We start from the raw sequence: 72,089 nt of genomic DNA on the forward strand, positions 1-72,089 counted from the left end.
GCGCATCCTCTCTATCATCCCCCCTCTCTCTCTCATCCTCCCTCCCTTACCCCTCTCTTATCCCCTTTCTCTCTCTCTCATCCTCCATCTCTCTATTTAATTTAATTTGTTATAACAAAACTTTGTTTGCATTTTTTATTTATTTATTTTTATTTTTTTATAAAAAGCCCCACCAAAATCCTCAGCACCAGGCCCATGATGTTCTTAATCCGGCCCTGGTACTACCTCCTTCCAACTGTAAAAACAAAGGTAAGAAGAAACATCCCCTCACTTTGGGAGATTTCCGCCAACTTTCTGTTGTATCTTTGGGACAGGAAGTGAAGGGAAATTTCCCATATGGTACACAGACAGTAACAAATAAGCTGACAGGGGGTTTTAACCCATCTTTACTCTATACAATGCTAAAAAAAAACGTTTGGTCTACACGTCACATACACCATAAAATACATTCTAGTGCAAGCAGGGTGTGTTGTACAGTTCTATATGTAGAAGGAGGTGTGTGTGTTGTACTTATATATGTATGTAGAAGGAGGTGTGTGTATGTGTTGTACATATATATGTATGTAGAAGGAGGTGTGTGTATGTGTTGTACATATATATGTATGTAGAAGGAGGTGTGTGTATGTGTTGTACATATATATGTATGTAGAAGGAGGTGTGTGTATGTGTTGTACATATATATGTATGTAGAAGGAGGTATGTGTGTTGTACATATATATGTATGTAGAAGGAGGTATGTGTGTTGTACATATATATGTATGTAGAAGGAGGTATGTGTGTTGTACATATATATGTATGTAGAAGGAGGTCTGTGTGTTGTACATATATGTATGTAGAAGGAGGTCTGTGTGTTGTACATATATATGTATGTAGAAGGAGGTGTGTGTGAGTTGTACATATATATGTATGTAGAAGGAGGTGTGTGTGTTGTACATATATATGTATGTATGTAGAAGGAGGTGTGTGTGTTGTACATATATATGTATGTAGAAGGAGGTGTGTGTGTTGTACATATATATGTATGTAGAAGGAGGTGTGTGTGTGTTGTACATATATATGTATGTAGAAGGAGGTCTGTGTGTTGTACATATATATATGTATGTAGAAGGAGGTATGTGTGTTGTACATATATATGTATGTAGAAGGAGGTATGTGTGTTGTACATATAAATGTATGTAGAAGGAAGTGTGTGTGAGTTGTACATATATGTATGTAGAAGGAGGTGTGTGTGTTGTACATATATATGTATGTAGATGGAGGTGTGTGTGTTGTACATATATATGTATGTAGAAGGAGGTGTGTGTATGTGTTGTACATATATATGTATGTAGAAGGAGGTGTGTGTATGTGTTGTACATATATATGTATGTAGAAGGAGGTGTGTGTATGTGTTGTACATATATATGTATGTAGAAGGAGGTATGTGTGTTGTACATATATAGGTATGTAGAAGGAGGTCTGTGTGTTGTACATATATGTATGTAGAAGGAGGTCTGTGTGTTGTACATATATATGTATGTAGAAGGAGGTGTGTGTGAGTTGTACATATATATGTATGTAGAAGGAGGTGTGTGTGTTGTACATATATATGTATGTATGTAGAAGGAGGTGTGTGTGTTGTACATATATATGTATGTAGAAGGAGGTCTGTGTGTTGTACATATATATGTATGTAGAAGGAGGTCTGTGTGTTGTACATATATATATGTATGTAGAAGGAGGTATGTGTGTTGTACATATATATGTATGTAGAAGGAGGTATGTGTGTTGTACATATAAATGTATGTAGAAGGAAGTGTGTGTGAGTTGTACATATATGTATGTAGAAGGAGGTGTGTGTGTTGTACATATATATGTATGTAGATGGAGGTGTGTGTGTTGTACATATATATGTATGTAGAAGGAGGTGTGTGTATGTGTTGTACATATATATGTATGTAGAAGGAGGTCTGTGTGTTGTACATATATATGTATGTAGATGGAGGTGTGTGTGTTGTACATATATATGTATGTAGAAGGAGGTCTGTGTGTTGTAGAGTTCTATATGTAGAAGGAGGTGTGTGTGTTGTACATATATATGTATGTAGAAGGAGGTGTGTGTGAGTTGTACATATATATGTATGTAGAAGGAGGTGTGTGTTGTACATATATATGTATGTAGAAGGAGGTGTGTGTGTTGTACATATATATGTATGTAGAAGGAGGTGTGTGTGTTGTACAGTTCTATATGTAGAAGGAGGTCTGTGTGTTGTACATATATATGTATGTAGAAGGAGGTGTGTGTGAGTTGTACATATATATGTATGTAGAAGGAGGTGTGTGTGTTGTACATATATATGTATGTAGAAGGAGGTGTGTGTGAGTTGTACATATATATGTATGTAGAAGGAGGTGTGTGTGTTGTACATATATATGTATGTATGTAGAAGGAGGTGTGTGTGTTGTACATATATATGTATGTAGAAGGAGGTCTGTGTGTTGTACATATATATGTATGTAGAAGGAGGTCTGTGTGTTGTACATATATATATGTATGTAGAAGGAGGTATGTGTGTTGTACATATATATGTATGTAGAAGGAGGTATGTGTGTTGTACATATAAATGTATGTAGAAGGAAGTGTGTGTGAGTTGTACATATATGTATGTAGAAGGAGGTGTGTGTGTTGTACATATATATGTATGTAGATGGAGGTGTGTGTGTTGTACATATATATGTATGTAGAAGGAGGTGTGTGTGTTGTACATATATATGTATGTAGAAGGAGGTGTGTGTATGTGTTGTACATATATATGTATGTAGAAGGAGGTCTGTGTGTTGTACATATATATGTATGTAGAAGGAGGTCTGTGTGTTGTAGAGTTCTATATGTAGAAGGAGGTGTGTGTGTTGTACACATATATGTATGTAGAAGGAGGTGTGTGTGAGTTGTACATATATATGTATGTAGAAGGAGGTGTGTGTTGTACATATATATGTATGTAGAAGGAGGTGTGTGTGTTGTACATATATATATGTATGTAGAAGGAGGAGTGTGTTGTACAGTTCTATATGTAGAAGGAGGTGTGTGTGTTGTACATATATATGTATGTAGAAGGTGTGTGTGTGTTGTGCATATATATGTATGTAGAAGGAGGTGTGTGTGTTGTACATATATATGTATGTAGAAGGAGGTGTGTGTGTGTTGTACATATAAATGTATGTAGAAGGAGGTGTGTGTGTTGTACATATATATGTATGTAGAAGGAGGTGTGTGTGTTGTACAGTTCTATATGTAGAAGGAGGTGTGTGTGAGTTGTACATATATATGTATGTAGAAGGAGGTGTGTGTGAGTTGTACATATATATGTATGTAGAAGGAGGTGTGTGTGTTGTACATATATATGTATGTGGAAGGAGGCGTGTGTGTTGTACATATATATATGTATGTAGAAGGAGGTGTGTGTGAGTTGTACATATATATGTATGTAGAAGGAGGTCTGTGTGTTGTACATATATATGTATGTAGAAGGAGGTCTGTGTGTTGTGCATATATATGTATGTAGAAGGAGGTCTGTGTGTTGTACATATATATGTATGTAGAAGGAGGTCTGTGTGTTGTACATATATATGTATGTAGAAGGAGGTGTGTGTGAGTTGTACATATATATGTATGTAGAAGGAGGTGTGTGTGTTGTACATATATATGTATGTAGAAGGAGGTCTGTGTGTTGTACATATATATGTATGTAGAAGGAGGTCTGTGTATTGTACATATATATGTATGTAGAAGGAGGTCTGTGTGTTGTACATATATATGTATGTAGAAGGAGGTATGTGTGTTGTACATATATATGTATGTAGAAGGAGGTCTGTGTATTGTACATATATATGTATGTAGAAGGAGGTCTGTGTGTTGTACATATATATGTATGTAGAAGGAGGTCTGTGTGTTGTACATATATATGTATGTAGCAGGAGGTCTGTGTGTTGTGCATATATATGTATGTAGAAGGAGGTGTGTGTGTTATACATATATATGTATGTAGAAGGAGGTCTGTGTGTTGTACATATATATGTATGTAGAAGGAGGTCTGTGTGTTGTACATATATATGTATGTAGAAGGAGGTCTGTGTGTTGTACATATATATGTATGTAGAAGGAGGTCTGTGTGTTGTGCATATATATGTATGTAGAAGGAGGTGTGTGTGTTATACATATATATGTATGTAGAAGGAGGTCTGTGTGTTGTACATATATATGTATGTAGAAGGAGGTCTGTGTGTTGTGCATATATATGTATGTAGAAGGAGGTCTGTGTGTTGTACATATATATGTATGTAGAAGGAGGTCTGTGTGTTGTGCATATATATGTATGTAGAAGGAGGTCTGTGTGCTGTGCATATATATGTATGTAGAAGGAGGTCTGTGTGTTGTGCATATATATGTATGTAGAAGGAGGTGTGTGAATTGTACATATATATGTATGTAGAAGGAGGTGTGTGTGTTGTACATATATATGTATGTAGAAGGAGGTCTGTGTATTGTACATATATATGTATGTAGAAGGAGGTATGTGTGTTGTACATATATATGTATGTAGAAGGAGGTGTGTGTGTTGTACATATATATGTATGTGGAAGGAGGTGTGTGTGTTGTACATATATATATGTATGTAGAAGGAGGTGTGTGTGAGTTGTACATATATATGTATGTAGAAGGAGGTCTGTGTGTTGTACATATATATGTATGTAGAAGGAGGTCTGTGTGTTGTGCATATATATGTATGTAGAAGGAGGTCTGTGTGTTGTACATATATATGTATGTAGAAGGAGGTCTGTGTGTTGTACATATATATGTATGTAGAAGGAGGTGTGTGTGAGTTGTACATATATATGTATGTAGAAGGAGGTGTGTGTGTTGTACATATATATGTATGTAGAAGGAGGTCTGTGTGTTGTACATATATATGTATGTAGAAGGAGGTCTGTGTATTGTACATATATATGTATGTAGAAGGAGGTCTGTGTGTTGTACATATATATGTATGTAGAAGGAGGTATGTGTGTTGTACATATATATGTATGTAGAAGGAGGTCTGTGTATTGTACATATATATGTATGTAGAAGGAGGTCTGTGTGTTGTACATATATATGTATGTAGAAGGAGGTCTGTGTGTTGTACATATATATGTATGTAGAAGGAGGTCTGTGTGTTGTGCATATATATGTATGTAGAAGGAGGTGTGTGTGTTATACATATATATGTATGTAGAAGGAGGTCTGTGTGTTGTACATATATATGTATGTAGAAGGAGGTCTGTGTGTTGTACATATATATGTATGTAGAAGGAGGTCTGTGTGTTGTACATATATATGTATGTAGAAGGAGGTCTGTGTGTTGTGCATATATATGTATGTAGAAGGAGGTGTGTGTGTTATACATATATATGTATGTAGAAGGAGGTCTGTGTGTTGTACATATATATGTATGTAGAAGGAGGTCTGTGTGTTGTGCATATATATGTATGTAGAAGGAGGTCTGTGTGTTGTACATATATATGTATGTAGAAGGAGGTCTGTGTGTTGTGCATATATATGTATGTAGAAGGAGGTCTGTGTGCTGTGCATATATATGTATGTAGAAGGAGGTCTGTGTGTTGTGCATATATATGTATGTAGAAGGAGGTGTGTGAATTGTACATATATATGTATGTAGAAGGAGGTGTGTGTGTTGTACATATATATGTATGTAGAAGGAGGTCTGTGTATTGTACATATATATGTATGTAGAAGGAGGTATGTGTGTTGTACATATATATGTATGTAGAAGGAGGTCTGTGTGTTGTACATATATATGTATGTGGAAGGAGGTGTGTGTGTTGTACATATATATATGTATGTAGAAGGAGGTGTGTGTGAGTTGTACATATATATGTATGTAGAAGGAGGTCTGTGTGTTGTACATATATATGTATGTAGAAGGAGGTCTGTGTGTTGTGCATATATATGTATGTAGAAGGAGGTCTGTGTGTTGTACATATATATGTATGTAGAAGGAGGTCTGTGTGTTGTACATATATATGTATGTAGAAGGAGGTGTGTGTGAGTTGTACATATATATGTATGTAGAAGGAGGTGTGTGTGTTGTACATATATATGTATGTAGAAGGAGGTCTGTGTGTTGTACATATATATGTATGTAGAAGGAGGTCTGTGTATTGTACATATATATGTATGTAGAAGGAGGTATGTGTGTTGTACATATATATGTATGTAGAAGGAGGTATGTGTGTTGTACATATATTTGTATGTAGAAGGAGGTCTGTGTATTGTACATATATATGTATGTAGAAGGAGGTCTGTGTGTTGTACATATATATGTATGTAGAAGGAGGTCTGTGTGTTGTACATATATATGTATGTAGAAGGAGGTATGTGTGTTGTACATATATATGTATGTAGAAGGAGGTCTGTGTGTTGTGCATATATATGTATGTAGAAGGAGGTGTGTGTGTTATACATATATATGTATGTAGAAGGAGGTCTGTGTGTTGTACATATATATGTATGTAGAAGGAGGTCTGTGTGTTGTACATATATATGTATGTAGAAGGAGGTGTGTGTGTTATACATATATATGTATGTAGAAGGAGGTCTGTGTGTTGTACATATATATGTATGTAGAAGGAGGTCTGTGTGTTGTGCATATATATGTATGTAGAAGGAGGTCTGTGTGTTGTACATATATATGTATGTAGAAGGAGGTCTGTGTGTTGTGCATATATATGTATGTAGAAGGAGGTCTGTGTGCTGTGCATATATATGTATGTAGAAGGAGGTCTGTGTGTTGTGCATATATATGTATGTAGAAGGAGGTGTGTGAATTGTACATATATATGTATGTAGAAGGAGGTGTGTGTGTTGTACATATATATGTATGTAGAAGGAGGTCTGTGTATTGTACATATATATGTATGTAGAAGGAGGTATGTGTGTTGTACATATATATGTATGTAGAAGGAGGTCTGTGTGTTGTACATATATATGTATGTAGAAGGAGGTATGTGTGTTGTACATATATATGTATGTAGAAGGAGGTGTGTGTGCATAGTTGCCAACAGTCCTGATTTTCCCGGGACAATCCCGATTTTGGGACCCTCGTCCCGGATGGAGGGTGTCCCGAATCGGGATTTTCCATAAGGAAAATCGGGAATGTTTTTTTTTTTGTTTTGGAGCAGCTGGCTCCAGCAAAATGGCGGCCGGCGCCGCCGCTCGATCTTCCCCCTAGTGACTGTCTTGTGTAGTGGAGAGAGGAAGGGGGCTCGATCCGTGCAGCCAATGAAGCGGCTGCACGGCCCCTCCCCTCTCCACTGAAGGAGAAGACAACTGCGACGGTGCGGCGTGTCTTGCCGAAACTAAGTTCCCCTGCCCCGTACTGCGCAAGCGCTGTGCCTACGCAGTACAGGGGGTCCATACTTGCCGAGGGGAACTTTCTCGGCAGGGAGAACACCAGTCGGCCGCACCTGCACTGAAGGGGGGTGAGCGGGGGGTGAGGGGGGGCTGCACTAATTGAGGGGGGGCTGCATTGAGGGGGTGTCTGCACTTATTGAGAGGGGGCTGCATTGAGGGGGGGTGGCTGCACTAATTGGGGGGGGGCTGCATTGAGGGGCGGGTCTGCACTTATAGAGGGGGCTGCATTGAGGGGGGGTCTGCACTTATAGAGGGGGGGGCTGCATTGAGGGGGGGGTCTGCACTTATAGATGGGGGGCTGCATTGAGGGGGGGTGGCTGCCAGAGGCGTGCGCAAGGGGTGTGCCAGGTGTGCCTGGGCACACCCTAATCCTGGGGTTGGCAGCCTGTCAATGGTGGGCAGCTGATAGGTAAACCGCAATCCTTTCTTGTCGACCCCCAGAACCTGGACAGAAGTGGCGGGGGTGGAATTTAGTGGAACTGATCTGTATTTTCCTCCTGCAGCAGCTGAAAGTAGGCTTCTCCTCCTCTCCCTTTTGTCAACATTCAGCTGAGGACCACCACCCCTCCTTTCCCTGTTCCTCTTCCTTCTGTTGCGCGGATCCCCCATGTGCTCCCTTGCTCCCCCTTCCCCCCCTTGTTTCAGGATGGAGAGCGTGGAAGAGGCCGGTAAACATGTCAAACTCATATGTGTTGGAGCTTTGGGGTGCACACCCTAATGCAATAGGCTGCGCACACCTATGGTGGCTGCACTAATTGAGGGGGGGCTGCATTGAGGGGGGGGTCTGCACTTATAGAGGGGGGCTGCATTGAGGGGGGGCTGCACTTATAGAGGGGGGGCTGCACTAATTGAGGGGGGCTGCACTAATAGAGGGGGGCTGCACTGAGGGGGGGCTGCACTAATAGAGGGGGGCTGCACTAATAGAGGGGGGGTCTGCACTAATAGAGGTGGGGTCTGCACTGATGGAGGGGGTCTGCACTGATGGAGGGGATCTGCACTGATGGAGGGGGTCTGCACTGAGGGGGTCTGCACTGATGGAGGGGGTCTGCACTGATGGAGGGGGTCTGCACTGATGGAGGGGATCTGCACTAATGGAGGGGGTCTGCACTGAGGGGGTCTATACAGACTCTGCCGGGGGCACCTGATGCAAGGACAGATTCTGCCGGGGGCACCTGATGCAAGGACAGATTCTGCCGGGGGCAGCTGATGCAAGGACAGACTCTGCTGGTGGCAGGCGACGTGGCTAGTGACACGCTCAGGGATCCCACTGATTCGGCATTATGGTGAGTTGAATGATTTAATTTTATATTACAATGTAATAATAGAAATAATGCGCTTCAATCATCCTGACACCATAACAACCATGGTGCCGGGATGATTGAAGCGTTAACACCTGGCGTTTGGAGTATCTTTATCTGCTGATTGTTAAACTTTCTAGAATACACATATTTCTATTGTGTAGGATCTGGGGCTGCTGTCCCGTCATTCCCCCTCTCCCCCTTTCCCTCTCCATCCCTCATTTATCTCAGACTCTAACCACACCCTCTTGAGCCACGCCCATTTAAGCCAAGCCCACTTTTACATATAAGCCACGCCCATTTTTCACGCGCCACACTTATAAATTTTTCTAGGCCACGCCTACAAGCGAATGTCCCGCCCCCTAATTATTGCACCGCTCCGCCTACAGCCAAAAAAGTGTCCCACATATTTTTTTTTGCAACGTTGGCAACTATGTGTGTGTTGTACATATATATGTGTGTAGAAGGAGGCATGTGTGTTGTACATGTATATATAGGTGTGTGTATGTAGAAGGAGATCGGACAATGCTATATTTATAGCGGGGATTAGAGTGACAGAAATAGCTGGAATTAGGAAGCTCCCACCACATTCCCAGCACCTCAGGACGGAACCATGCCGCTATGAGGGGTGTTCTGCATTCGTTTGACATACTTCTATTTTCTATTTGACAGCTTAGACGGTTTTAGTTTTTCAAGTGTGTTTAGGCGGCAAAGCGTGATGGAGTTATCCGGGATATGTTTGTACAGCCCAGAGATAACGGTGTGATGTAGATGTGGGCGCCCCCCAGCTGTGTGCACATGGTACGCTCGGAGCTCCGGCCGCCTGTGTTTGTGCTGTCAGTCTGGGCGGAGGGAAGATGGCGGCGGCCGAGCAGGTCAGTGATGGACTGCCTGCATGCCGGTGTGAATCTCCCGGGATTACACGATTGGGGGAAGGAAGGTGGGGGGCATTCAGAGGCAATAAAAGGGGCTTTGCTGGAGCATGCAGAGAGGAGCTGTGGGGGAATGGATTGTATACATTACACTGTGCTCTGTGTCATCACTAACAATACACTTCTGTATGTCTATCACTGTGTGTCCCCCATGGTCCATGTGCTCCACGGTGTCACCCCGCCTAACATAACCCTTGTGTCACTCAGTCTGTAAGGAAGAAGTAACACAACATCCCAGTGTCACAGCTATGGTAACCATACTGCATGGAGAAATAAAGGTGTATCTAGAGGAAACTTTTCCTTCTTTGGTTTGGATACAGTGTGGGGGGACTCCTGTGTGTCCCAAATGAGGAGATTTCTCTTCTCTTCCTGTCAGACCCTTGGACCTGGCAGAAGCCACTTGGAGAGGGTGGAAGTGCAACTGCCACCACCTTGGTGACCGGTGGGCCAATGAGGGTGGAAGAGCAGCCCCCACCATCCCACTGAGTGGTCGGCATACATCCAGGGATTTCTAATTCCTCACTGACCTCTTGCAGCTAAAGGGCAGGATGTGACCCAGACCTGGGCATTTGACAGCCTGTGGGCCACGTCCTGCCTGCATGAGGTGTAGTAAGGAGGGGTTTAGGTTCCTGGAGGACTGGGCCGACTTCTCAGTCGATATAACCGGTACTATAGAAGGGACGGACTGCACCTAAATGAGGAGGGTGCAGATGAAGATGGCCAAAAAGTTAGAGGGGTGTTTAAACTAGGTGATGGGGGGGAGGGTCCAGAGGTAGAGATAGTCAGCGCAGAACATATTCCAGAGGGTAGTATTGGGGGCATTAGTGGTAGGTTGACCAAAGCACAAAAACCCAAGGTAAGTATAGTAGCAAGTCCTAGTTGCAATCTCGGAACAGCCAATATGAGGACAATAAGCGGCCGGTCTAAACTATGTGGCATGTTCACCAATGCCAGGAGGAGGATTTGGATTTTGTGGGAATTTCAGAGACCTGGTTCAACAGCTCTCATGATTGGCTGGCAAACATTCAAGGGTATACCCTTTACCGCAATAATAGAGAGGGTAGAAAAGGGGGAGGGGTATGCGTATATATCAAGAATAATGTACAAGTGAATGTGAGAGATGACATCACTGAGGGAGCTAGTGAGGAGGTGGAATCCTTATGGGTAGAGCTCCAAAAGGATGAAAGTAAGGGGAAAATAATACTGGGAGTATGCTATTGGCCCCCTAACCTGAGGGAGGAAGTGCAGACAGATCTCCTATCACAATTTGGATTAGCAGCAAGGAAGGGAAGTGTTATCTTAATGGGGGATTTTAATTATCCAGACATAGACTGGGCGGAGGGAACCGCGCATTCATTTAAGGCTCGCCAGTTCCTTAGTGTCTTGCAGGACAATTTTATGGGTCAGATGGTAGACGCACCAACTAGAAATAAAGCATTACTGGATCTACTGATTACCAACAATACAGACCTGATCATGGATGTGGAAATACGGGGCAATTTAGGTAACAGCGATCACAGGTCAATTAGTTTCAGTATAAATCACACAAATAGGAAACATAAAGGGAATACAAAGACACTGAATTTCAAAAGAGCCAACTTCCCTAAACTACAAACCTTTCTAAAAGGCATAAATTGGGATAAAATATTAGGAACAAAGAACACGGAGGAGAGATGGGTTTGCTTTAAGAGCATATTAAATAAGGGTATTAGCCAATGCATCCCATTGGGTAATACATTTAAAAGAGCAAACAAAAGTCCTGGATGGCTTAACTCCAATGTAAAAATGCATATAAAAGCAAAGGACAAGGCTTTCAAAAAATACAAGGCTGAGGGATCATCATCAGCATTCAGACTTTATAAAGAATGCAACAAGAAATGTAAGGGTGCAATTAGGACGGCTAAGATAGAACATGGAAGACACATAGCGGAGGAGAGCAAAAAAAATCCCAAGAAATTATTTAAGTATGTAAACAGTAAAAAAGGGAGGACAGACCATATTGGCCCCATAAAGAATGAGGAAGGACATCTGGTTACAAAGGATGGGGAGATGGCGAAGGTATTGAATTTATTCTTCTCCTCAGTCTTCACGAGGGAATCGGGGGGCTTCAGTAACCAAAACTGCAGTGTTTATCCTCATGACACATCACAGGAAGCACCTCCATGGTTAACAGAGGACAGAATTTAAATTAGACTTGAGAAACTTAACATTAATAAATCACCGGGACCAGATGGCTTGCATCCGAGGGTACTTAGGGAACTGAGTCAAGTGATTGCCAGACCGTTGTTCCTAATTTTTACAGACAGTCTACTGACTGGAATGGTACCAGCTGATTGGAGAAAAGCCAATGTAGCACCAATATTTAAAAAGGGCCCAAAATACATCCCTGGGAATTACAGACCAGTTAGCCTAACATCAATAGTATGTAAATTCTTGGAGGGGATGATAAGGGACTATATAGAAGATTTTAGTAATGAGAACGGTATCATTAGTAGTAATCAGCATGGATTCATGAAGAATTGTTCTTGTCAAACCAATCTACTAACCTTCTATGAGGAGGTGAGTTGCCAGCTAGATAAAGGAAGGCCCGTAGATGTGGTGTATCTGGATTTTGCAAAAGCATTTGACACAGTTCCCCTTAAACGTTTACTGTACAAAATAAGGTCCGTTGGCATGGACCATAGGGTGAGTACATGGATTAAAAACTGGCTACAAGGGTGAGTTCAGAGGGTGGTGATAAATGGGGAGCACTCGGAATGGTCAGGGGTGGGTAGTGGGGTCCCCCAGGGTTCTGTGCTGGGACCAATCCTATATCATTTTGTTCATAAACGACCTGGAGGATGGGTCAAACAGTTCAAACTCTGTATTTGCAGACAATACTAAGCTAAGCAGGGCAATAACTTCTCCGCAGGATGTGGAAACCTTGCAAAAAGATCTGAACAAATTAATGGGGTGGGCAACTACATGGCAAATGAGGTTCAATGTAGAAAAATGTAAAATAATGCATTTGGGTGGCAAAAATATGAATGCAATCTATACACTGGGGGGAGAACCTCTGGGGGAATCTAAGATGGAAAAGGACCTGGGGGTCCTAGTAGAATATAGGCTCAGCGATGGCATGCAATGTCAAGCTGCTGCTAACAAAGCAAACAGAATATTGGCATGCATTAAAAATGGGATCAACTCCAGAGATAAAACGATAATTCTCCCGCTCTACAAGGCTCTGGTCCGGCCGCACCTAGAGTTTGCTGTCCAGTTCTGGGTACCAGTCCTCAGGAAGAATGTACTGGAAATGGAGCGAGTACAAAGAAGGGCAACAAAGCTAATAAAGGGTCTGGAGGATCTTAGTTATGAGGAAAGGTTGCGAGCACTGAACTTATTCTCTCTGGAGAAGAGACGCTTGAGAGGGGATATGATTTCAATTTACAAATACCGTACTGGTGACCCCACAATAGAAATAAAACTTTTTCGCAGAAGAGAGTTTAACAAGACTCGCGGCCACTCATTAAAATTAGAGGAAAAGAGGTTTAACCTTACACTACGTAGAGGGTTCTTTACTGTAAGAGCGGCAAGGATGTGGAATTCCCTTCCACAGGTGGTGGTCTCAGTGGGGAGCATCGATAGTTTCAAGAAACTATTAGATAAGCACCTGAATGACCGCAACATACAGGGATATACATTGTAATACTGACACATAATCACACGCATAGGTTGGACTTGTGTCTTTTTTCAACCTCACCTACTATGTAACTATAAGGTCCATTAGAAATCCCTGGATGCAGGCCGACCACTCAACAGGATGGTGGCGGCTTCTCTTCCACCCTTATTGGCCCACCGGTCACCAAGATGGTGGTGGTTGCATTCCCAACCTTTCCAAGCGGCTTCAGCCATGTAGAAAGGTCAGTGGCAAACCTCGAGCAACTGGGACAGACCATGGGAGGTGGGCAACAAGGATACGGGGCAGGGGAGGTGTTGTCAGGTCCCGCTCTCCACCACACATAGGTAAGGGGTGGAGCCTACACCCCCCCGCTAGTCAGCCTTATTTTGTACTAAAGGGCTTGTATAACAGTGGAGAGAATATATAAATGTTGGTTCAGCTTCCCACAACAGCCCCAGGATCATGTGTGGCCCCTTGGGAAAATTAACCCCTTCCCGTCTAAAGGTAAAGCAAATGTTAATGCCTTTGGCGTCTTAGTAAAATTGTACATATAATCACAACTGCTTTATGTATCCATAAAGGGACAGCCAAAGGGCCGGATGTGACCCAGACTTGGGAATTTCAAGCCTGTGAGTCATGTCTGGCCTGGGTGAGGTCCATCAGAAATTAGAAATCCCTGGATGCAGGCCGACAAACAGGATGGTGGGGGCTGCTCTTCCACCCTCATTGGTCCGCCATTCGCCAGGATGGTGGCGGTTGCACTCCCACCCTTTCCAAGCCACTTCAGCAATATGGGAAGGGTGGGGGCACCCCTGGGGCAGACCATGGGAGGTGGGCAACAAGGATATGTGGAGGGGGAGGGCATGTGGGGAGCAGTGTTAATTTTGGCAGCAAATTTAGTTTTAGTCATAAGACTAAAATGGCATTTTAGTTTTAGTTCTATTTTAGTCTTCTGTAATTGTTTTAGTTTTAGTCGTTTTTAGTTGACTAAATCTCCAGTACATTTTAGTCAAAACTCATTTTAGTCATCTAAAATCTAATAGGTGTAATTAAATTGTAATGCATAGTTAACATTTCTCTACAATTTCCAAACTCATTATATACTGTTGGAGTGAAAAATCTAATATGTTATTTATTATGGCATTGAGGTATGAACATGCACTACAGACCAATGTAAATTTTGAAGTCAAATTTCAATTTAGTTTTAGTCTTATGCCCTGTACACACGGTCGGATTTTCCGATGGAAAATGTGTGATAGGACCTTGTTGTCGGAAATTCCGACCGTGTGTAGGCTCCATCACACATTTTCCATCGGATTTTCCGACACACAAAGTTTGAGAGCAGGCTATAAAATTTTTCGACAACAAAATCCGTTGTCGGAAATTCCGATCGTGTGTACACAAATCCGACGCACAAAGTGCCACGCATGCTCAGGATAAATTAAGAGACGAAAGCTATTGGCTACTGCCCCGTTTATAGTCCCGCGTACGTGTTTTAGGTCACCGCGTTCAGAACGATCGGATTTTCCGACAACTTTGTGCGACCGTGTGTATGCAAGACAAGTTTGAGCCAACATCCGTCGGAAAAAATCCATGGATTTTGTTGTCGGAATGTCCGATTAATGTCCGACCGTGTGTACAGGGCATTAGGCTTTTGACTAAAATGCCATTTTAGTTTTAGTCACATTTTAGTCATCTCAGTTGTTTTAGTTTTAGTCGTATTTTAGTCGACTAAAATAATAATTTAGTCAACTAAAATGTTTTAGTCGACGAAATTAACACTGGTGGGGAGGTGTTGTCAGGTCTCCACCACACAGGTAAGGGACGGAGCCTACACCCGCCCCCCCCCCCCCCCCGCTGGTCAGCCTTATCTTGTGCTAGGGTTGTATAACAGTGGAGAGAATATATAAATGTTAGTTTGGCCCCCACAACAGTCTCAGGATCATGTCCCCTTGGGAAAATTAACCCCTTCCCGCCTAAGGCTCGGTTCACACTGGGGCGACTTGTCAGGCGACCTAGTCGCCTGACAAGTCGCCTCCCGTTCTGTGCTATGGAACCGTTCTAATCGGAGCGACGCAAGTCGCTCCGACTTAGAAAAAGGTTCCTGTATTACTTTGGGGGCGACTTGGGGCGACTTGCATAGACTTCTATGCAGAAGTCGTCTCGCAAGTCGCCCCGGCAGTCGTTTGCAGGTCGCCTCGCTGAGGCGACCTGCAAGTCGTGCCGCCCATGTGTGAACCGAGCCTAAGGGTAAAACAAATAATTTTTAATGCCTAAGCAACTGCAACTGCAACTTTGACATGTGTTAGTAAAACTGTACATATTATCACAACTACTTTATGTATCCAGGTGGATTATACCTTGTTTTTTCAGGACAAATTGGGCTTTCATTTGGTGCTAAATGGTAACTGATATCTCATGATTTCTTATTAAAGGAAAACTGACCCAAAATAGTAAAAAAAATAAATTTTGTAACCACTAGATGACCAGCCGCCGCAGTTATACTGCAGCAGGTTGGCTTGCCTGGGCACATCGCTGTAGGTATACGTTTGCCGCTTTAAGACCACTAGGGGGCGCACACCGCGGCGCAACGATGGAGCCGCTGCGCGTGCCTGGCGGCTGAGATGTTCGCCAGGAACCCGCGATCACTCCTGAGAGACACAGAACGGAGATCTGTCAATGTAAACAGACAGATCTCTGTTCTGTCAGGGGTGAGGAGACACATCTGTTGTTCATACTAAGTATGAACAGCGATATGTCTCCTCCTTCAGGCAGTCCCATCCCCCCACAAGAGAGTTAGAATCACTGAGTAGGACACACATTTAACCTCTTGATCGCCCCCTAGTGTTAACCCCTTCCCTGCCAGTGACATTTATACAGTAATCAGTGGCTATTTTTAGCACTGATCCCTGTATAAATGTCAATGGTCCCAAAAAAGTGCCCGATTTGTCCGCCGCAATGTCGCAGTCTCAATAAAAATCACAGATCGCCGCAATTACTATTAAAAAAGAAATTAATAATAAAAAATGCCATAAATATATCCCCTATTTTGAAGATGCTATAACATTTGCGCAAACCAATCAATATACACTTATTTTTTTATACCAAAAATATGTAGAAGAATAAACTGAGGAAAAAATGTGTTTTTTTATATTTTTTGGGGGATATTCATTGTAGCAAAAAGTAAGAAATATTGCTTTTTTTTCAAAATTGTCGGTCTTTTTTTGTTTATAGCGCAAAAAATAAAAAATGCAGAGGTGATCAAATAGCACCAAAAGAAAGCTCTATTTGTGGGAAAAAAACGACATCAATTTTGTTTGGGTACAACGTCACACGACCATGTAATTATCAGTTAAAGCGACGCAATGCCGTATCACAAAAAATGGTCTGGTCATTAAGGAGCAAATCCTTCTGGGGCTGAAGTGGTTAATTTAGCTGCATATTTCTTGTTACTACCATAATCTACCACCAAAAAACAACACAAAATAAATTGCTCCTGACGTTTGCAGCAATACCACGTATGTGTATGTTAGTTGTAGTTTGGTAGTATGGTAGTTTGTACCCGTAGTACGGCCCAGAAACAATGGTGCGCATTTTTCATTTCTTTTATCCTGCCTAAAACAGATTGACACTGATACTAATTAAAAAACATATATATATATTTTTTTATGCATTCCATCTTTATTAGCGTTTTACAAAATGTTTACAAAAATATTCAAATACAAGATATGGTACAAAAAGAAAAAAGCAAACACACTTCTAGTTAGACATTCCAAGTAGACAGGATATCAATCAGCGGGGTCCTCAGGGGAAGGGTGGACAAACAAAGGTGTGTGAGTGTGTGGAGAACATATACAATAACTTGCATAAGACCATGTCTAATATAGACTCCACTATAATGGGAATTAAACTGTGCCAGAGTCCCCGGGGTTTTAGGAAATGTAGAAGGGCCCAGTTTTAGAAGAAGGTAAGGAAAAAAAAAGGGAGGGTGGAAGCCTCAATAAAAAAAAGTTTTGTTTTTTTAATTCTACCTAAAATATGCTGACTGTGAACCCGACCTTGACCCTAACATTAACCCTGGCAAACCTTCATTTTGTTTTTTTTTCTTTATTTTGAATTTTTATTTAATTTTATTTTTTTACACTTTTTTTTAAAAAAATCGTCTTCATCTCCTGCAAGGACTTCTCTCTTCAGAAAAGGAAGTAAACACAGGGGCGAGCTTACAGTGACTGATCATTGTGATAACCAATAAGAGGCTATGCCAGAGATCAGGTGACCCAGGATCGGGAGTCCTGGGTCCTGATCATTAGTACGAAACCCAGGGCTCTCAGTGAGACCACGATCTCTGTGCTGGGAGCGCGGCAGAAAGAGAGATACCCATATATGATGCCCTGCGGAAAAAGACCCGCTTCCATGAGGCCGCATATTGGTGTATGGTTGGCGGGAAGGGGTCATAGCATGGTTAGGCATTTAACCACTATATTCCAATGTATAAGTCAGGAGGTGATCAGTACAGTGTAAGAGCCATGGGGGGGGGGGGGATTTGTCAAAGCTTATTTGAACAAGCTGAAGTTAGAAGCTGATTGGCTACCATGCACAGCTGCACCAGATTCTGAGTGCTCCATTATTAGTAAATCAACCCCACAGTGTTGTTGTAAAGAAGAACTGCACTTTTTAGTGTTGCTCAACACAACTCCCTCCCCTTCCCCCTTCTCCAGGCTAAGGGCACACTTACACCAAAACACAGTGTGCCATAATGCATGCTTGACGTGTGTGTGTTTAGTGTGAGTGGGGTGGCAGCACTGTTAAAAGATGGCTGCAGCACCGATCCCAGCTGCAGCTGTCATCCACTGCCTCTAAGACTGAGAACTGAGTGATCAAACACTGCTGATCACTCAGCTCTCAGTCTTCAGCCTGCAGAGAGCTGGTGACTGTCAGTCAGCGGCTCTCTGCTCTCCCCTCCAGTGCTCACTGGTGTGCTGAGCTGTGGAGGGAGCAGGAGGGGCTGGCTCAGGTTCTCAGCAGATCGCTAAGGCTGGCCATACATTATACAATTTTCTTATTCAATTTGCTTTAGATTTACCTTCAACTATGTAGTGCAAGGGCCTGCCTGATGGCATACACATTGAGAGTGTATAGATTTGACCCCATTTGGTTTTGGTAAATCTAAAGGAAAATTGAATAAGAAAATTGTATAATGTATGGCCAGTAGGGATGGGCTTTATGTTCAGGTCGAACATGAGTTTGACTCAAACATTGGCTGTTTGCCAAATAGCGAACAATTTGGGGTGTTCGCGGCCAATTCGGAAGCCGCAGAACACCCTTTAAAAGTTTATGGGAGAAATCAAAAGTGCTAATTTTAAAAATTAATATGCAAGTTATTGTCATAAAAAGTGTTTGAGGATCTGGGTCCTGCCCCAGGGGACATGTATCGATGCAAAAAAAAGTTTTAAAAACGGCTGTTTTTTTCGGGAGCAGTGATTTTAATAATGCTTAAAGTGAAACAATAAAAGTGTAATATTCCTTTAAATTTCATACCTGGGGGGTGTCTGTAGTATGCCTGTAAAGGGACGCATGTTTCCCGTGTTTAGAACAGTCTGAAAGCAAAATGACATTTCTAAAGTAGAAAAAGTAATTTAAAACTACTTGCGGCTATAATGAATTGCCGGTCTGGCAATACACATAAAAGTTCATTGATAAAAACAGCATGGGATTCCCCCACAGGGGAACCCCGAACCAAAATTTAAAAAAAAATGCATGGGGGTCCCCCCAAATTCCATACCAGGCCCTTCAGGTCTGGTATGGATATTAAGGGGAACCCCGCGCCAAAATTTAAAAAATGGCGTGGGGGTCCCCCTCAAAATCCATACCAGACCCTTCAGGTACAATATACCCGTTACCATTTCAAACAGGAGGGGGGCTGGGATCTGGGGGTCCCCTTGTTAAAGGGGGCTTCCAGATTCCGATAAGCCCCCCGCCCGCAGACCCCCACAACCACCGGGCAAGGGTTGTGGGGAAGAGGTCCTTCTCCCCATCAACATGGGGACAAGGTGCTTTGGGGGGCTACCCCAAAGCACCCTCCCAATGTTGAGGGCATGTGGCCTAGTAGGGTTCAGGGGGAGGGGCGCTCTCTCGTCCCCCCTCTTTTCCTGCGACCTGCCAGGTTGCGTGCTCGGATAAGGGTCTGGTATGGATTTTTGGGGGGACCCACGCCATTTTTAAAAAAAATTTTGGCGCGGGGTTCCCCTTAATATCCATACCAGACCTGAAGGGCCTGGTATTGAATTTGGGGGGACCCCCACGCATTTTTTTTTTAAATTTTGGGTCGGGGTTCCCCTGTGGGGGAATCCCATGCCGTTTTTATCAATGAACTTTTATGTGTATTGTCGGACCAACAATTCATTATAGCCGCGAGTAGTTTTAAATGACTTTTTTTCCTTTAGAAATGTCATTTTGCTGTCAGACTGTTGTAAACACTGGAAACATACACCACTTTACAGGCATACTATAGACACCCCCCAGGTACGATATTTAAAGGAATATTACATTTTTATTGTTTCACTTTAAGCATTATTAAAGTCACTGCTCCCGAAAAAACAGCCGTTTTTAAAACTTTTTTTTGCATTGATACATGTCCCCTGGGGCAGGACCCAGGTCCCCAAACACTTTTTAAGACAATACCATGCATATAAGCCTTTAAAATTAGCACTTTTGATTTTTCATGTTCGTGTCCCATAGACTTTAACGGTGTTCACGTGTTTGAACAAATTTTTTGCCTGTTCACATGTTCTGGTGCGAACCGAACGGGGGGTGTTCGACCCATCCCTAATGGCCAGCCTAAGAAGCTGATCCAGCTGCCAGCCCCGGCTTCTAGACGGATCTTGACCATATGGTCGGGATCTTTTCAGAGCCTGGGTCTGTGACATCCGCCGACAGCGGGCTTTACCCTTCTGTCAGCTGAGAACAGGTCACAGGAGTGTAGAACTAACTGTACTCCTGTGACCTTCAGGAGAAGTACATAAAAAAAAGCTTTGGCCATACTTCTCCCATAAGAAATGCTGCAATTTGTTTTTAAGAGCAGCTTATAGATGACATATACTTGTACTTTGCAGGGCACTTTACACGGGTGCATTGCAGTGCACTGTTATTGTGTGTTGGGTTCAGTTGACTTTGCAATGCACATGCCATGCATTGCTGTACAGCAAGTTGTACCACGTTACTCAATGCATATTACATGCTTTCTGGTGTGATCAAGCCTTTACACCTACAGAAGAACTCTCATAAAAATGTGTAACTTTTACTGAATCACCCCAGGGACCAAGTTCTGATTGGTGACCCTGTTTTGGATTTAAAGCCTAATTGCTATTAGCCCAGCGGGGCTGTATTATACAGGTCCTTACAGTGTTCATCATTCTATCATAAAAAAAGATCACTCAGTGTGATTCATCTGCAGGGGTTGTGTATGTTTACAAGGCAGATAGGCACAGCTCTGCAGCTCTGTTGTGAATGGCAGCATTGGCCCTCCTGCCAAAGACCAGGTGTCTCAGTCACAAATCTACTTTCTAGCTGTCTTTTGGACAGGGAAGGGAGTGGTAATTGACCAAACAAACTGCTTAGCAACGGCTGAACTGGTCTGAACACTAGGAAGTGCTTGGTGGCCTGAAAAATGTATATATCTTGTGATATAAATGATCTCTTTAGGTCTACCAAACATCGCTCAAATTTTGTCTGGTTCCTGCTGAATTGGCTGAAATTTGAGCCATAGATGACCTTGTTGGCTCCTTCAGACAGATGTTGCTCCTGCAGCTGTCAGAATTCAATAGCCAGCACAATGTGCTGCGGGCCAATTCACTCTCACCCCACATGCTCACGTAAACTAAGAGGCAGACTACGGGGTGGGATTGACTCAGCCCACAGCTCAGTGGAATAAACAATAAGTGCACATTTATCTAGAGATAAGTTTGGAGGATGCTCAAGAATGTCTCTGGTTAAGAGTCTTAACCTAAAATTCCTGCCAAACTATGTTTAAAATGTTCCCTCCCCACTCCTGATTCTTGTACCTGCGCTGTTCTTGTCGCAGTCAGTGCTAGTGATGAAAAACTCTTTATCCATAACATGTATGGCAGGAATTTAAAAAATGGTCTGTGTATAGCTTATATGTATATGCTGGTTGCTATTAGCAGCTGTTACACTGGAAACTGGATTAAATGCATCCATAGACAGAGAGGTAAGCATACATAATCTGGCCATGTGTTTGTATTTACAGTATGTGTATGCAGAGAGGCAGGACAGGAGGAGAGTAGCATGGAGACAGTGCCAGTATCACTTATCGGGGGGGGGCAAGGTTGTGTCATAATTGGCAGGCATCTAAAAATCTCTTGTGCACTTTTTCCAGAGCTCAAATGGACCGGTCAAGAAGTCAATGAGAGAGAAAGCCGTGGAGCGTAGAAGTGTGAATAAAGAGCACAACAGTAATTTCAAGGCAGGATATGTTCCCATCGATGAGGATCGTCTCCACAAAACTGGCCTGAGAGGCAGAAAAGGCAACTTAGCCATTTGTGTGATTGTCCTCTTATTTATCTTGGCTGTGATCAACTTAATTGTAAGTACAATAACTCCGAGAAGATTTGTGACTAAAAGGATGTACACACACTATAAGAAAATCGTAAATAAAATTTTGTACAACGAACGATCGACCGATTATCTGATCGTTATTATAGTGCTTTCGACAGCAGATTACGACTTTTCGGACAACAAAACCTGAAGGTGCATGCTATAAAAACTGTAATTTACATGTACAACATCCGATTTTCATTTAATTAGTACAGTTTTCGCCGGAAAAAAATCATAAGAGCAAGACTACGCATGCTCAGAAACGAAAGAATACATTACAAAGCAATTCAAAAGTTGTATTCTGTCGTATGAGAATTTTTGTAGGTTGAGTAACCTCTTCACTTTCAATATGAGACTAGCATCCAAAAAAAAAAACGGACGATTATTCATCCGATAATCTGATCGTGTGTACTAGGCTTAACTGCGCAAGATATTCTTTGCTCATAGGCAGGCAAACATTGCAGACTGTAGGCGTGGCTACCGAACAACAAAATATTCCTCTCTCTTTTATTAAATGACACAGGATTCCTAGACATTTGAGTTATACTGTGACCTACAGGAGGATTTGGACACTGACAAAGATAAAAAATGTGACCAGCCAGTATAACCCTTCCTACTCCCAGCATTCCTCAGCTTTTTTGCTAATGTTTCAGAAGGATATAGGTCTTTCATTTGCAACCCTTATGCCGCGTACACACGGTCGGACTTTTCGTCTACAAAAGTCCAACGGACGCCGACGGACTAAAGCTGGCTGGTAATCCGATCGTGTGTGGGCTTCTCCGGACTTTCAGCAGACTTTTTCAGCCTCAAATCCGACGGACTTTAGATTTGAAACATGCTTCAAATCTTTACGTCGTAACTACGACGGACCCCGAAATCCGCTCGTCTGTGTGCTAGTCCGACGGACAAAAACCCATGCTAGGGCAGCTATTGGCTACTGGCTATGAACTTCCTTATTTTAGTCCGGTGTACGTCATCACGTACGAATCCGTCGGACTTTTGTGTGGTCGTGTGTAGGCAAGTCCGTTCGTTAGAAAGTCTGCTGCAAGTCCGCCGAAAGTCCGCAGGAAGTCTGTCGGACAGGCTGTCGGACTTTTGTAGACGAAAAGTCCGACCGTGTGTACGCGGCATTATGCTTACAACCATTTGTAGCCATTTTTACTAGTCATTTTTCCCTATTGTCTTCAATCAGCACTTCCCTGAGCTGGGCTCTATATGCAGCTATCCTTTGCAATGGCTTTGGAGGCCATACCTGGACCTCGCTGGTCTGGTGATTGTAGGGCTAGCCTGGGATGTGTCTTTAGGGTAATGATAGTGGTAGTAAACTCTGTTACACCACTTATAATAATATAATAACCTATAATAACTTATAATAAGGCTTAACTGTAGGTACTGTGAATATCTCCTATAATTGCACTGTTTAGGAGATATTCAGAGTGAGTGCAGCCAGTGACGTCACCGGCACATGCGTTATAAAGTGGAAAGCCACCCTGAAAAAAAAATTCACCAAAAATCCTAAAAAAAAAAAAACATTTGAAAAAAAAAAAAATTTTAAACTTACCTAAACCCTTGTTGCTAGGCAGTCTTCCTAATCTGCCTCTTCCTATTCCGTGGCGTGTTCTGCTTCTCGGTGAGCGGCCCCGTTGTCTTCTGGGAACTGTGTGTGTTCCCAGAAAACCCACGGGGCCATTCACAGAGCGCCACGCCGCTCGCGCGTGTGCAGTAGGAAACTGGCAGTGAAGCCGCAAGGCTCCACTGCCTGTTTCCCTTACCTAGGATGGCGGTGCCGGGACCCGAGAGCCGAGGGACGGGTCAGCCTTGGGCAGCTGACATCTCGGGCACCCAGGACAGGTAAGTTCCGTCCCTGACAAAAAAATTTTTTTCAGGGACGGAATCCCGCTTGAAGGTCCGGCTTACAGTGCAGGACCTTCAGAGCCTGTGCTGTAAACGGCAACTCCCGCGCACATGCGCAGTAGTGACGCCATCATGCCCCCGGCTACTCATGTAACCCGGAAGGAAGACCAGGAGAAGATGTCAGCCCTCTCAGGGGTGACCATGCGGCGCTGGAGGGCTTCATTCTAAGGTACGTTTCTTATAATGTGCTAGTATGCAATGCAGGAGCACACGGAGACGGGGGTTTTTTTATAAAATTTTTTTTGTTTATTTTACCTAGTATGTGAGGTAATTGCCTTGATAAATTGAGACTGATACTAAATAGATTGGTGCATAAGTGTCACTCTGAGGTGCTCAAAACAGTAAATATAAAGACACAATCTATGTATGAAAAAAATGGTGCCTTATGTGATAAGCAATTATATTGCAGGAAGTTCATATTCATGAGCAAAGATGCCACATGTGGAATCTTTTCAGACAGATTCCTGCATTGATCTCCTATGCCGAAAAGCACTGAGATTTTGCAAGATGTCTACTGGATTCCACAAAATTCAGGCATGAAAAAATTGTCTGACTTGCTGTAAGTGTAACCTTTACCATCATTTTAATAAATGTATGCGGTTTTACACTGAGGCTTTTTCTTTCCTTATACATAATTTCCTGAATCTTGGAGTTCCATCTTAATTTAAACGGATGCAAAAGTTTACATATCATTGCACCTGAGAAGTTTAAACTGGCTAATTGCTGTGATGTGGATGAGCTGAACATCTATGGAAGTCAGTTCCTTGTTCTTTGAATCACCAGAGTTCAATCTTTAGAGATGTTTGGTTGTGAAAAAACCTAGGAGAGAGATATCCACACAGGCGGTCATATCCCACAGAGAGTCTGATCTCTGTAATAGCGATCCACCATATTGGGTAAGAGGCCAACTTTACTTTATGAAACATCATATTTCAAGTCATTGGAGATCACTTACAAGTGGAATCCAGTAGACATCTTGCAAAATTTCAACGCTTTTCAGCATAGGAGATCAATGCAGGAATCTGTCTGAAAAGATTCCATATACGGCATCTTTGCTCATGAATATGAACTTTGTGCGATATAATTGTTTATCACATCAGGCACAATTTTTTCATATATGGATTGTTTATTTATATGTAATATTTTATATTGTAAAGCGCTGCGTAAACTGTTGGCGCTATATAAATCCTGAATAATAATAATAATAATAATAATGTACTGTTTTGAACACCTCAGTGTGTCACTTATGCATCAATCTATTTAGTATCAGTCTCAATTTATCAAGGCAATTACTTCACATACTATTGTGTACGCATCAGTCACGCTTTGTTCATCCAATATATTGTGTTACATACTTTAACAAAGGGAATAGCGCACCATTTATAAAATTAGTATTTATTTGATTCCTTCCTGGTCTTGAGTAGCAGCTGTTCCACCAATTCAGACCAGCACAGAGATTTACATTTATACACATCATTCAGATATCCCCACTAGGGTTGCCACCTTATCCCTTTAAACCCGAACACATATGAATTACACAGGTTCTGAGGCGAATTTAATGCAGATAATGCACCAAGTGAGTTTAATTACCACCTTAATCAGCCACAGAACCTGTGTAATCAATATGTGTTCGGGTTTAAAGGGATGAGGTGGCAACTCTAATCCCCACTCAAAGTCAATGACATCATATGACGTCCTTGGGCTGGAAGTGGTTAAATGATGAAAACATTATTTTACTTTACAGTAAGTTTATAGAGTATATGCTCACATATCTCTTCTCAAATTCTACACTAAGCTTGGAATTGTTCCATTGAATTCATAATGGAGTAGTATATGAGAAATATTACACATTTTATTAATACATGCAATAACCCAGTTCTCTTTTTGACTAGATTACATTGGTTATTTGGGTTGTAATTCGTATCGGTCCGAATGGCTGTGAGAGCATGGAATTTCGTGACAGCGGTTTGCTCCGATTTAAACAAGTATCAGACATGGGAATCATCCATCCCTTATACAAGAGTACTGTGGGAGGACGGCGTAATGAAGATCTTGTGATCACTGGCAACAACCAGCCTGTAAGTTGAAGGAGAGCTGTTTTTTAATTAGATGTACATGTGAAAGAGGGCAGAGACAATATAATTCCAAGTTTAACATAGGTCATTGGGGCCAAGCTGGTCCAAACCGATGATTTGCCTGAATGGTCTGGCTGCTGTAAGACCCCTTTAACACTGGGGCGCTTTGCAGGCGCTACAGCGCTAACAATAGCGCTTGCAAAGCGCCCTGAAAGAGCCGCTCCTCACACTCCAGTGTGAAAGCCTGAGGGTGCGCTGGCAGGACGCTGAAAAGTGTCCTGCTAACAGCATTTTTGGAACGGTGAAGGTGCGGTGTTTATACCGCTCCTTCACCGCTCCTGCCCATTGAAATGAAAGGGGCAGCGTGGCTATACCGCCGGCGTAGCGCTGCTGCAGCAGTGCTTTGCGGTGGTTTTAACCCTTTCTCGGCCGCTAGCAGGGGGGTAAAACTGCCTCGCTAGCGGCCGAATACCGCCACTAAAACGACGGTAAAGCAGCGCTAAAAATAGCGCCGTTTTACCGCCAGCACCCGCACCGCCCCGGTGCGAAAGGACTTTAAAAGGCTGTAGTGGCATTAGCTACATAAAGTAAGCGACACTGTATTCCAGCAGCAGTACGAGACACTTCCTCTCTGCTGTGGGATATAGATCAAGTCGGTCTTAGCATATCTCCCCATTCAACAGAAGCTTTGTATTTTTATGAATAAATACAAGGCTTCCTCTGATTGGACGAGGTAGAGTCTGTGATGTTATCCACTCACCTCTTCACCTCGGCCAATTAGATGAAGCCTTTTATTCATTGATAAAAATACAAGGCTTCTCCTAACTTGTGGGGAATGCGCTAAGACCAACTTGATCTATATCTAGTAGCAGAGAGGAAGTGTCTCATACTGCTGCTGGGACACAGAACAGCTTACTATATGTAGCTGATGCTACTACAGCCTATTACTGTTCTGGTGAGGAAATAATGTATCACTATTTAAAGTGATAATAGACCAGAAATTTAATTCAATGGGAATAACCTATGCGTTAAAGAATCATACGTCTTTGTTTAGTTGCTACATATGCAATCATGGGAGCTGTATTTCCCATATATATATATGTAGCAATAACTCACGGTGGAGCTGCTGGTTTAAGCGGGTCTGTTACCTTCACTTTGCTTCCCTCTGTTTCACCGACACAGGGTCTAGGGTTCCGTTGAGTTTACTGCTGGACGACACACGCACCAACACTGGAGTACATTTTCAATGCTTTATTAAACAGTCAAACTTTAGGAAGTAGCAGGAAAAAGACTGAAAAGGAAACCTTCAGGAGAAACTCAAATATCTTCTTATAAGATCTTAGCAACAAATGTCCCGGTAGAATTCAGATAATTATGTAGAATGCATTCCCCTCGTGGGATACACTCTTTGCTCGTCTGGATAGGCCTCTCTCACCGGTCTAGCAGCCAGTACGCAGCACGAATCTAAAGTCTCTGCCACAGACTTGTTTTGGGGGGGTAAATCTGCACGATCCTCTGCCACAGGATGTATCAGATCTTCTGCAGTGAACAGTCAGTCACAGTGCCCGAACCTTTAAGCCGAACCGGCGACACTATGCTGTAGAATCACTTCTTTTGGATACGTTTTGCAACCGAGTCACCAGGCCCCTCTATAGATCCACACGCTGCGCGATCTCTCCAAGACGGGTCCTCCCCTGGGATCTCCTCGGTCGTCACACAGGACCGACAGCTCAGGACCATTCCTCGGCCGCGGTGGTAGGCTCCAGACAAGCCTCTGGGCCCACCCCTGCGCCACAGCATCGTGGGCCTCCCGATCGGAGGACCACGAGGTAGCTCCTTAACACATACCTGTAGACCAGGAGGGCCAGCAGGTGGCTGTAAAACGAACCCCAAAAATATGGTGTCTGTCCCATAAATACCCCCTTCCCAGAATGCAACTCGGAGGACCACCTCCACCGAGCGTGCCTCCGGGACAGAGGAGCATCTATACACTTCGACACGTTGCCCTTCCAACACTGACTAATGGTAACAGCGACACCCACCGGTCAGCACGGAAGTACACACAACGTCAGCCAAGCTGGAACAGAGGCGAACTTTTAACGTTCCTAAGACACAATTTACTAAATTTACCTAATCTGCGGTAGATTGCAAATCTACCAGCGCTACATATATTTTACATATACAAGCTCTGTTTACTAGTATTACTGCACAGAAATTCTGCTTTGCTGATCTTCTTATCTCCTTACAAGTTTATCAGACATTTTCTAACTGAAATCAATGGACTGAAAGCTGTTTCTAATTACATTAAACAGCTGTGGTGCTCCTACTAGCAAGAGACCAATACAATTTAAGCACTCGTGGAAGAAAATTGCCCTCCTGCAGCGCTATTGTGTTATGCTGATGGGGGCCTTCCCTGCCGGCAAAACACAATGATCACAATGATCACTGCTGGCAGCTATAGCCACCAACAGCAATCACAATAAATAAATCTGACAGGCTGACTCAGAAAAGACTCAGAAATTCAGTGTAGTTTTCCTGACTCCCATAGCTGGTTATTTTCTTTAATTGCTTTAAAACTGAACAGATAAAGCAGAATAAGGGATCTGACAGTTTTATGTGAAATACTGGAGTCTGACTTTTGCTATTTAGTGTAAAAAAAACAATTGAATACTGTCTGGGATACCTTTTTATTTGCACTAATCTCCAGATTTTCAGGACAAGCTTTCAGGGTTTACCCTCTTCTTCAAGGTCCAAGCAATTGTTTTTGTACACTAATATGGCTACAATCACAGTGATTTAGTGTAAAATTGCTTATGGTGTGTAGATGAGGGGACAGCTGAAGTGTGAAGCCAACATCTTTACATCTTTCTTACTCTCTCTGTCAGTATAGCAGGAATTCAAACTGCGGATGTACACCATCATTCATAGAAAAATCAGTAAGCTGACTATTTTATAGCGTGGGATGATATCACTGTGTCAGCATCAGCTTGCTCTCACCAGTTATTTTCACGTAATTCGTGAATAAATCGTGAATAATAATAATATTTTTTTTTTTGTTAACATCCCTAGAAAGCAAAAGTGTCCTTTAAATTTGTTTGATATAGTAAAATACTATATAAAAACTACTGTATATATCCCAGTGAAGTTTTAATTATGGTTCCTTTATTATTGTACTCAATGCCAAAAAGCAATGCAGAAACTGGGTGCACATATGCAATTGTTAGTTTTCTGATTGCAGGTGATTCTTCAACAAGGTTCAACAAAACTTAGTGTGGGAAAAAGCAAGACCTCCATTACCAGCGACTTAGGCATGGAATTTGTGGACCCAAGAACTCAGAACACTTTGTTCAGCACAGATTATGAGAAACATGAATTTCATTTACCCAAGGGCGTGAAGACCTTAAATGTTCAGAAAGCATCTACAGAAAGGGTAATGCATTTTGTTTCTAATATATTAATCACTTTCTGCTCACAACCTGAAGGTAAACTAAAGCATAATGCTTTATGCTAAGGCAACACAAATCCACTGTACATTACCTTTTGGAACTAGGAGCCTGCAGAGACCATGCTGTCACTGACAGCTCAATCTCAGTTTCTCTGATTGTTTCCTGATCATGTGATCACAGCAGCCAATCATAATGATGGCCACATGGGTATATATTAACAAAGAAGCTTGTGGTTCTGGACCACTAGTACAGACAAAGTGTGGTGTGTGGGTATTAAATCTTAGCCTCTTTACTGAGAAACATATGTTGGATGCCATTTTTTCTAATTCTCCTTCAAATTATAGTTGTCTATCATGCTTCAGTATTTTGAGGCACTAACCCAGAATGAGAATGCATATAATGAATTCTGATTTCATTCTAGATTTACTGATTTGCCTATTGGTTTAGCGTGAGTGATTTAAGGTCCATTCACATGGGCATATGCATATTTTCTGTATAAAAGCAGGTTCTCACTGGCAGAAGATCCTGCATAAAATACGCATCTTAAGTACTCACGTTTAGACTCGTTTAGGCAGCATTTAGGCACATACAATTCTTTTTACATGAATGTCTATACTGTAGATATGCACATAAAATCTTCAGATCTGTGGCAGCCCTGGACGCAAAGGTGTCCTACTTTTTTGTGCACTCTTATGGGATCAACTGGCAGGCCTCCGGATGACGCGCCGCTTTTAGAAGGAGGTCAGCCTTCTTTTCCTTAGGAAGGGTTCATTGTAAAATTTTAAACCCGCCAAAACCGCTTTGTAGGACAGAAGTTACATTTGTGTACCAAATCCCTTGGAATCACATAATAAATGTAAAGTTTCTATTCTTTTCCTGTAGTTTCTCTTGTAGAGCTTGTATAGGAAATAGAGACATAGAAAAGTGACGGCAGAAAAAAGACAGAGTAGTCCATCAAGTCTGTCCATTTTCTAAATACATGTTTTGTATTTTTGGGGAGGGGGGTTGTTTCATTAACTTTTTTGTCTGTATATAGATCTATGTTTGTCCCAAGCATGATTGAAGCTATTTACTGTTGACTGACTCACTAAGGGCTTGTTCACACTTGGCTAAATTACTGCCGCTCAACTAACGCTCCTATAGCGTTTGTATGCCGTTAGTATGGGCATCAGACAGGCGTCAATGAGCTTTAGAATGGGGGGTTTTACAAAACGCCCTATGCGCGGTTTCGTAGCGTTTAATGAGCATTAAAACTGCTCCACAATGGAAAGTGACTAAGTTTAACACGCTGCAGCCGCACCAATACTGCACCGAAAACACCTGCCAGAGTGTTTGTTGAGCGTTACCATTGACTTGAATGGGAGGCGTTGAAAGGCTTCAAACGCCTCCTGACTTGACATAACGCAACGCTAACGCTTAGTGTGAACAGCACAATGTGCTGTCTATGATATCTTGTGCATAGGCGTTTGAGGGGCGTTTTTAATGTCTGTCAAACGCCTGCTCTTAATGCCAGTGTGAACTAAGCCTAACTTTGCTGGCAGTTTATTCCAAGCATCTACTATCCTTTTAGTAAAATAATACTTTCTAAGATTAGTTTTGAAGTTTGATCCAGTTAGTTTGAGGTCATGTCCCCGTATTCTTGATTTTGGTTTCATATTTAAAAAACTGCCCTCCTGAACCTTATTCACCCCCTTGATATATTTAAAGGTTTAATAACTTGTAGCATTTTGTCGTCTGCCTTTGACGACAAGCAGCCCGCTGGGTTTTTCCTGATGGACCAGTGCTACCGGCTGTATACTGACGGTGAGGAAGTCTCCTCGCTGTCAAAATACAATAGCTCAGCAGGGAGGATTCAAATGTGTGGATGCCGCAATCGGGTTATTTTTTTTTCATTCAACGCTCTGGTTGAATAAAAAAAAAAAAAAGGATAATTGTATGCTTTGGTTGAATGAAAAAAAAGAATAATGTATGGCTGGCTATAGACCAAAATTCAACCGGTTCAGCGGGAATTTTGATTAGAATTTTGATCCATCTAGGGGCAGGCTGGTTATACTGAAATTTATCCATCAATCAACTTCAATACACCCAGCCTGTCAGGTTTTTTTCTTGCAATCACTGCCAGCAGCTATAGCGACCAGGAGTGATCATTGTATTCTGCAGATGGGGAAGGCTCCCTACGATCCACGCCAGCAGAACACAATCTCACTGCAGGAAGTATTCAAGCTATTTTCTTTCCTTCAACCCATAATGTTTGGCCTGCCTTAGTGTGTCATACTATTATGGGACAGGTGAAAGCATTCTAAAATTGTTATTCCCTGAAACAAATAATTCCTGTATAACTCATACATTCTTTCATTCATTCATTGTATTGTTTATTTTACTTAAATCAAGAATTACAATATTTACAATTAATTATTACAATAAATTGAACTGCAGACAAAAGGCCATGCTATAATCCAGTTACGGTTTCAATAAAAAAAGATGATAAATGTATTGTTAAATACAGCTATTAAAAGTACTTTAATATCTGTCTCTCTCTCTCTTGATATCATTCTACTGATAGCAGCATTCTTTGTGAAGGGGAGGAGCAGCATGGCAGCCAGTTAGGATTTTATTGCATTGCACATTGCTACTCATCTGAGAGCTTCCTGACAGGAAGAAAAAGCAGAAACACAATCTCATCAATGTCTGGGAAACCCCTTCATTTCCCAAAGATAGGGCAGGACCAGATCAAGGTCCAGGCTGTATTGTTTAGATACTGTATATGATGTCTGTAGAGTGGTCTTAGAGGGTACATGTTCTGGCTCTGCTAATTAGCAGGGGTGTCCGGATCACTATACAGATGCTTTGGCTAGCAATAGTTATATAGTTAGTCTTTGTTTATGTAAACTACTGAGTTGGAGCCCATGTATGAAGGAACCTTTCTTTTTGCAGAGTGTAAGGCTATTCTTCTCCAGGTACAATGAGTTGCACTGTGTCTTTTGCAATGATCTTACAGTAAACAGCTTTTCTCCAAGTTTACTATAAGGACCATTTATGTCTTTTATACAAAGTGACCATATCCACCCTTTGATTGACTCTTCTCAAGGACTATGTGTCTCTCAAGACTTTAATTCCAGAAAATATCTTGCTGGTTCCTCAAGCTGCAGATTAACATAACATGCTTCTATTTAATGTTTGATTAGCTGTGTATTTAGGAGTTTGCCTGGAGTTCAGCTTTAATAAACACATTTGCAGCTTGAATGTCATTTTCTAGTGTTATCTAACATAGAAAGACTGAGAACTATTGAAATAAACCAGAACACATATTTGGGGTTAACACTATTTTTCTAGGAACCTTTCACACAGGGTCCACCTGTCAGTTTTTCAGGTGGACCTGATCAGAAGCTTCATGTTATCCCGCGTACACACGACCGGATTTTCCGGCAGAAAAGGTCCGACAGAATCATTCCGTCGGACATTCCGATCATGTGTGGGCTTCATCGGACTTTTTCTTTCTAAAATTCTGACGGACCTAGAAATAGAACATGTTTCAAATCTTTCCGACAGAATCAGTTCCTATTGGGAAAACTGCTCATCTGTCTGCTATTCCGACGGACCAAAAACGACACAAGGGCAGCTATTGGCTACTGGCTATTGAACTTCCTTTTTCTAGTCCTGTCGTACGTCATAGCGTTGTAAACGATCGGACTTTGGTGTGATTGTGTGTAGGCAAATCCGCAAGTCCGTCCGGAAAGACCGTCGGAGTCTATTCTGACGGAAAGTCCGGTTGTGTGTACGCGGCATAAGTCTATGGGCAGCTGGATATAAGCAGGGTTGTGTCTGTTTCCATCCAATTGCCTCTGAGTCTGTCTAGGTCCAAAAAAGAAAAAAAAAAGATGGAAAAGGTTTGTTTCCTTTCCATATTTTCTGACCTAAATGTGATGGACTGAATGTATTTTGATGTAAATGGCCTCCCATAGATCTAATATGAGTCCAGAAAGCTTCATTATTTACATGCACCAAAAAAATGAATGGACATGGATGTCACAAAAGTGAGTGTTCAGTTCTGCTATTATTCATCAGGAAATCTGTTCATGGATCCCCTTCTGATTGGACCAAACGCAGGAAAGGGGCCTTAGACTTTCAGTATTATAGACTTAAAAAATAAGGCTCCATGCACACTGGACGTTAAAATAAGGTTATAAAAACGCCAGTAGCTTTGCGGTGAGTCTTTCAACAATATTTAATGTTTCTGCAATAGCGTTTATTAACGTTAATTTTTTTTTTCAATGGATCAAAAATGTTAAAAAACGCTGGTGAGCCACGTTTTTAGAGCGTTTATTGTCGTTTTTGACATTTTTTGTGGTCAGAAAAATGACTCCTGAACGCGATTTTATGGCGTTCAGAAAACAGCTCATAAACGCCACTGCTGATAAACATCCAAAAACGTGCATGGACACATAGGATAACATAGAGGGGAGTTTATGGGCTGTTAAAAAAAATGCCCAAACTCCCAAAAATGGCCATTTATGAGCTTCAGTGTGCATGGAGCCTAAGGCAGGCCATACACGATTCCCGCTGGTTAGAAAATAAAATGAATGTTTTTAAAACAAAAAACTTTGAGCAGAATTCTACTAACTAGAGTATGGCCAGCTATAGTTTTAATATATAGAATACTTACAGTGAGAAAAAAAATCTATATGCAAGTTTTTGGCTTTATTCCAGACTTCAGTCTCTCACTGAAAATTTTTGTTGTTATCTTTATTTTTTAGATTACCAGCAGTGCAAGCAGCGATCTTAAAATCAATGTGGATGGGCATATCACTGTGCGTGGTAATGAAGGAGTTTTCATCATGGGAAAGACCATAGATTTTCGAACAGGTGGAAATATTGTGCTAAAAGCAGTAAGTACTGGTTAATTGTCATTCTGTTTTGCTTGGTATATTTCTTTTTGTTCTTTTCTACATTCTGGCAGTAGGGAAATTCTTGTTCTGGAAAGCAAGAGAGCCTAGTCCTCCAAGAGATCAAAATAGTATTAGTTAACAACTGAAGCAAATTATTTTCTAGCAGAATTTTTACAAAGTAGCTGAAGATTTTGAAGGTGAAGTCAAAGAAAGATGAAGTACTTTGTCACTGTCATTTCCCCAAGCACTGATATCCAGATACTTCCAGATTTAAATATAACTCAGTTTCTTTTTCCAAGTTGTGTAATTACTCAAGCTTTATGCAACTGTAATATTATATGACAGGGTAGGGAATTCAAATGTATGTCCAGCTGAAACTTTTTTCCTTGGTTTTGGATAGAGTAGGAAATCATTATAACCCCTGTTGAGTATTTACTTCTATCCTGGGCTCCATTAGAAAGATTTCCCCCCACTTCCTGTCCTGCTGACAATATTTTACCAAACAGGAAGTAAGGGAAAGTCTACAAAAGCAACATAGACAGAAATAAAAATGTTTTTCTTTAGAGCAGAGTAGGGGAAAGTTAAAACCCCCTTCAGATTTGCATTTCTTTCTGTGTTCCTGTTGCAAATCCACCCCCCCCCCCCCCACACACACACACTTTCTGTCTGATAGAAACCATTATCAGCTGGTCCAAAAGTGAGGGAAAAGCTCCTAAATGGAGCCCAATATAGCGCTGAGGCCAGACAGAGCTTCTCATTCCCCACTCTATCCAAAACTAAAAACAATATACTTTTTGTTAGACTCACACTTTAATCACCTTTGTATACAGTAAAATGTTTACCTTATATCCTTTTGCTTGTCTTTCTGCATTAATTGTAGTCAATATTCACTTTAATATTCTTGATATATAGACACAGTTGGTTTACTAAAGGCAACTAGGCTGTTCACTTTGAAAGTGAATTTTCCCCAGAGCTTAGTGAATGTGGTGAAATTTCACTTTGAAAATAATATCCAATCACATATGCAAGGAAAAAACAGCAATTTTGCTTGCACATGATTGGATGAGTCTTTTCATTCTCTAAGCTCTGAGGAGTAATTCCCTTGCAAAGTGAACAGACAGTTTGCCTTTAGTAAATCAACCCCATGAACTGCTGTGCCATTGCATGTTTTCTGTAGAAAACTGTAAATGCCCGTAGTCTGCTAAGCAGAAGTACATAACGGCACAGAGAGGGCTAATGATATATATGGTGCAGCTAGTAGTCTGCTTTCAGTTTAGTGTTGTCAGATGAATAAAATTAAGATGCCAAGGTCGTTTATGGACTGTAAGGCCATGGAGTAAGTAAATAGGAACGTTGTACATTAGTTGTCGCCTGTCTTATTCTGCAGTAATTACAACGCTAGGTAAAAATGAACAAGTTGCTCTTGGATTATATTCTGAAATCACTGAAACATCCCCAAGTTCTCTAACCCCATATGCCTTTCCTTCCATAGGAGAACAGTATTATTCTGAATGGCAGTGTGATGGTCACTCCTTCTCGATTACCTACAGCTACGGGGGAGCTGATGTATGATGACGGAACAGAACGCTACAAGCTGTGCATGTGTGCAGATGGGACTTTATTTCGGGTACTAGTGGAGAGCCGCAATATGGGATGCTTAACCTCTGTCAATCCTTGTGGCTCAGTATATTAAGGAATTGCTTAGCACATCACCTGCAATTACATCAGTGTTATATCTTTATCCTTATTTATGTTTGTTTAAATGTGTGAGGTTTTTGTGATAATGCTTTCTAAAAATGTTTTGCAGTATTAACTATTTATTTTCTAGGAATGACAGCTACATGACTGCCTGTGCAGCATGCCCATACAATATTATTATTATCATTATTATACAGGATTTATATAGCGCCAACAGTTTGCGCAGCACTTACATGCACATTGGATCTGTCTGTGTCAATGGGCTTTTACTCACATCAGAGCTGCTTCTTTCTTCAAACAGGTTTAGGGGAAGGCAAAAGCAGCTTGAAGCCTGTCAGTCAGGTAAAATTAATCTGTCAATAAGTTCTGAATGATCTCAGAAGCGTCTCAAAGGAATGACAAACACAAACTAGGTTTGCACATAAACCCAAAGCCTATTGACATGGGCTCTGATATATCTCTGCTGTCTCTATCTTTACAACCATTCTCCTAGCTGATAGGGCTGGGTGATTATTGCACTAGTGATAGGGAAGAATACATGCTGGGAAGAAGGGTGTATCAGGTACTGACATTAGCACCAGTAGATGACTGTTGACTAAGTAGATGAACACTCCCAGTTACAAGGAAACCCTGAGCAGTCAGGTCATACTTCTATACTCCTGCAGCACCCCGGGACTTTATATATTTGCAGTGTGCCTGTTTACATTCAGTTTACATTTACATTGCAGTAACTGGTTTCAGGTTATGTGGTCTAATTAACGCTAGTTTATTTTTATTTGCTAGCACTCAGAAAATTGGCTTTCTCATTCATTGTTATGAATTAGCTCGACTTACATTTGTCCTAGCAAAGCCATATCTCTCACTGTCAAAATATAGATTAGACATATACCTGCAAGTTTTTGGTTGCATAGCATACAGGTATTTCTTATGTATCATACTGTTTTGTAATTTGATTTGCTGACATAATTAGTGGAAATTCAGCCAAAACTTTTATTTTTTTTTATCTCTACAAGTAAGCCAATCTCTGAGAGCAAGCCGTTTAGTGAAACATGTTAGATGGGAAGTCCCATAGGCAAGAACTGTCACATTGATTGTCAACTTCAAATAAACCGGAACATGTGTGACATCATCAGTATTTGCTTTTTCCTGTTCAAAACTTTTTTTGGAATTAGATTATTTATTGGGTTTAAATACTGTTAAATACTGTTTTTTGTGGTCAGGTTTTGGCAGAGTTGTACTGTACAGCAGCATTTTTCAACCTTTTTTCAGTCAAACACCCTTATCTTAAAGCACCTCAGGAAAATTGTGCAATTGTTTAGTGGTAAAATGTTTGTGATTTTTTTTTTTTTTTTTTATATATATGGAAGGAAAGCTGGCACTAAATTGTAACAAATATAATGTTTTAAACTTTAGATATATAGTTTTCCACCCTACCACCAAAAATAAATTCACCCACACCTGATGTGCCTGGAGGTACCACATAAATGTACATTATATGTTGTTTACACCCATAGTAGTGCGCAGGCTGCTTAAACACACTGACACTAAATATAAAACTTTTTTTTTTTTTTACCTAAACACACCGACACTAATGCTAACACTGACATTAACACTAACCTAGATCAAGCCTTGATTGGCTTTCACACTGATCACATGATGGTCAGTCTTCTTGCTCCTGATTGTTGCTCCAGCCATTATATATCTACAGTGTGCTTGTTTACATTCAGGAGCCAGGAGCTGGCGGTGACTTAGGACTGGTTAGAAATGGTTATAGATACATCTGAACATTCTTGGGATAAAAAATAATTCCCACAACAAATTGCTATGGCAGTCCTTGCCTTTACAGTATAATTAAAAGTCATAAGGTTGCACACTATTTGTCGCTAACAATGTTACATGATTTTTATGGTAAAATCTACAACCAGGATGGAATATTAGTATCATTATGCCATCTGCCTTATATATAGAACTACTACTGGATTGTACAGTCCAGCAATAAAGAACTTAAACACTGAACTTTAGAAAGGCTTGTAAATTCTCTCAGCAGGTCCATCACCTTCTGCCCCTCTTTTTTTCCAGGAGTTGCACACAAGTATCTAAGAGTGGACAAACAAAGTTCATAGGTAGCAAATGCCATGCTGCTGTCTTAAGTACTAGTCTGTATGTGGCAAATACTGTGTTCAATAAAGGTTTACAGACTGCACAGTGGACAAGAGAGCTAACCATACAATAAATATATACTGTATACTGGAGCAACATGTTAGCAGTCTCACCCAGTAGTGCAGCACATAAATACAATGGATATTAATAATATATAGATTTTCCGTATTGTTACAGTAATGCTCAGTTTTAGCATGTGGGCTGCTGTCAGTTTGCCAAGCGATATGATTCATTGTTTCAGTGCTTTGCACTGTTTACATATTTTTTACTTTGTTAAAAGTGGACAAAGCGTACACTCCATTCAGGTCTCTGTACAGCAGCACAATGCACTGCATATCTGCATTGTACCACACAAGTGTGGTGGTGTGAACAGGGCCCATAGAAAACAATTTGCGTGACTGCATTGATCTAGTAAAACACCAATTCTGGTGTTTTGCTTATATAGTGGACTTGTCACTATACAGTTCACTTCTGACTTCTGAGGAGAGCTCTGAGAGCTGATTGGAGGGAAGGGACACACCCCCCCTTCACAGCTCACAGGAACAGAGTTGAGGCTGTCAATCATAGGCTGTGCCCTCCCCTGTCACCATTTTTCTCTTGGTGTCAGGAAAACTTGTCAGATGTGACTCATGCTCATAGCAGAGGAACGAGGCAGCAGACAGAAATTACAATTGACAGTGCTGTGGATTGAGACAAGCACACACTATAGAGGGATACGTTTTGTTCATATTTTTATGTCTGAGGTTTACAACCACTTTAAGCATTATGAATGCTTATTGTTCACTATGTTCTGAAAGTTGAATAGTATATTTTATAAATTCACTTTAAGGTATTAGTGCTGCACAACACCTTGATATATACAGTATATATAATTTATGTCTGTGAGGTGATACCCAGAGTGTGTTAGCTGCTTTTTGACACTCACTAGAATAAATGTATTTTGTTGCGCGGACACTTTTTGTATTAAGGTTCTCTAGATGAATTGGGCTGATTAAAGCTGGGATTCTAACCGCAGTACAAAAACAGTTCTAAAATGGCATCTGTCAGTCACAAACCTACCTTGAAATCTTTATAACAGTGTCAGTGATTTGAGTTTATCTAGGTCACCCCTGGTAAAGATACATCTGACCCCTGTGCTTTTGTCAAATCATTTAATTTATTGTTAGACTGAGCAATGCACCCACAAACATTTATGCACAATTATAATAAACATTTTATTATTTTACAATTTATTTATATGGATCTTGAATGCAGGACAACTGCTGTTTCTCCATTAGGCTGTGTGTTCTATTTAGATAAATTCTATACTGGACGACTACTGCAGCTAATGCATTAAAACACATTGGACAGCAGTATTCCTCACTTATGGGAATAGAACTATTTTTTGTACTTCTTATCAATTTACCACAAAGGTCAGTGGTTCAAGCTGAAATGTACAAACATAAGTGATTGGGTCAGAGTAGTGACTTATCTCATTATATCATCCTAGGTTACACTGAGAGCTAACACACCTGAATGATAAGTACTTGTGTGGTGCTCTCGCGAAATAACTCACTGTGCTCTGGGAATCCTTTGTCATGTGTTTCTATGTAAAATATTGAATGTATAAACACATACATCAAGTTATTGTAAACGACCAGGTTACACACATGTCTATAAGTAAAACAAAGCCTCACACTAGAGATGTAACATATGTTGCCTAAGCTGGGTGGTATGTTTTGTATAAATTGAAATTTACACTTATTTATCACATAGTCAATGTTTATACTCTGGAAAGTGTAACTCAAGGAGTCTTTGTACAAAAGGAAAATATAATGTTGTGTTACACACATATCCTCAAAACGTCGGGGACATTTCAGTGGGGTCAGAGCTAAGAATTAAGGGGCATTAAAACCAAGGGGCATTAAAACCATTCACCCAAATTGGGGTGGGTAGTTAATGGCATATACTTAATTTTCCGCTACACATATGGGTCTTAAAATTAAAGCTGAAGATTAGCCCAAAAAAAAATCTTCACTAAAGTTTTAGTGACCTAACTTAACCTGTAATAAAGTATTATCTTATGTTTGTGCGGGCAGCTGGATCCTGTAGAACATTGTGTGTAGGGATGCCCTGTCCTCTTCTTGCTGCTGAATCTTCAGAAAGTTAATATTTCCAAGTCTTCTGTGAAGTTGCAGTGAACATTTCAGGTAAGTTATGTCACTATAGTACAAAGATCTCTATTTTAGCTAAACGTCAGATATATGCTTGCATGGATGCTGAAAATACATTAACCTGCAGTCTTCAGTTACAAAAAAAAAAAAAAGCTATAATATTGTTTATTTTTGGTATCGTGTTAAAAACTCTACCAAAGCGATTTGTATATTTTTATATAAGACCTGTCAAACCCAGTACAATAAAATAAATACAAATGTTTTTTCTGCAGTTACTACAGTATAAAATTGTATGTCTGCACATGTCAGAGTATACTTTTCCATTTTTCTATTGTTATGGAGCAACAAATAAAACAGAAGTGTTACACTGATGTTTCTATCATTGTATTTTTGTATTGTATGGTATTTTTGTTTACCTCGTTGGTTCATATTTTATTAAATAGCTCATTAGCAGAACCTAAAGTAGAACTAATGGCTTTTTTTGCATTTTGGACATAGTACGGGAGGGTTATAACCCCTGTTGTTTTTTTGCCATCTGTGTCTCATTGTAGAAATTTGCCTTCATTTCATGTCCCATAGCCAAACAGGAAGCTGGAGAAAATCCCACAATGTACAGAACATGCAATGCAATGCAATTATTTTAGTTAATATAAACTGCTAAATACCTTTTCTCATCAGCAGTATATTGCAGTCTTGTGACTTCTGTCAGTGTCTGGTTAAAGCTTGTAGGAGGAGTTTTCATTCTGCTCTGACTGTCCTATGAGGCTCGATGACCCCTGACCCTTTGTCCTGACAGTGCTGATTGGCCCTGTGCTGATCACATGCACCCTCCCAAAAAAAAACTCTAGCAATACACACCAAACTGAGCATGTATAGAGTGCCTCCAAGGCTCTGCTGTTGTATCAGCAGATGGATTGGGGACAGTAAAAAAAGGGGGGGTCAGAGAAGACAGGTTAAAACAGCCTTTTTACACAATGTGGAGAATTAAAGCCTTATGCCGCGTACACACGGTCGGACTTTCCGGCATACTTGGTCCGGCGGACCAGAGTCCGCTGAACAATCCGACCAGGAAGCCGGAAGAAGACCCCCGAAGCCGGATGAAGACCCCCCCCCCCAGCTGTTTAATAAATTATTTTAAAAACCTGGGTAGTGTGTTTTATTATTGACACTTTTTCCCTAGGTGAAAGGGTAGGGGTACCATGTACCCCATACTCATTCACATAGGGTGGGGGGCCGGGATCTGGGGGCCCTCTTATTATAGGGGGCTCCCGGATTCCGATAAGCCCCCCGCCCGCAGACCCCGACAACCAACGGCCAGGGTTGCCGGGAAGAGGCCCTTGTCCTCATCAACATGGGGACAAGGTGCTTTGGGGTGGGGGGGCCCCGCAGGGTGCCCCCACCCCCCCATGTTGAGGGCATGCGGCCTGGTACGGTTCAGGAGGGGGGGGCGCTCGCTCGTCCCCACCCCCTTTCCTGACCGTCCGGGCTGCGTGCTCGGATCGGGGTCTGGTATGGATTTTAGGGGGGACCCCACGCCATTTTTTCGACGTAGGGGGGGCTTCCCTTTAAAATCCATACTAGACCTAAGGGCCTGGTATGACCCGCGGCGGGGCTCGCAAGGTGTCAATCTCGCCGATAAAAGCGGCAAGATTGACTTCCTTTTCTAGTCCCGTCGCACCTGAGTCACGTTCAAAATGAACGGACTTGTCCATGTGTGGGCAAGTCCGCCGTAACTCCGGCAAAAGTCTGTCGGAAAGACGGGGGGATTTAGCCCGCCGGAAAGTCCGGTCGTGTGTGGGCAAGTCCGTTCAGAAAGTCCTGTCAGAAAGTGTGCCGGACCAAGTATGCCAGAAAGTCCGATCGTGTGTACGCGGCATTAGTTTCCAAATAGAGTATAACAAGCATACTGTTGTGGGTTTAGTAACACTTTAAGGAATCGTGAAAAGAAATTCTGTGCACCAAATGTAAAAATGTGTATAAAAAGGCTGCAAGCAAAAAATGAATGAGTCATCAGTAATAATAAAGCACGTTTTCATTTAAGCACTTGCGGACCAGCTTCCCACAATGTACTGCGGACATGTGGCCCATATGTCACTCCCTGATTCCAGGTTTAGTGCGTGCGCATGCGTGCCCCCCCGCCAACACCCACTGTGATTTTACACAGCAGGAGTCTGTCAGCAACTCCCAGACAATTAATGATTTGTGGCTGGGACCTGCTGATCGGCTTTGTGCGATCACAGCCCAGAGTCCTGTGTTGACAATCAAAACAGAGCTCTGTACAAGGGGAACAATCTCTAAAAGCAGGGATAAGAAACAAAGAGATCTGTAATAAAAAGCAGCACACATTACACATTGTTAGGCACACATTTAACCCCTTGATCGCTTTAGATGTTAACCCTTTCCTAGCCAGTGTCATTAGTACAGTGACAGTGTATAGTATTATCACTGATCACTGTATTAGTGTCACTGGTGATGTCAGTGGCAGTTAGTCAGTTCCCCCCCAGCATCAGTTAGTTTTAGATTGCCCTATTACCCTGTCACAGTCCCATTATATGTCGCTAATCACCACCATTAGCAGTATTAAAATATGTAAAAAATTCCAGTTAATATACCATCGTTTTTAGACACAATAACTTTCACGCAAGACAATCAATATACACTTATTGGGGTTTTTTTTTTTTTTTTTATAAAAGACATGTGTCAGAATATATTTTAGCCAAAATTAATGAAGAAAATAGATTTTTTTTAATTGTTTTATTTGATATGTTTTGTAGCAGAAAGTAAAAATAGGGGAGTTTTTTTCTTTAAACTTTCGGTCTTTTTTTGTTTATTTTGCAAAAGATAAAAAAACAAGTGGTGATCAAATATCCCCTAACGAAAGCTCTATTTGTGTGAAAAAAAAAATTTTTTTTTTGGGTACAGCATTGCATAACCGCACAATTACCAGTTAAAGTAGCGCAATGCTGAATAGCAAAAAATGGCCTGGTCATGAAAGGGGTCAAATCTTCCAGAGCTCAAGTGGTTAAAGTTATGGACTGAACTGTGGAGGGGGCAGGAGCGGCTGGCTAAGGTTCTCAGCAGCAAGCAGCAAGTTATGCCTGACGTTAAAGTCAAGATCCTTCCAGAGCCTGGACACACTCTGTGACAGCAGCCTTTAGCCCACTTGTTGGATGAATCTGGGTCACAGGAGTGCAATCAGTGCACTCCTGTGACCTAGAAGAGTAGTATGGCAAAAAAAAAACTTTGACCATACTTCTCTTCTAATGGACAGCTAGGGAACCCACTTGTAGCATCATTACTAATCATGAATGCTTATCACTAAGCAATGTAAGGAATTTGAGAAGGTGGCATGGCTGTTACGCCTGCATACAACACATTTGTGATAACCACCTATTATTTTATTGTATGCCTTTTTGCCTGAACCCAGATAAAAGCATATAACAATACTACCACTGCGGATCGTCTGTGTCCAATCTCACCCAGCGTTCTGTGTTTACAAAAACACAGAACTCTGTGTACAGGAAATGGCGATCTTACTGTTCCTTCTCCCTGAAAAGCAGAGAGAAAAAAAAAAGATCAGAAAGTAAAAGCAGCACAAGTTACTCATTGTTAGTAACACAGAAAACTCCTTGATTGCCCCTAGATGTTAACCCCTTCCCAGCCAGTGTTTTCAGTACAGTGTTATGCCCTGTACACACGGTCAGACATTGATCGGACATTCCGACAACAAAATCCATGGATTTTTTCCGACGAATGTTGGCTCAAACTTGTCTTACATACGCACGGTCACACAAAGTTGTCGGAAAATCCGATCGTTCTGAACGCGGTGACGTAAAACACGTACATCGGGACTATAAACAGGGCAGTAGCCAATAGCTTTCATTTCTTAATTTATTCTGAGCATGCGTGGCATTTTGTGCGTCGGATTTGTGTACACACGATCGGAATTTCCGACAACGGATTTTGTTGTCGGAAAATTTTATAGCAAGCTCTAAAACTTTGTGTGTCGGAAAATCCGATGGAAAATGTGTGATGGAGCCCACAAACGGTCGGAATTTCCGACAACAAGGTCCTATCACACATTTTCCATCGGAAAATCCTATCGTGTGTACAGGCCATAAGTGTACAGTATTATTACTGATCACTGTATTAGTGTCACTAGCGAAGTCAGTGTTTGTTAGCGGCAGATTGCCCACCACCCTATCACAGTCCCACTATAAGTTGCTGATCACCTCTATTACAGTATAGTGTCTATAAACTGCGTAAATTTCAATATATACATCATAGTTTGTAGACGCTATAGCTTTCGCACAAACCAATTTATATACACTTATTGGGATTATTGTACCAAAGACCTGTAGTAGAATACATTTTGGCCTAAATTTATGAAGAAATTAGATTATTTTTTTTCATTGGATATGTTTTATAACAGTAATGCCGCATACACACGATCAGATTTTCCAACGGGAAATGTTGGATGTGAGCTTGTTGGCGGTAAGTCTGACCGTGTGTATGCTCCATCGGACATTTGTTGTTGGACTTTCTGCCAACAAATGTTGACTAGAAGGTTCTCAATTTTCCGCCAACAAATGTGTGTTGTCGGACTTTCCGATCGTGTGTACACAAGTCTGTCGGACAAAAGTCCAAAGTACAAACGCGCATGCTCGGAAGCAGAAGCGGTCGCTCTTGTAAACTGGCATTTGTAATGTAGAATTAACATTTGTGACGTGGCAAATTATGAAATCTCCAAATGCAGCGCACATTCTCTTCTTCTTTAATGGGATAATAATGAAGCTGCTTTGCTGGTGATACTGATGGAGTTTTTGCAAATGAATTTTCAAAGGCTTTTTTTCTAGTGATATCAAGAATAATATCATTATGTTTTTTTTTTTATTTGTGCAAGTTACCACAACACCATTATCCTGTAGTTTTTAAGAACAAAGATACAACTATGTTGCTGTCCCTTGTCAATTTTACATTGTAGGGTTGTCCCGATACCGATACTAATATCGGTATCGGGACCGATACCGAGCATTTGCGCGAGTACTTGTACTCGCACAAATGCTCCCGATGCCTTAGCCGATACCTTGTACTGGGAGACAGGAACTCGGCGGGCGGAGTCAGCGGCGGAGTCAGCGGGCGGTGTCAGCGGCGGAGTCAGCGGCGGAGTCAGCGGCGGAGTCAGCGGGCGGAGTCAGGGCGGAGTCAGGAGCGGAGTCAGCGGGCGGAGCAGAGAGCTGAGCGGAGAGCGAGTCCTCCATGTAATCAAGCAGGCCAGGTAGTGCAGAGTGCAGGGCTCGGCGAACGGAGCAGTCACATTCAGTAATGGAAGTTCATGTGACGCTCCGTGTTGCCGTTAAACTGTTGTCACTGGTCAGTGCTCACTGCTTAGAAATCCTGACGCCCATCTTGGTACACCCTGCCAGCAGCGGACATCTTGTTACACCCAGCCCATATAGTGCAGGCTGGGTGTAATAAGATGTCCGCTGCTGCTTTATTGAGGCCAAGTGCAAGGTGTACCAAGATGGGCGTCGCAGAGGCAGCATAGGAAAGAGTAAATGCTCTCATGCCCATAAGTGCCACTGCCAGCCATCAATCAGTGCTCATCAGTGCCCATCCAGCCAGTGCCACTGCCAGCCATCAGTCAATACCAGCCATCAGTGTGTGTGCCACTATCAGTGCTTGCCACATATCAGTGCCCATCAGTGCGTGCCACCTATCAGTGCGTATCACCTATCCGTGCTCATCAGTGCCACCTATTAGTGCTCAGTCAGTGCCATCTTTTAGTGCCAGCCATTAGTGCGTGCCACCTATCAGTGCCCATTAGTGTATGCCACATAGTGCCCATTAGTGTGTGCCACCTATCAGTGCGTTTCACCTATCAGTGCATGCCACCTATCAGTGCCCATCAGTCAGTGCCACCTTTCAGTGCCACTGCCCAGCTAACAGTGTGTGCCACCTATCAGTGCTCATCGGTGCTGCATATCAGTGCCACCTATTAGTGCACTGCTCATCAGTGCCATCTATCAGTGCACCTCAGTCTGTGCCAGCCATCAGTGCATGCCACGTATCAGTGCCCATTAGTGCGTTCTACCTATCAGTGCATGCCACCTTTCAGTGCCACTGCCCAGCCAACAGTATGTGTCACCTATCAGTGCTGCATAATCAGTGCCACCTATCAGTGCTCATCGGTGCTGCATAATCAGTGCCACCTATTAGTGCACTGCTCATCAGTGCCATGCCATCTATCAGTGCACCTCAGTCATTGACAGCCATCAGTGCATGCCACGTATCAGTGCCCATTAGTGCGTGCTACCTATCAGCGCACAGCCATCAGTGTGTGCCACTCATCAGTGCTCATCAGTGCTGCATAATCGGTGCCACCTATCAGTGCGTGTCACCTATCCGTGCTCATCAGTGCCACCTATTAGTGCTCAGTCAGCGCCATCTATTAGTGCCAGCCATTAGTGCGTGCCACCTATCAGTGCCCATTAGTGTGTGCCACATATCAGTGCCCATTAGTGTGTGCCACCTATCAGTGCGTTTCACCTATCAGTGCATGCCACCTATCAGTGCCCATCAGTCAGTGTCACCTTTCAGTGCCACTGCCCAGCTAACAGTGTGTGCCACCTATCAGTGCTCATCGGTGCTGCATATCAGTGCCACCTATTAGTGCACTGCTCATCAGTGCCATCTATCAGTGCACCTCAGTCTGTGCCAGCCATCAGTGCGTGCCACGTATCAGTGCCCATTAGTGCGTTCCACCTATCAGTGCATGCCACCTATCAGTGCCACCTTTCAGTGCCACTGCCCAGCCAACAGTAGTGTCACCTATCAGTGCTGCATAATTAGTGCCACCTATCAGTGCTCATCGGTGCTGCATAATCAGTGCCACCTATTAGTGCACTGCTCATCAGTGCCATGCCATCTATCAGTGCACCTCAGTCATTGACAGCCATCAGTGCATGCCACGTATCAGTGCCCATTAGTGCGTGCTACCTATCAGTGCCCAGCCATCAGTGTGTGCCACCCATCAGTGCTCATCAGTGTTGCATAATCAGTGCCACCTATCAGTGCTCATCACTCAGTGGTGTCTATCAGTGCCAGACAGTCAGTGCCACCCATCAGTGCCCATCCATCAGTGCATGCCACCTATCAGTGCCCATAAGTAAGTGCCACCTATCAGTGCTGCTTAATCAGTGCCACCTATCAGTGGTCATCAGTGCTGCATATCAGTGCCAAGTAATCCTATCAGTGCCCAACAGTGCTGCATATTAGGGCCTCCCCATCAGTGCTGCCTCATCAGTGCCACCCAATCCTATCAGTGCTACATATTAGTGCCTCCTCATCAGTGCAGCCTATCAGTGCCACCTCAATGCCCCATCAGTGCAGCCTCATTAGCAGTAGCACACATCAGTGAAGGAGAAAAAGTACTTATTTACAAAATTTTGTGACGGAAACAAAGAAAAGCTTCTTTTTAAAAAAAAAAAAAACAGCAGTGATTAAATAAAATAAATACCACCAAAAGAAGCTATATTTGTGTGAAAAAATTATTTGAGTACAGTGTAGCTTGACTGCGTATTGCGCAATTGTCAAAGTGTGACAGCGCTCAATCCGCTGATAGCTGAAAATTGGCCTGGGCAGGAAGGGGGTGAGAGTGCATGATATAGAGCGAAGTAGTTAAAAAATGGACACTTTGCGCTCAATTGTTTTTTTTTTTTTTTCACCCAAGGTCGAGCAAATTATCAGAGCCTTTCGGTGAACACTGCACAGAGACACCAGCAGAATGTCAGCTGTGTGGAAGTATTTTAAAATTAACGAGGACAACCCACGGATTGCAGACTGCAAACTTTGTTCTGCAAAATTATCTAGAGGTGGTACAAAAATCAGTTCTTACAATACCAGTAACCTGATAAAGCACTTGAAATTAAAACATAAAAGTGAGCATGGAGAATTTACCGCTATCGGTAGCAGCAGTAGCACTCAGCAGCCAACTCTGCAGCAAACTTTTGCTAGAAGAGAAAAGCTGTCAAGAGACAACCCCAGAGCTGTACAAATAACAGAGGCGCTCACCCAATTTATTATTCTGGATGATCAACCTCTTTCAATTGTTGAGAACATGGGTTTTCAGCGATTTCTTAATGTGTTGGAGCCGAAGTATGACATTCCCAGTCGCCATTACATAAGAGACATCATCTTACCAAAGATCCACGACACGGTTAAAAAGCACATTAACATCATGTTGCAGAAGGACATAAAGGCAATTAGCTTCACCACCGACATCTGGAGCAGTAGTGTGAGTCCACTGTCTCTCATCAGCTTAACGGCGCAGTGGATAGATGGCGAATTCTCTTTGCATCAGGTCATGCTCCACGCTACAAAATTTGAAGGCTCCCACACCGGTCAAGCAATAGCAAACATACTTGAGGAAATGCTTCAGACTTGGGCGATTCCCAAAAGTTCTGTTCATGTTGTGGTCCGGGACAGTACCAAAAACATGATAAAAGGTATGGAAGTTGTTGGACTTCCCAGTATTTTATGTGTGGCACATACACTGCAGCTTGCTGTCTCAGAGGGACTGTTATCACAGCGCAGCATTGCAGATGCTGTGGGAGTCGGGCGCAGAATAATTGGCCACTTCAAACATTCGAACCTGGCATACTCTCGGCTGCAGGACATCCAGATACAGCTTGGTCAGCCAGTAAGAAGACTCCAGCAAGACGTGCAGACTCGTTGGAACAGCACATTTTACATGCTGAAGTCTCTGATTGAGCAGAAACGGGCCCTTGGAGTGTATGTGTCTGAATATGAGCTCCCTGCCACCATTACTGCAAACCAGTGGAATCTGATGGAGAAGATGGTCAATATCTTGGCTCCCTTTGAAGAGATGACTCGCCAAGTGAGTTGTTCAGATGCATTTGCCTCTGATGTAATTCCTGCAGTAACAGTGCTACAGAAAGTTTTAGCAAAAGTGGATGAGGACCAAGGTATCAAAACAATGAAGAGCACTTTGCTTGCTGCTTTGCAGAAGCGCTTCTCTGATACTGAGCGAAACCCACTTTACTGTATCGCAACTTTACTCGATCCAAGGTAATGTTACTTTTTCTGCTATTAAATGTAATTGTTTTCTTAATTCACAGAAAGAATATGCTGCATTCATTCATTGTTGTTTATTTTTTTCTTCTAGGTATAAAGATCGTTTTTTCTGTAATTCTGACACTTCCAGGGAGGCAAAAGAAATGTTAGTACTGGAACTGCAAAACATTTTTGAAGAGACAATTGAATCTGAGCAGCATGAAGAACCAGCTTCCAAAAGGCCTCACCGTGACCAGCCAAGTACCAGTCTGGACAGTGTATTTGCAGAAATTGCTGGTGAAGGATCATCTACATCTGAGAGCAGTGCTCCAAAAGCTGCTACTATACAGCTGGAAGCTTACTTGGGAGAGATCACTGTACCTCGTTCAGAGAAACCCCTGAAGTACTGGGCAGTTCATAAAGTGAGATTTCCAACTCTGGCTAAAATGGCCCAAAAATATCTTTCTGCCCCATGCAGTAGTGTGGAAAGTGAAAGACTGTTCAGCTTAGCGTCTAATGTCCTTACTGATAGCAGAAACAGGCTAATGGCTGAACATGCAGAGATGCTTTTATTCCTCAAAAAGAATTTGCCACTAACTTTTAAGAAATAATTCTATTAGCTATATTGCCTGTAACTTTTGGTTGGTTGTGTGATTTTTTTACATTTGTTATTGTTGTTATTGTTATTAATATATTTTGATGTTGTAAAATATATTTTTTGTATTTATCGACATGTTCTGTGATAATTCTTTGAGTTTACTGTGCGACACAAGCAAATAAAACAGTTTTATTCTTTTGTGTCTTGAGTTACAGTTCTTCATAATTATAAAGAAGATATCATTACTTAGAGTGTATTGTGGTTTGAAAACTGTCACATGACATTAAAAAAAAGTATCAGTAATCGGTATCGGCGAGTACTTGAAAAAAAGTATCGGTACTTGTACTCGGTCTTAAAAAAGTGGTATCGGGACAACCCTATTACATTGTGTTTTTTAAAATGTAAGTGCCTACTCCCAAACTGTCATTTGAAGTAAAACACATAGCCAAGTATTATTCTCCACAATTTTTTAATTGTGCATTAAAAGAAAAAAATTAGACATGCTATCTGCCAATAGAAAATAACCAAAAAGTGCATCCTATGCATCCAAAAATATAGAAAATTTACCAAATCAAATCATTATTCAACCCAAAAAATAATGTCAAAGCAATAACTCCAAGGCCAATAATAAATAACACGTTATCTCCTCCAGTTCCGCAACATGTCTGGTTGATGAACGGCCATTCAGAAATTAACTGAAAAGCGCTGAAAAAACGCGAAAAGAAAAGCGCAAATCAACACTCACCAAACTTCTACTAACACGAAATTAGCAGAAGGAGCCCAAAGGGTGGCGCTAAAGAGCTGAGAAACCAAGTAGTATGTCTAGTATGCTACTACGTTCGTAATTATTGGCCAACATTTGTGTGACCGTGTGTATGCAAGACAAGTTTGAGCCAACACACTTCGGACAAAATTCCACGGTTTTGTTGTCGGAAAGTCCGATCGTGTGTATGCGGCATTAGTAAAAATATTGTTTATATTTCAAAATTTTCAGTCTTTTTTCATTTATATAATACAAAATTAACAACCCAGTGGTAATCAAATACCACTAAAAAAAAGCTCTATTTATGTGAAACAAATAGTATAAATTTCATTTGGGTACAGTGTTGCATGACCACACAATTGCCAGGTAAAATAGCACAAATCGCTAAAAATGCCCTGGTTATGAAGGGGGTAAAACCTCCCTGAGGTCAAGTGGTTAAAGCCATATTTATTGGTGCCTCTCGCATATTAGTAGAGAGTATGTTGTGGCCTCATTTGGTTCATGGGCATATTGGCTAATAATTACCTGTCATCATCTCTGAGTTTATTAGGTACAACTATGCGAATGATTGCACATTCACTATGTGTATCCCAAGTAATAAATTCTGTAGACTTTGTACAGTAATAAAATGAGCAAGACTGGGAATTGTGGTCAGCTGCACACCCATAACACTGTACTTAGTCTAGATGTTGAGATTCCCAGAGCAGCAAGCCATTGACTAAAGGGCTAATGAAGTCCTCATGCTTTTTTGTTTTTAGTCCAAGGTTTGAGTCTTGGTTTATAGCAGATGTCAAAAAATGGAATATCTGGATGTAAACAAACAATGTGAGAAGTTCTAAGGACCTGGGTGATCTCGAAGAGGACGGAGGGTACAATCTTCAGGTATTCCTCCCTTGTTTTCTAACTTATAGATTTCAAGTTGATTTGTTTTGGAACATGCAAATCCATTCTCACAATACAGAAGAGTGTCACTGATTCTGGGGCCTATTCTGCTTTAAACTACACCATTATAATACATCCACAAACTTTCACAATCATTCATGTGCTTTGGTAGTTTTCTAGGGAATTTTAGTGCTAATTCGCAGTCTTCTAAAACAGGAGCTTTTCGTGGGCTCTAATAAAATTGAGACGGTAATATGACTTTGTTATCATGCTATACCTCGGATAGCCTAATCTCACACTGGATTCACAGTATGTTTTGTAAAGTATGCCTTGTCTTTTTTTTTCTTTTAATTATTTATGCTTGTGTCAGGGGTTCAGACCTTTTTGGTTGCAGGTTTTCTTTATTGTTTTTATTGATTTTATTTAGTAGTCACATTTTATATTCATTTTGCCCCACCAAGGTGGGAGGATAAGTGCAGGACTTTCCAACTTTTTGATATGCCTTATTTTAACTAATATTGAATTCAACAGCTACCTGATTGTTGGAAACTGACTACAATATAATTCTGTGATATTTCTGTTATAAATATAAATTACATATGACTGGGGCAGTAATATATAGTATAAATAGCATTATTACAGTTAAAATTTAATGTATTAAAAACAATTGAAAGGAAAAAATGGCACGGAGAACTGTGTTCACAGACATTGATTTCTGGAAGTATTCCTGAGCCCATTTAGTGATGTCCATCACAGAATCATGCCAGTGTCACCTGAGGGCCCGAAGATCACGGGCATCCAATATTGCATTTCAGCCCTGTCCCTTGTGCACAGAGATTTCTCCAGATCCTCAGACTCTTTTGATTATATTATATACTGTGTAGATGATATATCTAAAGTATTTGCAATTTTACGTTGAGGAACATTAGTCTGCAATTCTTTGACAATCTTTTCACAGATTGGTGAACCTCTGCCCATCTTTACTTCCGAGGCACTCTCTAAGATGCTCTTTTTACCCAATCATTGTATTAAAGTGGTTGTAAACCCTTACAGACCACTTTAACCTACAGGTAAGCCTAGATTAAGGCTTACTTGTAGGTGCAAGAAATATCTCCTTAACCTACACGGTTAAGGAGATACTTTCCTAAAAACGGGCACTGATGTCAACGGCGCAGGTGCACTGAGCGTGCCGTTAGTGAAGGCGATCATGCAGTCACTGACGGCTCCCGCGTGCATGTACTGGAGTGACGTCATCGCTGCTCCGGCCAGTCACAGCGCCGGAGCAGCGATACCAGGAAGTCACTCCGGGTATCATGGGGGTGACGGAGGAGGAGAACGAGGCTTCAATCTCAGGTAAGTAATTCATAATGAGCTTGTATGCATACTAGTTCACTATGCCTTTGTCCTGCAGGGTGTTTTTTTTTTTTTTTTTTTTTTTTTTTTTTTTTTTTTAGAGAGGGTTTACTTCCTCTTTAACCTGTTGCCAATTAACCTGAAATAGTTCCAAAATGTTCTTCTAGCTATTCCTTGGTAATCCCACACGCTTTGCCAGCTTTTTGTTGCTCTGTCCCAACTTTTTTGAGAGATGTTGCTGCCATCAATTTCAAAATTACTTTTTTCTTACATTTTCTCAGTTTAAACATTTTATATGTTTTCTATTTTCTATTGTGAATAAAATAGGGTTTATGAAATTCGCAAATCATTGCATTCTGTTTGTACGTAGATTCTACACAGCCTCCCAACTCTTTTGGAATAGGGGTCGTACATTTTCAAACATACTTAAAGTGGTAGTAAACCTAAACAAAAAAAAAAAGATTCCCTCCTGCAAGGTAAAGCCATACTAGGACATTATGAAAGACTTACCTTGGAACAAAGTCCTTCAGCAGTGTGCTGTCACCACTGCAGAGGCTTCCATCTTCACCCGGTCTTCCTTACAGGTTGGCGAGTTGCGGCCACTTGACTGGCTTAAAGTGATATTAAACACAAAAAATGTAATATGTGAGAGATGTTTTGGGAAAAGTAACATGCCTAAATTCAGTATTTTGGTTGATGCCAAGTTTGTTTTAACATCAGAGGTTTGTTTTTCCTTTACACAGTAACAATTATGGAAGGTCCCTGTTTATTCATGGTGATTGCTGGCCTTCTTGCTAGCTCTGTCGGATGCCATGAAGTTGCCTCTAGTTATTCTGGATGTCAGTGGAACAATGTCCACTTTCTGAACTGCAGATCCACAGGAATTACCACTCTTGGAGATCACTTCTTCCTGGATCAGACGACCAAGAATGTGACTTCCTCAAACCATTTACAAAGATGCATAAGGACCACCACACACATTGATCTTAGTTATAATATGATGTCAGCATTATATCTAAATGTCTTCTACAAGTTTGCATCTCTGGAAACCTTAAACCTCAAAAATAACCAGATCTACAAGATGTCAATGAATGAGAAGAATGAGAAAGGTGCATTCCTGACTTCATTACAGAGACTTGTGCTAAATGGAAACAGGCTGATTGCTATTCCCAAAGGTAAGAAATAACTGCAGCAAATGATATAACCCTGTTCAGGTCCACTGTAAGATCCAAGCATGCCCAAGACAAAGATTATATCAGTGGCCTATCAGAATCTTTGTGTGACAGTGCCAAGGGTAGCCATGGCACTATATGTTTAAAGTAAATGTCCAGGTGCTCACCCACACTCATGGGTCTTCCAGAGGAGGAATATCAAAAACAGCAGTGTTTTTATTGTCAATGTTTTGATGAAGCTCCGCCCATCTTTCTCAAGACACGTGAGCGCCTACAAACCAGTTTTGGATTTATAAAAACTTGTGTGTGAGGTAGATCAGGAAAGTTGAGCCTATCAAGTTGGACAGGCGAGTACTTCATTTTTCAAAACCTGTCATTTTTGGCGCACATGCAATTTTCATACCCATTTTTAAAGTGCAAATTGTATGAACAGAAAATTTCTAACATCTCCAAACAAATCCTCACAAGTGTTTTTTGGGCTGAATCGACACAAATCCCCACAGACACACAACATTTTGGGTGAATCCTTCCCAGAAGAGTGGGGGCTAATAGGACCCATAATTTTGAAATGGGATGTCCAACAAGATCTTATAGGTGCTGTATATGTACTTAAACTCCACTTTTATGTTTTGTTTTGTTTTTTAAATTAGCTCAGATTTGCCTTATTAGCACAAAAGTAGCCTGTGAAGTTAAATTATCTTTTTTAGAAAAAGTTGTAACCTGGGTCCACTGCTGCCACTGCAACTTGCTTTGCTACTTTGCCATGAATGATGTATGAACAGTGTAGGTACTCAGCATACTCAAGTGATCATTAGCAAGAATCATTAAATGCTGCAGAAAACCTAATTAAGAGCTGCTAATTAGATGCAAACAAAATTTGGGTCTTTTTTTCCCATAAATAGGACTTTCTTTTGGTAGTATTTGATCACCACTGGGATTTTTATTTTTTGCAATATAAACTAAAAACAACTGATTGTGACAACAATTTAGAAAAAAAATGATATTTTCTACTTTTTTTATAATAAAAAAAAACAAATAAACTCAATTTTTGTCATGCATTTAGGCCAAAATGTATTCAGCCACATGTTTTGGGTAAAAAAAAAAAAATCAATAAGCGTATATTTATTGGTTTGCGCAAAAGTTATAGCATCTATGGTATTTTCACTAGAATTTACCCCCCCCCCCGCCCCCCAAATTACCCTTTTTTGGAAAGTAGACACCCCAAGGAATTAGCTGAGAGGCATGTTGAGCCCATTGAATATTATATATTTTGCCACAAGTTTCATAAAGTTGTCACTAAATTATATATTGCTCACACATGCCATGGGTTTATGTGGAATTACACCCCAAAATACTTTCTGCTGCTTCTCCTCAGTACAGGGATACCACATATGTGAGTCTTTTTGGGAGCCTAGCCGCGTACAGGACCCCGAAAACCAATCAGCACCTTCAGAATTTCAAAGGGCGTAAATTGCTCGTTTTTGTCACAAAGTTTTGAAAATTTAAAAAAGAAAAGAAAAAATACATTTTCCTTTTCTTTCTTCATTTTCCATAAAATTGTGGCAGCAATGAGATCTGCAAAATACTCACCATGCCTCCTAGCAAATACCTTGGGGTGTTTACTTTCAGAAAATGGGTAATTTTGGTGGGTTTTGTGCTATCTTGGCATTTCATGGCCTCCGAAAGTGTGACAGGTAGTGCGGAAGTGAAATGAGCAATTTACACCCTTAGAAAACCTGAAGGTGGTGTTTGGTTTTCGAGGTCCTGTACGTGGCTAGGTTCCCAAAAAGTCTTACACATGTGGTATCCCCATACTCAGGAGAAGCAGCAGAATAGATTTTGGGGTGTAATACCATATATACCCATGGCATGTGTGAGCAATATATCATTTAGTGACAACTTTGTGTAAAAAATATGAAACTTGTGGCAAAATATATAATATTCCATGGATTATGCCTCTCAGCAAATATATTGGGGTGTCTACTTTCCAAAAAGGGGTCATTTGGGGGGGGGGGTTTGAACTGTCCTGGCATTTTATGCCCAACATTAGAAGCTTATGCCACACATCACCCACTCTTCTAACCACTTGAAGACTAAGCCCTTTCTGCCACTTTTGGTTTACATGAAAAAAAGTTTTTTTGCTACAAAATTACTTTGAACCCCCAAACATTTTATATTTTTTTAAAGCAGAGGCCCTACAGAATAAAGTGGTGGCTGTTGCAATTTTTTTTCCATAGAGTATTTGCACAGCGATTTTTCTAACGCAATTTTTTTGGAAAGAAAACACTTTTTTGAATTTAAATGCACAAAAACACACTATATTGCCCAAATGTTTGGTAAAATATAAAAGATCTTATGCCGAGTACATAGATACCAAACACGGCATGTTTTATATTTGCGACCTGCCTGTGCAGCGGCGACAAACTACATACATTTTTAAAAGCCTTTACAGGTTACCACTTTAGGTTTACAAAGGAGGTCTACTGCTAGAATTACTGCCCTCGATCTGACGTTAGTGGTGATACCTTACATGCACGGTGCAATTGCTGTTTACATACAACACGAGACCGAAGCTTGCATTCGCCTTTGCACGCAAGCATGGGGAGGGGGGGGACAGGGGTGCTTTAATGTTTTTTTATTATTATTTATTTTATTTTTACACTGTCCCTTTAATTTTTTTTTTATTATCATTTGTATTATTATCACAGGGAATGTAAATATCCCCTATGATAGCAATAGGTAGTGACAGATACTCTTTTTTGAAAAACTTGGGGTCTATTAGACTCTATATCTCTCCTCTGCCCTTAAAGCATCTGACCACACCAAGACTGGTGTGATCAGATCCTTTCCCAATTTTCCAATGGCGCTGTTTATATCCTGCGAAACCAAAGTAACAAAATGCTTGTAGCTTCCGGTTTCTTAGGCCATAGAGATGATTGGAGCCATTCTGGTCTCTGATCAGCTCTATGGTCAGCTGGCGGAACCACTGGCTGCATTCTCGGGTTCCCTGGTGGGACAGGAGAGCCAGAGAAAACCATGGAAGGAGACGGGGGGACGTCCCCTCCCACTGCTTGTAGTGTAATTGGGTAGCACTGGAGTCGCTGTCTTACGCATTGTGAGAGCAAATCCTGTTGCTGTCAAAATAAACAAATCAGTGCTGCAGCTATACCTACAAAGCCAACAATGGTTAAAAATAAAACACAGTAACAGTACAGTAAAACAGTAGAATGGCATACCTGCAAAGCAAACAATGGTTAACAATAAAACATTAGAGTATAGCATAAAATACAGAAAACAGTAAGAACAATAAAACAACAACAACTATTTTTGGCTTTTTTAATGTTTTTTTCTTCTTTTTTTACACTTTTATTGTAACTATAAACGTTCACAGGTTAGGGTCTCACAAAATGCGATAGCCATCTAACATCTTTCGAGACCCTGTGTGAATGTGTGCCCTAGACTGTGCCGTGCTGTACCCTATACTTATAATCCACTAGTGTGTGGTAACCGTCCCCGATGCAGAGACCAGGTTCGCCAAGACAGGAGGGACAAAAATAGTGGGTGTCATGCCTGTATCCATGCTTGCTACAGACACGGCATCATTTTTGGGGTGCTCTTTGGGTAGGAGTACCAGGGAGGACATCCAGGAAAATGCCTCTCATGCAGCTGGCTCACTGCATCTGGATTGGGAAATTGGGCCACAGCACCTTCTGGACACAAAAGGGCTGTGATGATCTCTTCCTGGAATTTTAGGAAGGATCCACTTCTTCCTGATGCTTTGTATAGTACATAAGCGTTGAACAGAGCCAATTGGAAAAAGGATATAGACACTTTTTTGTACCAGCGTCTGGCCTTATGGTTTTGTGTGCTGTGTATTGGAAGTGATAGTGATCTACTGATAATGCACTTGTTTAGGGAGGGCAGAGGGGCTAAACACAGGTGCTGGCAGGTGTTGAGGCTGATCCTGCTAGCGCCGCATTTTTGGAAAACACTATACTATTGGGGATGCTAGTATAGTTATGATCACATTAAAGATATTGATGCGTTCAGACACTATTCGAGTAATGGAGGTGTATAGATGGCAATCAAAGGGATAAAATCTGACGCTGTCTGGGATTGACACTAACTGATGCTAACGTTAACTGGCATCACCAGTGACACTACAGTAATGAGAAAAAAAAATCCTTACACTGTACTAATGACACTGTGACAGGGAGTGAAAGGGTAAACTATGGGGCGATCAGAGGGTTAAAACTTTATTAGGGAATATGTGGCGGGACCCTGACGCTATATAAGACTGAAGCTAACTAGCGTCACCCGACACTAATACAGTGATCAGAAAAAGTATCCGTACACTGTACTAATGACACTGCAACAGGGAGTGAAAGGGCTAACTGGGGGTGATCAGGGGTTAAAACTTTATTAGGGAATATATGGCCGGTACACTGAACCTATCTGGGACTGACGCTAACTGCCACTAACTTCCGCTGATGCTAACTGGCATCACCAGTGACACTAATACAGTGGTCAGTAAAAAATCTGTACATTGCACTTAGTGACACTGTGACAGGAAGTGAAAGGATTAACTGGGGGGGGGGGGCGATCAAGGGGTAAACGTGCCATTTGTCAGAACTGATCAGCAGTCCAGGCCATAAATCATTGGCCTGGACCTGATGCCTGATCAGTTCAGAATCCAATCACTGCGGGGGCGGCAGGCACAAATCACTTACCTGTAGGTGATTTTGTGCAGCCGGGCCACCTTGCTGCAGTATGAATGACAAAAGCTAATGAGATAGCAAAAGAGGATGTATCAAACAGTTGTTCATAACACCATGCGTTCAAACTGGTACTGAAAAACACTTCAATATGTATCTATTATATAGAAAATCAAAAAAGTCCCAAACAGATGGTGGTGTTCATACACCACATAGATGAAATGGAAAGAAGAAATGCACAATAATTGGATCCCCCATATGGAAGCAATGCAGGCTTACCGGAACCGTTGGACTCATAGAGACATATGTCCCCTGAGTCAGTAATGCTTGTATTGCCACCAGGCAATGAGATGGGGTCTCTCAGTGGAACAATATGAAATCCAAATGTTGTTTCTAAGGCTCCCGGCACAATTCTCCCGTGTATAGCCCAGTTACGTAGTAGCTCATAGAAGGTAAAAAAGGGGCCACATAGTATAATACCGTTTTTATAAAATAAAATTTAATTAAAGTAAAACACTTACATTTTCCATGCTAAAAAAGCGCTTATAGTAAAACAAATGGCAGGCAGTGGAGTCTCCCGACGCGTTTCGTCTACTCAGACTTCATCTGGGGTACTCTACCACTGCTGCCATACTCACTTATATAGGAACCAAGACCCCCTTTGATGAGAATCCGGCATGTGCCGCTTGTTTACATGCACTTCGGGTATCGCCAAAATGGCGGCCCCGCGTGCGTTCCAGGCCTCTCTCTAGTAACCAATATGCGTTCCAGCCCTTCCTTATAAGTATTATGTATGAAAAATAAAGAAGGAAAATATACCCATTTGCCAAGAAATTCCCAGGTGATATAAATAATTAAGTATTAAGTATGTAACATATAAAAAATAGTGAAGAAGTGATGTGGATGAAAAAAGAAATCGTCCGGTGGTCTCACAGGAAGTGAGTAAAGCCAAATGGCTGCTCTTCATGACGCAAATAGCGTCATCTTCCGCCCGAGTGGAGCGCAAGCTAGGCGGCCGTCCGCCGCATGCGTACCACGCCTCAAATGTGTGGTAGTAGTAAACACGGCGCGATGTCGTCACCAGCGGTCTGGTCATATAGCCCGCCCACCGCTAGATATGTGACGTGCCATAGCGCAGCACGCACTGTGTGCCATATAAATAAACAACTATGTGTATTAAGTAGCCTAATGATTATTTTAATGTTTATGTGTGTAAGAAATGTGTGTAAAAAATAAAAAAATAGAAAATGTGTGAAATCCCTCATTATGAGACTAGTCATAACGTGGTTGTGGAAACAAAAAACTAAGTAAAGGTGCAACAAGTGTGTATCAGCTAATAATGATCTGTCTGCAAAATGATAGCAGATATATGTGTTGCACTAAAGCAACAATTTAGGTGTGTGTATTTATGAATTTTCTCTTTTATATACTTAGTGTGACTAACTGCTTTATGTGCACTATTGATGTAGACTACAAAAATAAATTGTGACTCAAAAAACAGTAACAAAAAATCTTCTGTGATACAAGGTCACAGAGATATAGGTCCAAGACAGATTCTCAATGGGTGATCCACATTATATAAAGTTACATACCTCATACAATATACATGTATAAAATGCAAATCAAATGGTGACGTGTATGAAAATGCACATAAGAATGAAATTTCATATGTGTAGTACCTATTTGACTAAATAAATATATCTAATCCCACCAACTTGTATACCCAAAATTCATTAATGAGAGTATTAATACAATAGATAGTACCTGTTTGCCTCTAAAAATGAACCTACTCCCATCGATTCTAAGATTCATTAATGAAGGCATTAATATCCAAATCCACATTCATACCCCATGGATGGAGGGACCGTAGTTCGTGGATCCAGAATGTTTCTAAACGAGAAACGCCTCTGGTCAAGGCCCCGCCTCTCCATGGGGGAGTGTATTTGTCAATTATCATAAATAGTGAGCCAGCGGGGTCGCTGTTATGACACTCTTTATAGTGTCTGGGGACACTATGTTTTGAGTCTCTACTTTTGATGAGGCTGATGTGTTCACTCACTCTTATCGTAAAAGTTCTGGTTGTTCAGCCCACATATTGTTTGCCACAAGGGCAAACAATTAAATACACTATATATCTGGTATTGCATGTGCAGAAGGGTTTGATAACATAACTCTTCCCTGTGACCGTTGATGTAAATTCCGTTAGTTTTCTTCTTATTGGCATATTGTGTCGACAAACAACACACTTTTTACAGGGATAGAACCCCGTCCAGTCATGAAAAAAAGATGGATGTACTGGAGGGTTAATGATATTAGGTGCTACCTGTCCCTGTAGGGATGGTGCTCCTCTGAATATAATCTTGGCTTGTTCCGGTAATATCTTTTCAAGATATTATCTTGTCTTAACACCCCCCAGTGTTTTTTCATGATGCTCTTAATTTGTTTGTGTTGTATTGAGTATGTAGTAGACAATGCCCATTTATATGTGGTATCTGGTTCTCTCTCCGGTTTTGTTATTAAAAGAGTATTTCTCTCTATATTGGTCACTCTTTGGAGTTCGGTATCCAGATCTGCTCGATTATACCCTTTATCTAGAAATCTCTGTCTCAAGACCTCTGCTTGTGTAATGAATGTATCTACATCGGTACAATTCCTACGGAGCCTTAGAAATTGGCTCCGAGGGACAGCATTGAGCCAGGAATCGTGATGACAGCTATCTCTGGGGATAAAACTGTTTCGGTCTGTTGATTTAAAATAAGTATTAAACTTAAATTGACCATCTACAATTTTAATTTCCAGATCCAGAAAATGGATCCCCGTTTTGCTGGCTTCGTATGTAAGAGAGATGCCTCTGTTATTGGAGTTCAGATCTTCAAAGAAACTTGCCAAAGTTTCAAAGGTACCACTCCATAGGAGGAGGATGTCGTCTATATATCTTGCCCACAACACCAATGATGTGGTGCGGTGGGCATAGACGACATCCTCCTCCCACTTGGCCATGAAGAGATTCGCAAGGCTTGGAGCAAACTTAGCTCCCATGGCTACACCGCGCTGCTGAAGATAATAGCGCTGGTTGAACCAAAAATAGTTGTGTTCCGTTGCAAATTCTAAAAGTTCTATCACATAGTCACTCTGAAAAGATGCCAGGGACTGTTCCCGATCCAGGAAGTGTTTAACCGCTTCTATGCCTCTTTCATGTGGTATATATGTGTACAGAGATGCTACATCTGCTGTCGCTAAGATGTAGCCATCCCGCACATCTGTACTCTCAAGGAGTTTAATTGTGGAACCCGTATCCTTCAAAAAGGAAGGTGTTTTCTTGACTACAGGTTGCAAATAAAAATCAATATATTTGCCAATGCGTGAGGTAATAGAATTAATGCCACTCACGATGGGCCTACCTGGAGGGCAGGTCGGGTTTTTGTGAATCTTTGGCAAAAAATAGATAGTGGGAATTCTGGGTGCCTTAGGTATCATAAATGCTTTTTCTTTTTTATTTAAAATTCCACGGTTATATCTTTTATTCACCAATTTTTGAAGTTGTTTTTTATATGTTGGTGGGATTATTGGCGAGTTCAATATAGGTACCTGGTTCATTTAAGATCCGGTACATCTCCTCCTCATATTTATCTTTATCTAAAATCACTATGCCCCCACCTTTATCTGCTGGGCGGACAACTATATTTTTCCGTGAACATAGGGACCGTAGTCCCTCTTTGGATATTGGGGGGTGTCTGATGCGTTTCTCGGGTAGTTTTGCAAGGTCGTCCAGTACCAGATCTCTGAAGATCTTAACAGCAGGTGCTATGGGGACGGGAGGAGTAAAAAGAGAAGGATTGGAGAGTCCAGAGTGCACAGTCCCTGAAGTGGCTGCTGGATAATCTGTCCTCACAGGATTAGTAACAAGATATCTCTGTATGTTGATTTTACGTATATACTTATGGATATCTATATAAGTATGAAATTTATTTAGTTTGTTTGGTGGGGCATATTTCAGGCCTTTGTCTAATACTGATATTTCTCCCTGAGAAAGTGGCTGGGTACTTAAATTAAATATACGCTGCCCTGCTACACTCTTTTTCTCTTTTCTCCTCTGTAATTTCTTGCCTCCCCGGCATCCTCTCTTGGGTCTGGACCTCGTTTTTTGGGGAGGCGGTCCTCGCCAAAAACCCTGGTTGCTATAGGTGTTAGGACCATATGTGTATGAATGGTCTCCATGGCCACCCCTCCTATCGCTAGAGTTATCTGCGTCTCTGAGAGGTGAATAACGATTATGGGTGGGGAATGGAGAAGAAGGGTAGCGGTAGTATGAATTTTCTTCATAATAGGGATCTTGCCATGTCCCTTGTCCCCCCGAGAGTGTTTATAGCTATTGGTAACGAGACGGAAATAGGGGGTTTATTCTTGAGGTTGAAAAATGTTATGACAACCGAACTCCATCTCCAATGGGATCTGGTCTTTTTACAACAGTACATCTCAGAAGGGATGGTACCTAGAAGCCTACGTTGGGAGGTACAACCCCAACAAGGCGAAACAGACCTGGACTCATGGTTTAAATACTTTAACGATGCAGGTATCAGTTTTTTGAATGTCCTCATTTCTAAGAAAAACAGAAGACTCCTTTCTCTCGATAGAGAGATTAAGGAGCTTAAAGACAAATTATCAATGCATAAAAACTCCCAAGAATATAGTTCACTGTCTTCTAATCTTCTAAATCATTTGGAAAAGGAAGACAAGGAACAAAAATATAAAAAACAGAAAAAATATTCTAGAGATACAGGTGATTATAGAACAAACAATGTCTTTGGTTGGCAGAAATTATTTAATGTTGCTGCCTCCACAGAATCTTCAACTAGTGATATGGAGGTCAACCCACCATCACACACACAGGTAGCCTTGGCTACCCGGGTCCCTCCATCGAATTTAAATGGAGGCCGAACATCTAGAAGCCAAGAAAGACAAAGGAGGGTATCTTATTCATCACAATCTAGAATACGACATTTTAGCCCACAAACTCCCAGACGACCTTCAAGAGGTATGGGCAACTATAGGGGCAAACGTGGAAATAGGGGTAACTTTAGAGGTAATACCCAATACTCAGACACTCGCCCCCATCGTGACTATGAGAGTTTGCCTTACCGAAATCATGAAAATCAGCCTTATCACCACCCCTCGGGGGGACAAGGGACATGGCAAGATCCCTATTATGAAGAAAATTCATACTACCGCTACCCTTCTTCTCCATTCCCCACCCATAATCGTTATTCACCTCTCAGAGACGCAGATAACTCTAGCGATAGGAGGGGTGGCCATGGAGACCATTCATACACATATGGTCCTAACACCTATAGCAACCAGGGTTTTCGCGAGGACCGCCTCCCCAAAAAACGAGGTCCAGACCCAAGAGAGGATGCTGGGGAGGCAAGAAATTACAGAGGAGAAAAGAGAAAAAGAGTGTAGCAGGGCAGGGTATATTTAATTTAAGTACCCAGCCACTTTCTCAGGGAGAAATATCAGTATTAGACAAAGGCCTGAAATATGCCCCACCAAACAAACTAAATAAATTTCATACTTATATAGATATCCATAAGTATATACGTAAAATCAACATACAGAGATATCTTGTTACTAATCCTGTGAGGACAGATTATCCAGCAGCCACTTCAGGGACTGTGCACTCTGGACTCTCCAATCCTTCTCTTTTTACTCCTCCCGTCCCCATAGCACCTGCTGTTAAGATCTTCAGAGATCTGGTACTGGACGACCTTGCAAAACTACCCGAGAAACGCATCAGACACCCCCCAATATCCAAAGAGGGACTACGGTCCCTATGTTCACGGAAAAATATAGTTGTCCGCCCGGCAGATAAAGGTGGGGGCATAGTGATTTTAGATAAAGATAAATATGAGGAGGAGATGTACCGGATCTTAAATGAACCAGGTACCTATATTGAACTCGCCAATAATCCCACCAACATATATAAAAAACAACTTCAAAAATTGGTGAATAAAGGATATGACCGTGGAATTTTAAATAAAAAAGAAAAAGCATTTATGATACCTAAGGCACCCAGAATTCCCACTATCTATTTTTTGCCAAAGATTCACAAAAACCCGACCTGCCCTCCAGGTAGGCCCATCGTGAGTGGCATTAATTCTATTACCTCACGCATTGGCAAATATATTGATTTTTATTTGCAACCTGTAGTCAAGAAAACACCTTCCTTTTTGAAGGATACGGGTTCCACAATTAAACTCCTTGAGAGTACAGATGTGCGGGATGGCTACATCTTAGCGACAGCAGATGTAGCATCTCTGTACACATGTATACCACATGAAAGAGGCATAGAAGCGGTTAAACACTTCCTGGATCGGGAACAGTCCCTGGCATCTTTTCAGAGTGACTATGTGATAGAACTTTTAGAATTTGCAACGGAACACAACTATTTTTGGTTCAACCAGCGCTATTATCTTCAGCAGCGCGGTGTAGCCATGGGAGCTAAGTTTGCTCCAAGCCTTGCGAATCTCTTCATGGCCAAGTGGGAGGAGGATGTCGTCTATGCCCACCGCACCACATCATTGGTGTTGTGGGCAAGATATATAGACGACATCCTCCTCCTATGGAGTGGTACCTTTGAAACTTTGGCAAGTTTCTTTGAAGATCTGAACTCCAATAACAGAGGCATCTCTCTTACATACGAAGCCAGCAAAACGGGGATCCATTTTCTGGATCTGGAAATTAAAATTGTAGATGGTCAATTTAAGTTTAATACTTATTTTAAATCAACAGACCGAAACAGTTTTATCCCCAGAGATAGCTGTCATCACGATTCCTGGCTCAATGCTGTCCCTCGGAGCCAATTTCTAAGGCTCCGTAGGAATTGTACCGATGTAGATACATTCATTACACAAGCAGAGGTCTTGAGACAGAGATTTCTAGATAAAGGGTATAATCGAGCAGTTCTGGATCCACGAACTACGGTCCCTCCATCCATGGGGTATGAATGTGGATTTGGATATTAATGCCTTCATTAATGAATCTTAGAATCGATGGGAGTAGGTTCATTTTTAGAGGCAAACAGGTACTATCTATTGTATTAATACTCTCATTAATGAATTTTGGGTATACAAGATGGTGGGATTAGATATATTTATTTAGTCAAATAGGTACTACACATATGAAATTTCATTCTTATGTGCATTTTCATACACGTCACCATTTGATTTGCATTTTATATATGTATATTGTATGAGGTATGTAACTTTATATAATGTGGATCACCCATTGAGAATCTGTCTTGGACCTATATCTCTGTGACCTTGTATCACAGAAGATTTTTTGTTACTGTTTTTTGAGTCACAATTTATTTTTGTAGTCTACATCAATAGTGCACATAAAGCAGTTAGTCACACTAAGTATATAAAAGAGAAAATTCATAAATACACACACCTAAATTGTTGCTTTAGTGCAACACATATATCTGCTATCATTTTGCAGACAGATCATTATTAGCTGATACACACTTGTTGCACCTTTACTTAGTTTTTTGTTTCCACAACCACGTTATGACTAGTCTCATAATGAGGGATTTCACACATTTTCTATTTTTTTATTTTTTACACACATTTCTTACACACATAAACATTAAAATAAACATTAAAATAATCATTAGGCTACTTAATACACATAGTTGTTTATTTATATGGCACACAGTGCGTGCTGCGCTATGGCACGTCACATATCTAGCGGTGGGCGGGCTGTATGACCAGACCGCTGGTGACGACATTGCGCCGTGTTTACTACTACCACACATTTGAGGCGTGGTACGCATGCGGCGGACGGCCGCCTAGCTTGCGCTCCACTCGGGCGGAAGATGACGCTATTTGCGTCATGAAGAGCAGCCATTTGGCTTTACTCACTTCCTGTGAGACCACCGGACGATTTCTTTTTTCATCCACATCACTTCTTCACTATTTTTTATATGTTACATACTTAATACTTAATTATTTATATCACCTGGGAATTTCTTGGCAAATGGGTATATTTTCCTTCTTTATTTTTCATACATAATACTTATAAGGAAGGGCTGGAACGCATATTGGTTACTAGAGAGAGGCCTGGAACGCACGCGGGGCCGCCATTTTGGCGATACCCGGAAGTGCATGTAAACAAGCGGCACATGCCGGATTCTCATCAAAGGGGGTCTTGCTTCCTATATAAGTGAATATGGCAGCAGTGGTAGAGTACCCCAGATGAAGTCTGAGTAGATGAAACGCGTCGGGAGACTCCACTGCCTGCCATTTGTTTTACTATAAGCGCTTTTTTAGCATGGAAAATGTAAGTGTTTTACTTTAATTAAATTTTATTTTATAAAAACGGTATTATACTATGTGGCCCCTTTTTTACCTTCTATGAGCTACTACGTAACTGGGCTATACACGGGAGAATTGTGCGGGGAGCCTTAGAAACAACATTTGGATTTCATATTGTTCCACTGAGAGACCCAATCTCATTGCCTGGTGGCAATACAAGCATTACTGACTCAGGGGACATATGTCTCTATGAGTCCAACGGTTCCGGTAAGCCTGCATTGCTTCCATATGGGGGATCCAATTATTGTGCATTTCTTCTTTCCATTTCATCTATGTGGTGTATGAACACCACCATCTGTTTGGGACTTTTTTGATTTTCTATATAATAGATACATATTGAAGTGTTTTTCAGTACCGGTTTGAACGCATGGTGTTATGAACAACTGTTTGATACATCCTCTTTTGCTATCTCATTAGCTTTTGTCATTCAAACTAGCGCTACACTATATATACCTGCACTATTTACAAATTTCCTTTTTTTGTTGTGTGAGCTGCTATTACTGAGTAAGCGCGGTGTCTTTGGACATATTTTTTCGCCTTGCTGCAGTAAATGTACGTGGGGTAGTCCGGAAGTGGTTAAAGATAATATGAGTTGTCATATCAGCTATGAACTTGTATCACATGTATTCTTACTTGAATCTTGGTGTGCTTTGTATTCTCATGACGGGGGAAGACCGTGATTTTTGCTAGAGGCTATACCAGCTAGCCACAAACGCATGTAAGATTTGGCAGCCTGGCTGTATCCAAGTTGGTCGATTGATCAACTTGGTACATTCAGGCTGCCCATACATGGTTCGAATCTCAGCTCCTGCTTAACCGTCCGAGATTCGAACTGTCTATGGCTGCCAAAACACCCCCCATGCTTAGGGCATGTGGCCTGGTATGGTTCAGGGGGAGGGGCTCGCTCATCCCCTCCCTTTCCTGACCTCACGGCTGCATGCTTGGATAAGGGTCTGGTTTGGATTTTTGGGGAGGGGACCCCACGCCATTTAAAAAAAAATTTTGGTGAGGGGTTCGCCTCAGACTGACAGCTAATGACTCATCAGTCTTCAAGGATGCGGCAGCCAGCTTCCCAGCCTGCTCCTTAACAACCAGCTATACTCAGTGTTGTATGGAGAGAAAAAACACATTGGCTGAAAAACACATAGATGTGAACGTGTTCCATAGTAAACCATGTTAAATGGACCATAGTGCGTTTCTGCAAACTGTAAAACACACTACGTAAAAAAACACGTAGGTGTGAGCCTAGAATAAATGTTACTGAACAATGGCTATAGGTCTCACTAAGCATGAAAGGAAGTGAGATGTCTGCCCTTCAGGACAAGATATACCTTACCGTGATTTGATGGATGGGCTAATGCTACATGTATGCAGTTATTAGTTCTTTACTCTTTTCCTTAAACCAGGGCTCATTCAAATTATGCACTGCATTATGGCGTGTTAAGGATTGCTACAACTCAAGTGCATTGTGTTGCAATGCCAAGGTACACATTTCATGTGTTTTGTAGTAACGCAGTATAAAAGGTACATTTTACTGCACATTACTGCAACATGCTAGTGCGAATACCCCTGTATGTGATGAAAAAAGGTGCTTCCAGTGGTCAGAGGACTTAATGAAAATAAACACGGTCTTCTATCTTATTTTTGCCCACCAATAAATAAGATGCATCCACAACATCAAACTACATTTTCAAGTGTGTGTGTAAAAAAAAAAAAAAAAAAAGAGTCCCACCTATATCAGATAATATTGTGTTTACTTACACTGTACGTTTCCCATACAGGACTGTGCAAACTGAAATCTTTACAGACTCTTAGCTTATCAGCCAACAGAATTCTGTATGTTCAAGGAGATGACTTTGCAAACTGCACAAACCTCCAGCACATAGATCTGGGGGAGAACAGGATCAGCAACATACATCCAGATTCATTTCGGGATCTCAGAAATCTACAGGTGACTTGTTTTATTTGGGTTATTTAAAATCAAATCTAATGAAACAGGTTATTAAGGAAATCATAGCTTGAACACTGGCTCCTGCTTGATCATTTATTATCCATGAGAACTGTTTTCAGATGCATGCATGCTATATACTGTAGTAGATGACATTTAGAATAGCTTGTTGTTTTTTTTTTCAATCGCAGTAAAGTAAATTTATACAAATAGATTTTAGCTTGCTGATACAGCATTGCGGTCCTGCTGGCCGACACTGACATCATTCCCTGACCAAGGGCGCCCCGAACATCCCTGCTACCATCCGCCTGCCACCTCACACACAGCCCTGATGATATGATGCCACCTACTGTCCCGCTGCCATCATCATGCTCCTCATCTTCCCATTGTTCCTGGCATCCCACCACCCTACCTCAAGTCGTGACATCATACTTTTTATCATCATCCACCTGTACCTCCCTGTCATATGCATCCCCCTGTCATTATCCTCCCTGTACCCCCCTGTCATATGCATCCCCCTGTCATTACCCCCCTGTACCCCCCCCGTCATATTGTCATATGCATCCCCCGTCATTATCCCCCCTGTACCCCTCTGTCATATGCCTCCCCCTGTCATCATCTCCCCTGTCATATGCATCCCCCGTCATTATCCCCCCTGTACCGCTCTGTCATATGCATCCCCCTGCCATTATCCCCCCTGTACCCCCCCTGTCATATGCATCCCACTGTCATTATCCCCCCCCCCCGTACCCCCCCTGCCATATGCATCCCCCTGTCATTATCCCCCCTGTCATATGCATCCCCCTGCCATATTCCCCCCTGTACCCTTCCCTGTCATATGCATCCCCCTGTCATTATCCCCCCCTGTCATTATCCCCCCTGTCATTATCCCCCCCTGTACCCCCCGTCATATGCAACCCCCTGTCATTATCCCCCCTGTACCCCCCTGTCATATGCATCCCCCTGTCATTATCCCCCCTGTACCCCCCTGTCATATGCATCCTCCTGTCATCCCCTCTGTACCCCCGTCATATTCATCCCCCTGTCATTATCCCCCCTGTACCCCCCCGTCATATGCATCCCAGTGTCATTATGTCCCCTGTACCCCCCTGTTATATGCATACCCCTGTCATTATCCCCCCTGTACCCCCCCTTCATATGCATCCCCCTGTCATTATCCCCCCTCTACCCCCTGTCATTATGCCCCCTGTACCCCCTGTCATATGCATCCCCCTGTCATTATCCCCCCTCTACCGCCCGTCATATGTATACCCCTGTCATTATGCCCCCTGTACCCCCTGTCATATGCATCCCCCTGTCATTATCCACCCTGTACCCCCCTGTCATTATCCCCCTTTACCCCCCTGTCATATGCATCCCCCTGTTATTATCCCCCTGTACCCCCCTGTCATATGCACCCCCCTGTTATTACCCCCCCATGCCTTCCCCTGTTATTATCCCCCCTGTACCCCCCTGTCATATGCATCCCCCTGTACCCCCCCCCTGTCATATGCATTCCCCTGTCATTATCCCCCCAGTCATATGCATCCCACTGTTATTATCCCCCCGAACCCCCCGTGTCTTTTTTGCCTCCCCCTGTTATTATCCACCCTGTACCCCCCTGTCATATGCATCCCCCTGTCATTATCCCCCTCTACCCCCCGTCAAATGCATCCCCCTGTTATTATCCCCCCTGTACCCCCCTGTCATATGCATCCCCCTGTCATTATCCCCCCGTCATATGCATCCCCCTGTTATTATCCCCCCTGTCCCCCCCTGTCATATGCATTCCCCTGTTATTATCCCCCCGTACCCCCTGTCATATGCATCCCCCTGTACCCCCTGTCATATGTATTCCTCTGTTATTATCCCCCCTGTACCCCCCCATGTCTTATGCCTCCCCCTGTTATTATCCCCCCTGTACCCATCTGTCATATGCATCCCCCTGTCATTATCCCCCCTGTACCCCCTGTCATTATCACCCCTGTGCCCCCCCTGTCATATGCATCCCCCTGTCATTATCCCCCATGTACCCCCCCTGTCATATGCATCCCCCTGTCATTATCCCCCATGTACCCCCCCTGTCATATGCATCCCCCTGTCATTATCCAGCATGTACCCCCTGTCATTATCACCCCTGTGCCCCCCCTGTCATATGCATCCCCCTGTCATTATCCCCCATGTACCCCCCCTGTCATATGCATCCCCCTGTCATTATCCCCCATGTACCCCCCTGTTATATGCATCCCCCTGTCATTATCCCCCATGTACCCCCCCTGTCATATGCATCCCCCTGTCATTATCCCCCATGTACCCCCCCTGTCATATGCATCCCCCTGTCATTATCCCCCTGTACCCCCTCTCATATGAATCCCCATGTACCCCCCCGGCATATGCATCCCCCTGTCATTATCCCCCCTGTACCCCCCCTGTCATTATCACCCCTGTGCCTCCCCTGTCATATGCATCCCCCTGTCATTATCCCCCATGTACCGCCCCTGTCATATGCATCCCCCTGTCATTATTCCCCCCGTACCCCCCTTTCATATGCTTTTCCATGTACCCTCCCTGGCATATGCATCCCCCTGTCATTACCCCCCTGTACACCCCCTGCCATATGCATCCCCCTGTACCCCCCTGTCATATGCATCCCCCTGTCATCATCAACCCCCTGTACCCCCCCTGCCATATGCATCCCCCTGTAATCACCCCCCCGTACCCCCCTGCCAAATGCAACCCCCGTCATCATCATCCCCCCTGTACCCCATGTCACATGCATCCCCCTGTCATCATCCCCCCTGTACCCCCCTGCCATATGCATCCCCCGTCATCATCCACCCTGTACCCCCCTGCCAAATGCAACCCCCTGTCATCATCATCACGCCTGTACCCCCCTATCATATGCATCCCCCTGTCATCATCCCC

The 72,089-nt window shown here is 41.9% G+C and overlaps 2 protein-coding genes across 3 annotated transcripts; both read left to right on the plus strand.

The window, feature by feature from the left end:
- Window positions 1-9,475: 9,475 nt before the first annotated feature.
- Window positions 9,476-40,657, plus strand: SGCB (sarcoglycan beta). Of its 2 annotated transcripts, none has more exons than XM_073608456.1 (6): window positions 9,476-9,626; window positions 21,737-21,943; window positions 25,761-25,946; window positions 29,182-29,373; window positions 34,144-34,275; window positions 35,768-40,657. In XM_073608456.1, the coding sequence occupies exons 1-6, from the start codon at window positions 9,609-9,611 to the stop codon at window positions 35,966-35,968; spliced, it is 936 nt and encodes a 311-aa protein (XP_073464557.1). In that variant the 5' UTR covers window positions 9,476-9,608; the 3' UTR covers window positions 35,969-40,657. The 2 variants fall into 2 exon arrangements, with proteins under 2 accessions (XP_073464557.1, XP_073464558.1); XM_073608457.1 differs by having other exon boundaries at window positions 9,586-9,691.
- A 7,415-nt stretch (window positions 40,658-48,072) lies between these two features.
- On the plus strand, window positions 48,073-49,972 carry LOC141127835 (zinc finger BED domain-containing protein 4-like). The gene is made up of 2 exons (XM_073614659.1): window positions 48,073-49,376; window positions 49,474-49,972. The coding sequence occupies exons 1-2, from the start codon at window positions 48,073-48,075 to the stop codon at window positions 49,970-49,972; spliced, it is 1,803 nt and encodes a 600-aa protein (XP_073470760.1).
- Window positions 49,973-72,089: the final 22,117 nt, after the last annotated feature.

The sequence above is a fragment of the Aquarana catesbeiana genome, linkage group LG01, assembly GCF_042186555.1.
Source record: "Aquarana catesbeiana isolate 2022-GZ linkage group LG01, ASM4218655v1, whole genome shotgun sequence".
Lineage (NCBI taxonomy): Eukaryota > Metazoa > Chordata > Amphibia > Anura > Ranidae > Aquarana > Aquarana catesbeiana.

Coding starts and splice junctions, on each gene's coding strand:
- SGCB (XM_073608456.1), top strand. Junction 21,944..25,760: donor TGGCTGTGATCAACTTAATT/GTAAGTACAATA, acceptor CTTTTTGACTAG/ATTACATTGGTTATTTGGGT. Junction 29,374..34,143: donor AGAAAGCATCTACAGAAAGG/GTAATGCATTTT, acceptor TTTATTTTTTAG/ATTACCAGCAGTGCAAGCAG.
- LOC141127835 (XM_073614659.1), top strand. CDS start 48,073: ATGTCAGCTGTGTGGAAGTATTTTAAAATTAACGAGGACAACCCACGG. Junction 49,377..49,473: donor GCAACTTTACTCGATCCAAG/GTAATGTTACTT, acceptor TTTTTCTTCTAG/GTATAAAGATCGTTTTTTCT.